The following is a 72089-nucleotide window of genomic DNA, read 5'->3' as shown; positions in this document are numbered from 1 at the left end:
TGGGATTAGTCATTTTAATTTCTTTTAGGATTTCCCAGTGTGATTGGCTGCATAGATGCACACACATCCCCATCACAGCTCCCTCACATCATGAACAGGAAGTCCATTCACAGCATAAATGTGCAGGTAGGCTGACTACTGTTTCTAAATGTTAAAGACTGCATCATAGTTCAACATCTGTCATTCTCTGCACTGCCCAGATCATATGTGATGCTGCATACATCATTTCTCATGTGGAGACCAAGTGGTCTGGGTCTGTTCATGACTCCAGGATTTATGGAGAGTCTAACCTGAGCAACAGACTGCAGCGTGGTCAGCAGACTAAAGATTTTCACAATAGAATTCTCTTGTCTCCCTCCTTTAATATACTCTGATGTATCCACTATACATTACAGGAGAGTTTGATGGCCTTCTGCTGGGTGACAGGGGTTACCATGCCAACCCAGGCTGATGACCTCATACCCTGACCCTGAACCAGGCCCCCAACAGAACTTCAACCGGACTCACTGCAGGACCAGGGCCCGGGTGGAGATGACCATAGGCCTGCTGAAAGCCCGTTTCCAGAGCCTACGTCTCCTCAGGGTGACCCCTGAGAGGGCCTATGATATTACTGTGGCATGTGTTGTTCTTCATAATATTACCACTATTAGAGGAGAGCAACACCCTGCCCTACAAACTGAAGACCCAGATGATGACCTCATCCACCTGCAGCTATCCAGGACAGCAGAGCAGTCAGAGACACCGTATGCAATAATCACTTTAGAGTTTAAGTCACCATCACCACCACAGCAAATAAAGACACGATACACATTTCATTTGCTCTTCTTTATTTCCTACAAATAAAAGAAATAGTTCAGTTCATGTTCCAGTAGTTATCATAATTCACCTGTGACCATCACCACCTCTAACTTGTGCTCCAGTCTTTCAATTTCCAGATCTGCCCTCCTAATCTGTTTTTTGGAGTTTTCTCAGCAAATGCAGTTTGTAAATCTGTTTTACTGATAACTGGGAATACATAGAGGACATTAAATTATACAGTTGCACATGAATTCCACAGAATGAACCTCCAAAAGCAGCAACAGAAGCCTCTGTGGTAAAATGTGGGCGGGATAAGAGAGTCTTCAGCTCTCAGTCTGGCCCGCCCATAGACTGGTCCTGCCCCTAGTTGCTCTCCAGTCCAGCCTGTTTGAACTTTAGAGTCAGATATAATGTGAGCAGTGAACTCTAGGATTTGGTGGAGTTTATGTGTGTTGACCAGAGAAGAGAGTTAGCATCCAGTGAATATTAGCTTTAATGTGAAATAGCAATGCTAACCGAGCTAGCTGACCGGACCTGATTAGCAGCTAAATGTAGCATCAAGCTAACGATGTTTGTGTTGTTTCCTGTCAGCAGCTGAAGTGTGTTGTGTTCCTGTAATCTGGTTCATTAAGTTCATAAAACTGTGGCTGGTTGACGTTAATGTAAGGTTCAGGACACTTAAATGTAATTAAAACAGTAACGTTAATGTTCTCGTTGTCAGTAATCAGCTTTTATTTGACGCTAAAACAGACTCTAATAGTTTTAAATGACATCAGTTTCATTAATTTGTTGAAAATTGTCTCATTTGTTGTTGTGATGTTGCTGCTGATTCATTAAAACCAGATGATCTGTGTTAAAGACACGTTTAGTTCTAGTATCAGAAGTACAAGAAGGAAAATGGAAGTTTAGTTTTGCTACGTCAAACATTTCAGGAACTAGACAAGCCCTCCGTAGATGGCAGAACCACGCCATCTACTGGCTGCCACTGTGCAGCCCCTACCGTCACACATGTAGCTTTCAATTTTGATCATCCTACGTATATCCCTTCCTACTTGATCTGCTGACCTCTAACTCCACAACTGAGCAGGGGACCTTAGACTGATCTTCAGTGCCAAGTTTGATTATCCTGACTTCAGCACTTGCAGAGATATCTGAGCGGACATACATACACACACACACACACACACACACACACACACACACACACACACACACACACACACACACACACAAACACATACATACCCACATACATGCTTACCCAGCCAGATACCGAAGCGAATGCAGTAACCCCGCTGACGTACGTCAGGCATGGTTAATAAAATAACTAAATGAGTCTTTATGCGTCCAACTTTATTTTACAATAATGAAATAATCACAGATAATAAAAATATAAATAGCAGAGAAAACCTGAGAGAATAATTTCCTGAAAAGTCTGTGAAGGAAAAGCAGCTTTTTATCCTGAAAGATCAGAATCAGCTCCAACATCTGCATCTGACAGCATCAAGTCAACCAGAAAGAAAAGAAAAAAGAAAATAACTTCTTTCTGATCACATCTGTTCTGCTTCTCACATTCTTCACCTTTATAGTCCACTTTTTAAAGTTCAGCAGACAGGTGCTCTGCTTTGGAGTGTGACGATGTTGTCGGTGATGTGGAGACTGAAGCTTCCGTTTCACCCACAGAGTGCTTTAGGACACCCGGGTCGGACTGATGTTTGAAATACTGACTGACAGCTCAGATTTAACTATCTGCAGTTCTGTTTTGATGGATGTTAAATTTTCACTCAAAGCCACCAGGAGCTGGGTCTTTAAAATAACCGTTGTCTCGTTACAGAGTGAAAGTAGGAGTTCCTCCTTAAGGTCAGGGATTGCAGCATCTGAGGGCCTCTTCAAAAGAAGACGTAGTTGATGAAGGTGTTCTCCAGCACGGCCAGAAAGACCACGACCAAGCAGCCTTGAGATCTTAGGCAGCGTCTCCCTCAGGTGGGTGTCAACGGTGTTCACGGTCAGGTCTGTGGTAATCCCATCAAAAAACAAAACAGAAAAAAAATCTAGATTATAAATCAACATGTAACCAAAGCACTCTGTGTATATCGCCATAGTATAGGATGTAGTTCAGAAAATGTCAAAGTATACTTTTCAAGAATAATATAGTATGACCTGTAGTTCATAGTATAGCATGTCGGCAAAAAAAACCCCACAGATTATTATGTGGTTCAAAAAGCACAAAATGATAGGATGTTGCCTAAAATTGTCATGTATGATATGTGGTTCAAAAAATGTCATAGTGCAGTATATTGTCAAAATAGTATGTTATTCAAGAAAACATCAGAGTATAATATGTGGTCTAAAAACTGCCATAGAATGATAGTTCATTGAACAAGTAAACGTAGAGTAATTTTTAAAACTGTTCAAATTCTTATATGTTGCCAAAAAAAAAAAACCCAAAAAACTAAAACAAAAAAAAACATCATAGTAATATGTCAATTAAAAAGTATAGCATAAATAATAATAGCAGGTCGTTCTAAAAAACGTCAGAGTTTAGCCTTTGGTCCACAAAACATTGTTTTGTCCCGGCTGTCAGAAGTAGGTGACAAGCAAGACAAAGACAGTCCAAACGCTGGTTTCCAGAGGGTTAGACGAGTGTTTATTTGAAAGAGTAAGTTTACAACAACACAACATGTGAGGGGGTTAAAAGCAAATGGATGTTAGTAAAATAAAAATAAATAAATAAACAGAACTAAAAGTGAACTTCACGTTGACATTGATGGACATTCCAACAAGGAACAAAGTAAAAGATCATCAACACAAAAGAAAACCTCTTCCTGTTCACCTCTTAAAACCCCAAAACACACCACAGTAGCACCCTAAACTAAAACTACCAATGGGTTCTCTGTTTTCCTTTCTGAACAATCCAAAGGTTCCTCTCTATCTCCCCACACATCCACCAATCACTGGAACACATCTCCAAAGTTCTGCTGAAGCTCAGCTTCCCCTCAGAAGAAGTGCTGTCAGATGAAGGAGCCTTTTGAGAGACAGCAGGCATTGTGATTGGACTGTACTTTGGTCTGATCCAATCCAGCTTCAGCTCCAGAGACGGCAGGCGGGACGAGTCAACGGAGGCCAGGTGGACGAAGGCATGCAGCTGAGTACAATCCAGAAAACAACAGAGGAGGAAACAAACATAGTAGTATAGTATAAAATATATATAGTATATTGTACAAATAACAAGTCAAAGGAAAGACACATACATTGTAGAATTGTAGTAATTGTGGGTTGACTGATTTACTGATTATCAATATTTTAGTTTTTACTGATTTATGGTAACAAATCAATTTATAAATGGCGCTACTTTGGCTCTGAACCTTTATCTAGCTGTGGTCGCTCTGTCTTCTGGAGTGATTTGATTGGTTATACATCACAAATAAAACTCCTTTAACTTAACATCTGTAAACAAAACAAAAACATATCAACAAAATTTTCTGTTAGAATTTGTGTTCTTCTAAGTTTAACTCCAAGATTTTAAATACTTTCAATTACTGTAAATGAATATCTACTCCAGATGTCTCATGAATCATTATCAGCCTTAAAATCCCACAAAACACCCCTCTATACTGGACCACACTTAGTACAGTCCGGTTCCCCCTTCTATAAATCTGCTTGGAATCTTCCACTTCCTGTTTGTCAAAGTGGCCTTCTACCTGGACAGGTTTTGTTGGAGCTCATGCAACAAACATTTTGGGTAACTGCACTTTAATATGGATGGATGACACTGAATGAGAGTCTGTTTTAATGAGATTGAGTTCAGGTGTGTAGCTCTGTCATTAAATAGGAAATTATTTCTCAGAATTCACAGAGAAAAGTCTGAAATGTTTGCTAGGTTAGCGTCCCACATGTTCTTTGGCTCAGCTAAAGCTAACGCCCTCCAACTTTTGGATCTCTTGAGTTGCTTGTTGTTAAAATATCTTGCTAGAGGTGCTGAAGCTCAGAAAGTCTGAGATGTTTGTTCAAAATAAGCTCATCCTCAAGTCTTATCTGAACTGTCCCCTTTTATTTGAACTTTCCCTAAACTTAGGAGTTAATGACAGAGCAGCACATCCAGACTCAGTCTCATTTATGTAGAGATTAAACTTCGGTGTCATTCATTGATGTTAAATTGCAGTTTTTTACATGTTTGTTGCACATGCTCCCGACCAAACCAGTCCAGGTGGAAGATGATGTGAAGAGAAAGCTGCAGAGGACGAACATCACACATTTATGTTGGAAATAAATGTCCTTTTATTGGACGTTGTCATGAAAAAATTGGATTTCCCTTTAATGATCATTAAATCTTTGAGTGTTTTGTTGATGTTGGTTTCTAAGTGTTTTTTGACACTCGGCCACAAAGATTAAAACCTTTCACGGATCACAAGCGGCAACAATTCACACATTATCAACTATCTCTCTGACTAAACTAAGATAAAAAGTGAAAAACTGCCTAATTCCTGCATCATGAATGTAAATCTTTTTGACTTTTATGACAGTAAACTGAATATATTTGGGTTTGACATTTTATAAACCAAAACAAGAAATGAATTACTGGAGAAAACAATCAACAGATTAATGGACAAAGAAAATGTGTTTTATAACATAGATATCTGAATTACTCCAACATTACAAGATGCATAAAATGTAAATTCAATTTTATTTATATAACGCCAGTTACAGGTCAAATTGTCTCAAGACGCTTTATTTTTATATTTTTTGTCATATTTAAAATATGACAAAGTAAGAAATTTAAACCTCTTGACTAATCCAATTTATTATTTGGTTTTTAAGAGACTAATTGACAATTAAAATAACTTTCTCCACTAAAACTAATAAACATGAGATAAAGTGTGATAGTAAAGGTTTGTGGTGCTAAAAATGTCAAAGTAAAGCTATCAAGTTGAACATCTGGATGGAGGTTGATAAAAGTTGACCTCCCTTCATTTCTCTGGAGCCGACTCCATGGATTTTATGGATGCTGGTTAAAGACCTGCTCTTCTCGTCGTCTTCCTTCTTGTCGCTGTAAAAAGTCACTCCATCCTCGCCAACTTGAACACCTCATGACAAGTTCTTCTCCAACTCCGTGGAGACTCGAGAAACTCGGGAAAACTCGTCGAGACTAGGATTTTCAAAAAACTTGTCGGGCGGGGGAAGGTGTGGTGGGCGGTGGGAGAGTAGAGGGGGGCAGTGGGGGGAGGTGGGGGGATAGAGGGGGAAGACCACCACCCACCTCCCCACCTACTCTCCGCCCTGACTCCACCCAAGCTCCTCCTTGGCTCCACCCATGTGGTCACTTGAAAACTACGATGTCAAAGGGACAACGAAATTAATTCTTTTTGTCTGCTCTGTAGCTCAGTGAGTTAAGGGTTTGCCTATGGAGCTGCAGGTTGCTGGTTCAAGAGCAGACCCTTGTTAAATTTTCTGAAAAGCTTAGACAGAGAAAGAAAAATACCAGTGGTAGGTCTTGAACCTGCTACCTTCCACTTAGCATTCTCTCTTCTTACCCCCTGAGCTACTCACTCAGTTACAAATTATTCTCTTTTTTTGTGCATTTATCATTTATTTTTTGTCGTTTTTCAAGGTTTTTTTTAACTTGTGTCTCATCTTGGCCATTTTTCTCAGGAGGTTGGACTCCAGCCCTTGTGCTGGAGGGTTGAACCCTCATTTCTAAGACTTTCCAAAGCCTCCAGACCTCCCGAGTCCTCAGGACCTGAGCTTTCACACAGTCTGAGGGCTAAAATTTTCTAAGTCCCACAGTAGATCTCTGTTAGATTTAACTTTCAGACAGTCCAAGGACTGAAATCTTCTAAGTTCCTGAGTAGTTCTGTGTTAGTTTGAACCTTTCGACAGTCTGAGGGCTGAAGTTTTAAAAGTTTCTCAGTACTCCTCTGTTAGTTTGAACTTTCTGGTTAACAGAAGCCTTAAAACTTGTGACCATTAGTCTTAATTTCACATTTAGACCATCGATCGGAGTTCTTCTCAGACCTTCACTTGTGGGTTCTTTAGAAATCCTGAACAAACTCTGATTCTCTTCACTGAACAGTAAAGTTTGTGGAGATCAGAAGGTAACGTTAGTTTGATCGATGCCTTCAACTACTAGTAGACTTTATCTGGAAAGCAGTTTTCTAAAATGAGTTCTTAGTAAATCTGTCCACAATCAAACCAAGAACACAGAAAGAGGAAATGTTTGAAGAAACAACTTGATGTTTTCATTTCAGACGAGAAAACACTTTAAGGCCTTTATCTGTTTTTGCTCTTTTTGATCGTTTTATTGTCTCTTCTGTTTAATTTGATCTTCTAAAGTCTGGTGTCTTTTTAAATGTTTTGTCTTCAGTTTGATTCTTCTTAAATGTTTAGTTTTGCTCTTTTCTCACTTTTTATTCTTTTCCAGTGTCTGATTTGATTTTGAAATGTTTTGTCTTTTTAATGTTTAATTGTTGTTTTTCAAATGTTTTATTGACTTGTTTGAAAAATTTCCTTTTCGGACAAGGTACGTTTTATCCGTTTGATTCCTGGCTATAAAAGACACAAGCAGAAACAAAAAATCAAGCTGTTTTTTCGTTTTGAGCAAAAAACAAAAAAAGCAGGAAACGGTTCGTTTTTTCGTTTTTTCGTTTTGAACAAAAAACAATAAAAGAGGAAACGGTTGGTTTTTTCGTTTTTTCGTTTTCACCCCCAAAATGAAAATACGACTCAATATTCCGTTTCATTGGTGGGCGGGGCTTCGGAGCCTGCCAGTGCACAATAAAGCTCCTGCCCATCACAATAAAGCTCTTGCGCTGGCATTCATAGACAGACTGACTTTCATTGTATTGCCTGCCCCCACTGCACTTCCCCTAACTCTAAATCAAAGCAAGTCGTGTACACAGTAATGACAGTCATAACCAGTGGTGTAGTCTAGTTTTTTCTACTGGGTATACTCCAACCTCATAAACCAAAGCCAGGTCAGGTTCTCATATATGTGCGCGTGCACTCACACGTCCACGCTCACACACACACACACACACACACACACACACACACACACACACACACACACACACACACACACACACACACACACACACACACACACACACACACACACACACACAGCAGCAGCTCCTTTATTTCAAACTACCAATTAGATACTTATAGACATTATAGCGTCAGCAGCTCCTCCTCCTGCCATCAGGTAGACCTGATGTTTCCTCTCCATCAGGTAGAGCTGATGTTTCCTCTTCATCAGGTAGAGATGATGTTTCCTCTTCATCAGGTAGAGCTGATGTTTCCTCTTCATCAGGCTCCCTTTCCTAAACGTTAACCTTAGCTCCAGCTGTAGTGTTCCCTAAAGCGGCAGTATTCACAGGACAAGCAACAGGCTTATTAAAAATAGTTTCATTTAGCTTTGCTTTCTTTTCTTATTTTTTCTCCATTGACTGATGTTGGGTCATTAGAAGTTCTAGACTCATGTCCCTCTTCTGCTAAGCCAGGGGTATTCAGCTAAAATTCAGAGGTCCAGTCAGCAAAGGTCCAGAACATCATAATGTCTAACTTGAGTTACTGTGATATATGCTGATGTAACCTGGTAGTTTTATTAGAGTCTGCCTGTAGTCAAAAACTGACCGTCAGATAAATTCAGTACGGTTCAAAAACATTTTGACATTTATTAATAAATAACTTATATGTAACTGTATATCTTAAAATAAACTGCAGAACTTAAAAAAGCATGACTGAACAACCTGAATCAACTTCTATACATCTTTAACAATAATTAAATCTCATAAATGTAAACATTTGAACACTTTTACATTTTTGTCTGTCTCATATCACTCCCCTAATATCTCTGCTGCTTAATGGGAGAACTGAGCTGCTGCTTGTTTGAGCCGTTCTCAAAACATATTTTGATTATGTTCATAGTTTAGAAAGCTGCCTTACAGCTGTTTGCTCTACAACTGTCTGGGCCCTCTCCTCATTCCCTCCCCACCTGGCATCCCAAACAAAACCCCCTCCCTTATCCTTTTCCTCCCTGTCTTGCCTCCTGTCTCCCATCCATCCCTTTTCCTCTGCTTTCCCTCACAGCACTGCACCTGAGTGGAGTTCGGCTTCACAGCCGTCTCCACTCAGGTAATCAACCTCCTCCACGAGTCCCGGGCAGCTGGAAGAAATCATCCTGATTACTCACCAAGCAATAAGTACCGGCTCAACACTCCACACCCTGCCAGATTGTTGAAATAGACTGCTGTCAGTTCACTCTCTAGCCTCCAGAAAGTTTGTTGAAAATTTGACGTTTTTCTAGCGTATCTCTCTCCTGCCTTCTTCCAGACCCAGCTGCCCGGGAACTTACCCACCCGAAACCCTCACCTGAACCCCCCAACCCATTCGGCACCGGTCTCCTCCCCACTCGGATCCCCCATTCCGCCCGGACTCCCTCCTGGAACCCCCGACGCATTTCCTTCCCGGCCACTGGAGCTGCAGCAGTCAACCGGCTGCTCCCTGCCTCCCGGAGCTCCTCCCGGAACATCACCTGCGAGACGCCGTCTCTGCCCGGCCAGTCCAACACCTCGGCCCCCCGGATCGTCAGAGTGCTACGTCTCGTTCCCTCCGAACCCCTCCTCCTCCATCGAACTCTGAGCCCTTTGACGTCTGGCCGCCAGGGATCCCCCACAGCCATCTGCGACGCTCCGGTCCCGCCCGGACCTTGGACAACCGCCGATCCCCGTCCCCAGACCCACCCGGCCACATCCTCCCTCCACCAGCATCCCTGTTCCTGCATCCCGGTCTCTGCACTCCAGCCATATCCACCCCTGTACAATAAAACCCTTTTTCAACTTCTCCGGTTCTGGTATAGTGGCTCTCGGCTCGGGTCTGCCTAGCTAACTCGTGACATCTTTTAATGACCCAACATCAGTCAGTGGAGAAAAAGAAAGCAAAGCTAAATGAAACTATTTCAGTGTTTTAATAAGCCTGTTGCTTGTCCTGTGAATACTGCCGCTTTAGGGAACACTACAGCTGGAGCTAAGGTTAACGTTCAGGAAAGGGAGCCTGATGAAGAGGAAACATCAGGTCTACCTGATGGCAGGAGGAGGAGCTGCTGACGCTATAATGTCTATAAGTATCTAATTGGTAGTTTGAAATAAAGGAGCTGCTGTGTGTGTGTGTACGCGTGGACGTGTGAGTGCACGCGCACATATATGAGAACCTGACCTGGCTTTGGTTTATGAGGTTGGAGTATACCCAGTAGAAAAAACTAGACTACACCACTGGTTATGACTGTCATTACTGTGTACACGACTTGCTTTGATTTAGAGTTAGGGGAAGTGCAGTGGGGGCAGGCAATACAATGAAAGTCAGTCTGTCTATGCCTGCCAGCGCAGGAGCTTTATTGTGATGGGCAGGAGCTTTATTGTGCACCGGTGGGCTCTGAAACCCCGCCCACCAATGAAACGGAATATGGAGTCGTATTTTCATTTTGGGGGTGAAAACGAAAAAACGAAAAAACCAACCGTTTCCTCTTTTATTGTTTTTTGTTAAAAACGAAAAAACGAACCGTTTTCTGTTTTTTTTTGTTTTTTGCTCAAAATGAAAAAACGAAAAAACGGCTTGATTTTTTGTTTCTGCTTGTGTCTTTTACAGCCAGGAATCAAACGGATAAAACGTACCTTGTCCCTTTTCTTTCCCAATGTTTAATTTTTAGATTAAATCTTTAAGGATTTTATTTTTAAATGTTTTAGCACCTTTTAATGTTTCATTTTATTTTTAAATGCTTCACTGTATTTTTTGTTGAACTCCTATTTTAAGTTTTGTCTTTAAGATTTAATTTTCTAATTACACATTTAATTTTTAATTGTTTTGTCTTTTTAAAGATTTAATAATCTAATGAAGTGTTTTGTATTTTTTAAAATTTTTAATATTCTTGTTTGTATTCTTTAAATATTTAATTATTGAAAACATTTCATCTTTAATGTTTAATATTTTTGTTTAAAAATGTTTAATTTCATAATTTCTTTTTTTATCTTCTGTTTAATTATCTAATTAAATATTTTGTCTGTTTAATATAATTTAATTGTGTTTAATGTTTGATTTTCTTTTTAAAAGTTTTATTGTATTAAATGTTTTTTCCTTTGATTTAATTGCTTTTTTAAATGTAATTTATTTAATCTTTTTTCTGTCAAGATTTTAACCCCAACCTTAAAAATGAAACAAACCCTTAAATCACAATGAAAATATTTCTGTTGTCACAATCATGAGTTAGTCAGTTATTCAGTTTATCAATTCAGCTTTATTTGTTTAGCACCTTTCACACAGATGATAAAACTAAACAAACAAAGAGAAAAAACTATGCCAAAACTATTATTAAAACTCAAAAACATTAAAAAAAAAAAAAAAAAAAAAAGATTTAACATGGTAATAAAATATGTTGAGTCCAGGGGATGGAGAGAGTTTATTGAAGTCTTCTTGGGCTCACACAGTTAATCATTTAAAATACAAACTTGATATTCAGTCTAAGGAAACTGCAGAGCGACAGAAGAACCAACAATATCTCCTGTTTTCTCCTTTAATGAGTCGACTCTTCTGGTGCTTTCAGAACAAAGAACTACAGACTCTTCACAACCTGTTCAAACTCTTGGTACAGGACCTCACCACACGGGTCAAGAAGGTTTCCTTCTCATTTCTACTCTGAAGCTCACCTTCTCCTACTCAAACTGCTGACAAATGTTTGTGCTGCTCTAAAGTCTGGTCTCCAGAACTTCCTAAAAACTCTCAAAGTCTCTTCTGCTGCAGGTTGCTTTGAAGAACTGTTACAGAAAACCTCACTAAACCACATGGAGGGGCCTCAAGATAGTCGTCCAATTGAAACAGTAGAAAAACCAAACTAGTACAACCCAAACACTAAAGTGTCCTGCAGCCTACCAGGGAACCTCTTTAAACAGAGAATCAGGACAGGAACTCTTACCTTCTGGACAACCAGCGATGGTTCGCAAACAAGAATACAGAATGTGTCTGACCAAAAACCTCTAAAGACTCACTACAGCCAAAATAAAGACAACTCAGCTGCACCAAATCCACTAATCACTGCATATGTTAGCACCATGTGCTAACTGTGGCTAAAGAACCACATTTACCAAGACAACTATCCAGTACAAAGAACTAAAACACACCAAGAAACACATTAAAGTCGATTTTACTGCTGAAAGCTGGAGGCTGCAAGCCAACGCCTAAAGAACAAACTAAAGCAACAAACCAAACAGAAACAGAGGAAATGTTTGACTGCAGACATAAAGCAGGAGGACACTGAGCTGCTCAGGTGTTCCTGATAACACCAAGCAGCCACCTGGACAGCCAATAGGAACACAGCTTACTGGAAGTCCAGAGGGCTGGCTTAGTGAAGGAAATTTAGTTTAAAGTTGAAGCAGAAAGTTAACAAAGAAAGTTGAAAACCACCTTCTGATTCCGAAAATCTCTGAGTTTTCACACAAAGAAGGTCTGAACATGTCAAACTGGTTCCACAGTAGAACCTTCACTGTAAAAACGTCATAGTATGGTGTGTTGCTCAAAAAACATTACAACCGGCTGTCTAGGGTCACAACACAAAAACAGGACAAACACTGGTTTCCAGGGGGTTAGAGGGCTATTTATTTGAAAGAGTAAGTTTACAACAACACAACATGTGAGCAGAAAAATCACAAAGTCTGTCTTTAGTTCAGCTGAAAATATTAGTTTTTGTCTTTTTTATTGACCTACTTTTCAGGAAGTAGATGAAGAATAATTAAAGCTTTCATGTAAAAGTCCAACTTATTTTGGATCCTTGTGGAGAGTTTAATCTTAGAGTTTGTAAAGTTGTTCAGTTTTTAGAGTCACATGGATCGTTTTGACATTTAATAACAGAGTGCTGAAAAAAAATTCCAGTTGTGGATTTCTGTCATTTAGTCTGGACTAAACAAATAACAGCAGCATACATTTCAAACGCCATTATGAGGAGTCTGGATTGAGGTTTATCACTTGATAATGATCAAAACATGAAATTTAGGCTAGTTTAAAGGAATATTCCACCTTAAATCTTTGAATGTTGACCTAAAAGGTTGGTTTCAGGAAGTATTCCACCAACAAGGTCCTCACGCATCCATCTTAAAGGAACATTCCACCAAAAATCCCTGGACATGCACCTAAAATGTTGGTTTAACCGAGTATTCCATACAAAATCCTCAGAGACCTAAGGGGCTGGTTAAAAGGAATATTCCACCTAAAACCTCAACTCGGGCAGTATGTGTAGCAGCGACAGCAGAAAGAGGTCCTCTCTGGGTGGAAGAACCGCGTCCGAGTGGCAGCTCTCTTTCTGCTCTTACCTTACTCACTGAACTCAAGTGTCCTGGAGGACTCCAGTAGTTGACGTTTCCTGCTGCAACCTTCTCTTTTACAGCTTTCTTCCACGTCTGGTTTTTGTTGACGTTTTTGACCCTTTTTCTGAGCTTTGACCAATCCGAAAACATGAAGTACATCATCAGCATCGGCGGCGTAACCAATGGAGGGAAAACCAGCCTCACCAACCGCCTGATCAAGAACCTGCCCAACTGCTGCGTGGTCCATCAGGATGACTTCTTCAAGCCCCAAGATCAGATTGAAGTTGGTGAAGCAGTATGATGTCATCACTGCTCTGGACATTGGACACCATGATGAGTACGATCTACGCATGGCTGGAGAACCCGGCGAAGTTTGAGAAGTCTCATGGCGTTAATAAAACCCTGGACCCAGAGACGGTCCCGAAGTCCAACCACAAGGAGGAGGAGGAGCCTCACATCTGCATTGTGGAAGGCTTCCTGCTTTACACCTACAGGCCTTTGATGGACGTGCTAAACCACTCTATCCCATATGAAGAATGCAAAAAGAGGAGGTGCTCTAGGAAGTACATGGTACCAGACCTCCCCGGCCTGTTCAATGGTCACGTCTGGACCATGGACCTGCAACACAAGAACATCTGCTCACTGTGAAAGATTACTGAGAGCAGCTTTTTGTGATTTCTATGCAGATCACTATGATGATTGCTGAGCTGTGCATTATTGAATGATTTAATAATATGGAGTATTGTTACTATTTATTGTTGTTCTCAGGTTTACTATTAAATGTACAGTGCTACTTACTGTATTTTAAAGTTTACATTACTGCACAGAACATTTCAGATTATTTTACCACAGATCAGAGGTACAGATTGTTGTTGTTCACTGTGTATTGGGTAGTGCTCATTTTGATTTTGACTGATTAGTATACAAAACCCTATGATGTTTCTGGTATACAGCTGAAAACTAGTTGCTAAAAGTACAGAATATTATTTATTTTAGGTCTGATAGTTGTCAGTAAACATTCTAAGAAGTGGAAATTGTATATAGTGTTGTTCTTGCACAATATTTGTCACTTAATTGCCCTCAGGATTCTGTCGTTGATCTTACCAGTTTTACATAACAGGCAGATGCTGATGTCTTAGGAATTTATTCCATCTTTTTTTATTTGCACTTTGTACACTCCATCACATTATACATCTATTGCACAGTAAATGTTGACTTAAAAAAAGGACCACAAGTCAAATTGAAACAATGGTCAGAGAAATCACAACTGCATATTCCTTCCTCTGATACTATCTCCAGGTTTCTCATTTTGAAATTATGAGGAAACGAGCCAACTATAATCTGGTTCCTGAAGTGCATGTCATTTGTAGAGTGAAAAATTCATTAGTCTCCCATCGTGTATATAAAATGCTTACCCACACAATACAAAAGTAACTGTAAACACCTCAACCACACCCACAGATCTATAGCTAATATCAAACAACAGATATATTAATCTGTAAACGTGTACACAAGACAGTGGTATAAATCCTATATTTATTTTACATGTGGTTACTTGTATAATCTCACTCTCACCACTAATTTGATTCTAAGATCCCAAAATGAGCAGTGGTATGAGTGATCAGTCGTGTAGTGGTTCTCGGTGGTTCAGATGGGGCACCCGGTGTCTCCCAGGGCCTCCTGAGCTCCCTTCAGGGTCTCTCGCTTCACACACTTCCAGTAGCCTGAGATGCCGTTCTGATGCTGCACCTGAGGACAGGAGAGAGGTCATCACGTCAGCAGGACAGGAAGTAAAGGTGAAATTCAAAATGCAATCTGAGAGCAAAAAGATCTAATGCTTTAAGAAGCACCAGGATTTTTATTTGTCATGATGAATCAGCCACATGAATGTTGACCACTGGTTTGGTGGGGGTTAAAGACGGATTGTGTAAGCACAGCAATACTAACGAAGACCTAACAATAATAGACTAACAATAAATAGGTACAAACACCACACAGAGTCTGTCTAAGCAGTGTTCTCACAGTTTGTCAACAATATTCCACTGATCTGGTAAGTTTATTGATTCAAAAGCGCTGTTAAAGAAATAGTTTGATGTCAGTGTAAATTAATTTTGCCTGTCTATAGGTTAAAACAACCACTGGTACCAGACCACACAGAGAATAAAAATGGTTCATGTCATATTTTATTTCTGGCGGAGTCTGCAGAGTGCTTAGAAAAATGACTTGATCGTCTTCCCGTCGCTTCCATCTGTGCTTGTTTTCCACACTTTATGTTAAATGAAGGCGCCATTCAAGGAATGTGATTTGTTCAAGATTTCTGTATTACAAGATAGTGGCACGGCATCACTGTAACTATGACAACCACGCACACATGCCTGTGCTCAGCACAAAGTAATTCTTTATTAAAGATTTCATCCTTCGGAAATGAAACGACGACTGAGCAGCCTTAGCAGAGTTCTGCACGACTGCTTTTCTTTTCACGTGCGCGATGATCTGTCCGTAGAAAACTGTCTTGATTGAATCCGGTCTTGGTGTAAACTGTAGACTGAATATGAAAATGAACGCAGCAGTCACCACTCCCACAGATTCTACAACACTAAAGCTACAATATTGTGATGATGGGGGACTTCATTTCTGGAGAGCTACCATGTTGCTCAGCTCTAAAGGCCCTGAATACAACAAAAAAGTAGACAAAAGTCGACAATGGCAAGTAAAATGTAGTAGCCATTTCATGACCAAGGAAAAACCGGCTGCAAAATCCTTCAGACTAGACTCTCAGAGTGTGACACTCCCATGTCTAACATCTGCACACCAGCCTATGAGAAGACAGTGTGAAACAAGAAAAGCAGTAGAGGCAGAAGGTTGCGCGGTCGTATCATTTCAGACGGATGAAATCTTGAAACATTCTGAATGGATACTGGATCACGTAACCTAAATATGTAGCGGGCAGCGGGAATTGATGGGACTCAGAAACACCCCCACAATTTAATCAACTGTTCCTTGTATCATTTCTGACGGATAAGTCCCGATAAGTCCGCAGCACTCGATCTGTAGATGGTCAGATGTCAAACTGTTCCTTTTTTTGCATACGTATTTGCAGTTAATCAATCTCTACATATAAGGTGAAGGTGAATGAGCTCACCTTCAGACCCCGCAGGACTCGGTCTTTCATCACGCCGATGAATTCCTTATGGCTCAGGCAGTTGTCTCCATCCATATCGAACAGTTTAAATACTGTGTCCAACACATTCTCAGACAGATCGTGGCCTGTAGCGATCCTCACTGCTCGCTTGAACTGGGCTGAAATTAGAAGAAGGAAAAACAGAGTCATCTACAGTCTGTATACAGAGTTATAAGAAAACTATTGGGCTTTAAGAAACTGAGAAGTTATACCCATTCCCACAGGACGGTTGGCTTCAGTGACCATTTTCATTGAAAAGGCAAAATCCTCCAGGTTGTTGGTGAAGAGGCAGAAGGCTTTGAACTCATCAAATGTGATGCTCTATAAAGAAAACAAGTCAGTTCACTCACAGGCAAATGAAGTCTAATTCCAACCCCAGCAGAGGGGAAGGACAGTCTGTGTACCTGGCCAGCAGGGATCTTCCTCCTCATGTTCTCCCAGTAGATTTCATTGTCTTCTTCGTTGGTGTAGTGAAGCAGCCACTCGGCAAAGTCTTCTCTTCGCATGGTGTCCATACCTCTGGAGAACTGCAGGAACTCCATCTCCTGCACTTCAGCCTGCAGGTCCTCCATGAACCTGAACAACAGACTGCTCATATAACTGATGCTTTGAGACCCAAAAGTTCTACTGAGGTTTGTGAGAAACCCGATGATGAAGTCCAAACAATGAAAACAAAGTCTCTGAGATAAACTCAAGTCAAAGTAACAAATATGAAATAACTTAGCAGTGGAGAAAAAAAATCATATGTATTCCACACGGTAAAGATGTGGCGTCTTCACCCTGAGTAGGGATGATGGGTCAATGTACAGTAAAAGTGGTGAAAACCTTACTTGACAGACATCAATGCATTTTATTATTTCTGACCATAACACGAGCTAAAATGTCTATTATGCTTCAGTAAATATTTAATCAGCAAAAATTGATGTCCCCCAAACGGAGACAAGTCCGTGTGATGCGACTGTATGGAAAGATTTCCACAACATGACAAGTTCACATGCACAGGTCTACACCTCTTTGCCACAATTTCTGTTCTTGTCTGATTTCACACTACAGGAAATTGAGCATCAAATCCTAGATTTTTTATCCACTTCATCTATGGACAAAAGAAGTTTGCATGTTCTTCTTGCGTGGGCTTTTCTCCAGGTTCTCCGGCTTCCTCCCACAGTCCAAAAACATGCTGAGCTTAATTGGTAAGGTGTGAATGTGAGTGTGACTGTTTGTCTCTCAGTGTAGCCCTGTGATAGACTGGTGACCTGTCCAGTCTGCTCTGCCTTCACCCTAAGTCACCTGGGATGGACTCCATTCCCCTGCAATCCTAATAAGGATTAAGCATTGCATAAATAAAGGAGGGATGGATCTACAGTAAAGTAGATGGAGTGCTATTTGATGCTTAGTGAATATCACTGAACCATCAGACTCTCATTACGCTGCAAAATTTAACCACTGGGGTAACACAAGAAGAAATACATGCAGTGGTCCAGTGACTGTACAGTATTGTCACAGCAAACTGATAGGATGTGTCTGTATAGTTATGAGCATGTGATTGAAACTTTGGAACAGTAGTGTAACTGCATGTTGCAAGGTAAGAATTTACCTTTTGGTGAAGGGTATTTAATTACAGAACAACATCCGACATGTCTGTTTATTTTGTTTAAAAAAAAGCAGACAATGGACGTTTATTTGTAATAGAGGTTTGCCCACGAGATTTTGAATGTTTGCCTCACTATGTGGTTCCAGATACTGTTCTTTCAGTGTGCAGCTAACTGAATGGTCACAATGTAGACGGACACTGATCCCATGTGATCACTGTAATGTAATAGCAGCAGCACAAAGACATTTCCTCACCTGCGGAATTCCTGATACTGCAACTTCTTTTCTCCTTTCTTCCCAAAAAAGTAGGCCTGCAGCGTGGTGTTGGCGGCTTCCCCGTCCTCTGCTGGTTTCTGTATAACATCCAGGGAACGTAAAAGAACATAACGTACTGCTAACATTCAAACTGAAGGGCAGACGCTACATGTAATAAAAGTGACAAAACAACGCTAATCCTTTGAAGAGAATGTGAAGGCTCACCTCTGCACTGTCCTTTGGTAATCTCATTTTACTTTTCCCAATGATTTTCTTGAGCTTCATCAGCGACAAAGAAAATATCACATTATTAGCATTTTAGCAGTAGAGCTGAACATCTGTTTTTGTTGAATTCGTTAAACAACCCATGCTGCAATTTTATAATGCTACTGCACTGTTTATGAACTTAAAAAAAGCAAAGAAAGGTAGTTTCCTTTACTTGAAAAATCAACAAAAGATCAACACTGTATAGATGTGAGTACAGATCTGTGCAATATCCCTTAACTATCAAATGATCTGAAATTTGTATTCTCAATGAATGCAGTACTTCTAAGTTGAACAGTAGAGTATTTTCTTTTAGGAAAATTAAAAACTAACAGTTTCTCCTTAACATGGTGGATGCCAAATTTGTGGAGATGTTCTGCTATTCTTTACAGACTATTGTTTTCAGTTGGTCTTTGCTGGAGTGCTTGTGTTGCGCTACCTTTCTCTTTAAAATAGCACGATGTTTAATTGGATTCAAGTCAGGCTACTGTGGACTTATCGGACTTATCCATCAATTCATTCAATTGTGGGGGTGTTTCTGAGTCCCACCAATTTCTACATATTTAGGTCATGTGATTCTGTATCCGCACAAACTCTGTAAGCATGCATAACACACACCTGTGCTCAGCACAAGGACATTTTGTTTGCGGGTACATCGATATTAAATGGCCACATTCTATAGTGTTGCGATTTCGGCCACGAATTTTTTTCAAGATTTCATCGGTCGGAAATGATACAACTGAGCAGCCGTGGCGGAGTACTGTGCTCTCTTAGTGCTTTTCTTGTTATGTCTAAACTTAGTACATTTACAAGGCAGGGGCATAGCTTAATCTTCTTTCTTTATAGTTTCCATTTTAGTCTGTTTGATGTGGTGGAAGGATTACTACACAGATGTGTAAATGAATGTCAATTTTAAATAATTCTAGATATTCACAAGTTGTTTTGATCATAAAGTAAAAATATTCGATTATTCAGCTTCAGATACCTGTGACCGAATGTTTTGTACCTTTTGTAGATAAACTGTGATCTGTAATTTTTAAGGTCTAAATGATAAACTGTGGCACAATATTGTTGAAACCGCACATATTTTTCTTAAGAAACTTCAAGTTGTTCATAATGTTTTGCAAAAAGACAGTTCATTAAGTGTGAACATTTTCAGAACATACTTTTTTGGCACTAAAACAAAGGGGAACATCTGGAGTCGTGGTTATGTATCAGTTATTATGCTCTGATTTTACTGGTCTGGTAGCCTAGCCGCGCTAGACAACCCACGGCAACGAATTTAATTCTCTGCCAGGGTTGGTCTAGTTACCCTCCATAAGGCTCGAGGCTGGATTCTCCTAAAACTGGCCGGACCAATCACCATGAAGTGTAGAGTCAGAAGGCGGGCGTAACTAAGTGATGACAGAGGCACGACGAATATGACAGAAACAACCGGCGCACAATAAACAGTTATCTTTCGACTCGGCTTTGGCCACAGCCCTTAAAGATTTGAAGCTAAAATTCAACTTGAAAGATAAACAAAGGACGGCACTGAAGTGTTTCATTGAGAAGAAAGACGTATTTGGACTTATGCCGACGGGATATGGCAAATCCTTAATACACCAGTTGGTTCCGCTGGTTGGGAAGCTAACGGGACTTAGCCACAATCCGCCGGTGCTCTAGGAACTCTGCCAGCCTATTTGTTGCGCTGATTGGTTGTATACCTACCCAACTGCTGCAGAGTGATTTGATAGACAACCTTTTAGCCCGCCTCCCTCCCTGTCGAGCGGCCCTAGACCCTTGTGCCTTCAGAACATGGGTCTAGCGCGGCTAGGCTACAGGTCTGGCCCACTTGAGATCAAATTGCGCTGTAAGGGGCCCCTGAACTAAAATGAGTTGGACACCTCTGAATTAAACAATAATGCATTTATTGAGAGGTGACACAATTTTGAAACATTTGACCTTTAAGTTGTACAGGGCTGTACTCACTTCTGTGGTATACTTTGTTGTATAATTGCATACAACTGTCTCCCTCTTCTCTGAACTAACAAGAAAAGTCAAAGCAAAAAGAAAGATAAAGTTTAACCAGTTCAAACAAATGATGTGTCTTTCATCTAATATTCACACAACAGAATCCATGCACTTCCGCTTTCCACTGAAGGCTTTAGGCTTGTGCACGCAGTCACAACATGAAAATATGACACAAGGATCAGAACGGCCAACATGCAGTCTACTGGAAAGAACACTAGTCTAGGTCTGAGCTTGACTGAGCACACAGAAGTCTTCTCTTGTCATCGCAGAGGACAAGTCTGGTTGGAACGGACACAAAAATGTCACGCGACTTTAAACAAACCGTCTAAACTGAGGGGTGACTCAGGCAAACGCATAACAGATGAAAAACAGACTCGGGCAGCTACTGTGCAGCTCTCCCTCACCTCCACATGGTGCCTTGGTTCATACTTACAGCTGTGGCGTCAGTGCGCGAGGCAGCATTAAAGGTGGTAACATTTTGACATTTGAGTTCACACAGAATTTTTTCTACCACAGTTTTAGTGCTCACATATCAAACATTTTGCGTAATGGATCTTCTATTGTTTCTGTTAATCTTGATAGATCTCAGGTCTTACCTTGAGAAACTCCTTTTTGTCGACATGCTCATTCCCATCAACATCAAGCATTTTGAAAGCTATATGAAATCCTGTGCGTGGCTCTGCAACAGCAATGCATTGTCAGTTATGTGGACTCAGAGTCAACAAACCGGGTTAGTGCTTAGAAAACAAATCAAACAAATCACGTCTTGATGAAACGTCTAGCTCCAGTAAAAGTCACAAGATCACAGGCGAATCAGCCTCAGCACGACATCACTAAGAAGGAGAAGACTGACAGGAAGCTCATGCGAGTGTCTGTAAACTTGGAGCAACTTACTGGTCATGATGGTCAGCAGGAACAGATACTCTGTGTATGACAGCAAACCTGGAGAACACAAACAAATACACTGACTTTGATTTTAGAAATAAAATATCCAACAAATACACTGACTGACAATGAAACAACCTGCTGGCAGATGAAGCACTTACCATTGTCTCCTAAGGTCCTGAACAGATCATTACCAGCACGAGCTTTGGAGGCAGCCGTCAGCATGTTGTTCACTTCCTGCAAACACACCATCATTAAACAGGTAGCAGCTCTATTAGCCTAAACTGTTGACTCTACAGGATAAGTGCTGCTACAGTCTGTGAACCATACCTCAGTTGTTAAGACTCTCTTCTGCAGTTTACCTACATAAGAGGAAACAGAGAGGGCATGTGAATAGCAACAATAAAAATGCAGCAACATCAAAAAATAAAATAAGTGAAAACATGTGCTGCACAGTGGCTTGATGGTTATTACTTTCACCTTGCAGCTAAAAGATTCCCAGTTCATCATTAGATTAAGCAATAAATACCATTAGAAAAATAGACACCTGCACATTGCAAAAATATTGGCTGCATGTTGCATAAGTTTACCAGTCTAAATGTTGCATTCACTAGTACGAAGAAAATTGGTCAACTTATGAACTTGACTAATTGTCGGGAATGACTGGCCTAATTACAGATGTGCCTCTATAGGTGTCAGTTATTTGTCTGGTTTATCGAACTGGTCGAAAATAAATATGTTTGCAAATTTTGCATTATTGTATTTTGTATTCTGCAGAAATTAATCCTCTGACTTTGGTTCACATTGTTGTTTTGATTGAAATGTTTTAATAGGCTGTACAGCCAGAAGATCCCCTGTTTGCGTCCCATCTTTCCCGGAATCTTTCTGCATGGAGTTTGCGTGTTCTCGCTGTGCATGCGTGGGTTTTCTCCAGGTAATCTGGCTCCACAGTCCAAAAACATGCCGAGGTGTTTAGGTAACTCTAAACTGTCCGTAGGTGTGAATGCGAGTGTGATTGTTTGTCTTTAAATGTAACAATGTGATAGACTGGTGACCTGTCCCGAGTCAATTGAGCCCCCTGTGATGCTAAATGAGGATTAAGCGACGTATAGATGATGAATGGATGGAAGTAAAAACACAAGACCAGCAGTGCATGTGAGGTAACTACATCTGAATGTTTGCAGGGTTTTAGAAATACTCACTTAAATGTCCTACACAGAAAGTCATATTTTAATAAAGAGCTGCAGTATTTGCTGCTTTATGTACTAAAGTATTGAAATGTAAAACTATTCAACATGGAAAATGGTCCAATTCAGAATGAATGACACTATATTACTGGGTTCTATTTACTGACCGTACTTCATATACTGCTGGGTAGCTTGTAAAGTCTAGAACAGATTTGTAAAAAGAGAAAGTAAGCAGAACTTTAAAGGAACAGCGATCTTCATAAAACCAAGATTTATGACTAAATTAATGGAACGTTACATTTCTATGAAAGAGGTGAATTTATGGCACAATTTAGACAAAGAATCAAAAGAATTTCCATTAAAAAATGGACTACAAGCCTCTAAAAAAAGGATTGTTAGACATGGATGGTAAAAGTGTTTGGAAATATGCAGGAGATATAAAAAAAACAGAGTTCATCAAAAAATCTAAATCTCCATGAGATATTTAGTTTGGCTGACTTCTGCTGACTATTTCAGGTTTTGGCTATTGAGACAGCTAAAATGTAGGATTAACATCATTTTCACCAAAGAACCAAGTAAAGCTTCGATGATCTGTTTGAAGGCATCTGCAGAACCACTTGGGAAGCTCCATTTAGCTTGTACACAGTGATCACATGGAGACTATAAGCTCTCAGTGTACAGTATGTTTGAGTGGCTTACGGTCAACGTTCTCCAGCATCACAGAGAACAGAAAGTCTCTCGGGGTCATGTAGGGCTCTTGTTCATAGACCACGGAGGCGAACTGGATGAAACGGATCTTTCTGGCAGACAGCTGGGGAGCTGGAGCTTCCTGTAACAGCACAAGAGACATCAACACCACTCTAAACTACAGAACCATGTGAGCTGTCACTGCTGGCCTGAGAGAAAACAGACTGTATTTCCATCCCTACGCTGTGTTGCAGGATTAGGTGATTTCTGGATAACTTTTAGACTACGGTATGTTCTGTTCAATAGATAAATAGATAATCATTGAAAAGTTTGGGGTCAACGAGACAATTTCATCTTTTCCATAAAAACTCAGCACTATATTCATGTGCTAACAGAATTGCACAAGAGTTTTCTAATCATCAATTAGCCTTTCAACACAATTAGCTAACACAATTAGCTAACACAATGTAGCGTTAGAACACAGGAGTGATGGTTGCTGGAAATGTTCCTCTGTACCCCTATGTAGATATTCCATTAAAAATCAGCCGTTTCCAGCTAGAATAGTCATTTACCACATTAACAATATCTAGACTTTTATGCTTTTCTTTCAAAAATAAGGACATTTCTAAGTGACATAGATAGATAGATAGATAGATAGATAGTCAATCAGTCTGACATGAACAGAATCCGTAAACGCAATAAATACAAAGTATTCATTGGTGCTGACTTTTTGTCCTGTCTTAGGCCACTCTACTTCTCCACTGTTTTCACTGAGAAAGCAGGCTGACCGTAGTCTGTCTTTCTGAATCATAGTCACCTCTAGTCCATTATTCAGCTCCTCTATATACAGTCTGTCTACATTTGTATATAAAGAGCTGGACAGCTGTTTGTTGAGGCAGTCAGTGACCGCTAGAGGGCGTTACTTGACACAAACACAATACTACTTTGCATGTACGCCCTTTTTGGAATTATTAACTACTGTTACTACGATTGAGAGAAACATGATATTAAATGTGATAATGAAAAAGTCACGAGAGGCACAGTGGTCACGTCCGTGTTCGGTGAATTTCTACGACATAAACTTTCTGTACTTACTTTTTGTTCCGCAGCGTGAACGGCGAAGGGCAGAGTCCTGCTGTTTGCATGATACTGGTAATAACAGATCAAACCAGTGCCGATAACAGAGCCCAGGACACCAGGACCGACAGCACGGCGCAGTGCTAAACTTTTCAGAGACCGAGGGCTCTTTAAAACGTTCCTCAGGACGGCGGCGAATCTTCCCCAACCAGCCATTTTCAGGGAGCTAGCTCGTTAGCTGTGTACGCTCTGCAGCTTCCGTAGCTGCGCAGCAGAGCCACGCCTCCAGGAAGCAGCTAGAATGTAGATCACGTGACCACACCAGCTCCACAGACAGCACATATAAACATCAGATGAAGGACTGAGGTCAGGTTTGGAAAATGAGCCTCAAAGATACAGAAATATCGAAAAATATACGAGAATGAATACCGAGTGGGAAAGTTGTTCAAACAGACCCTCAGTAAATAAAATTTCTAAATGAAAATACTAAATACAGCAGAGTAAAATTTATTATCAAATTAATAAATTTATAGACTAAATAAAGCTGCTGGACTGAATCAGCAGAAAAAGACAAAAAAAAGCGAAGTGCAAGATACTTGTACTAAAAAAATACAAAATAATGGATACAATGAAACAACAACAAGGAATTAACAATAATCAGAGCAAATCTGCTGCCAGTTTCTGGCAAAAAAACAACAACAAAAACACAGAAATTTCTCTCCACAGCCAAAAGATAGCTTATCTAAATATAGCAGCCTACATTTGTTGTAACATGGCTTGCTTTAGCTATATGTTAATCGTAAGAGACGTCACAGTATCGTTACTGGGGAACCATCCATACACAGTCAGTGCAACTGCTGCAGATTTAATATTTTGACTTCAGTAAATAAAACAGTATCACAACATTTTTGATCAACTTTAACCCATGGTTGGAATGACACAAATGGATTCAGAACTATTTTTTTTTAAGATTATGCTATTCAGATTTTTTTTTAAAAACTACATTTGGGCTGCTTATAACAATGTTCAGGGCTGCAGCCTCACACACTCAGTCCTCTGTATGCCACTGGTGATGTAGAATTCAATATTCCTGACAGACGTGTTTTTGGACACAAAAACATGCTTTAAATTTTTTTTTACGTGATGTAAATTCCAAATTATTTCTTTTCAAAACTTTATCCTCTGGACACAAGATGCCGCCAACTTCACTGAAAAGTGCACTTTCAGTGACTGTGGACTAGAGGTTTCAGGTTTCCACATTTCATACGCGTTAGCTCATAATGGACCAAGACTGTCCTTCAGAATGATGGTGATGGATAAATTCCACTGGTATGTCTGTGAGTTACAGTGAGAGTTAAGGGAAATGTTCCTCTTTCAACAGATGAATGTTAAAACAGACCCAACACACATCATTTTGCACAGAGAAAGGGAATTAGTAAAACACATTTTTGACAGTTTCATCCTCTCAGTGCAATTAGTGCCACAAACAAAGGGTCTCGTGAAGCCATAGCACACTGGAACAGTGCAACAACCATCTTTCCGAGGTGAGCAGCAGCATATAGAAAACAGGAGGGAAGATGTTCAGTGCAGAGAAATGAATCATCACTTGTACTGTTCTGAGTTTGTTCACAAATACAGACATTAAGAGGTAAAATGAAAAAGCTCAGGCAGGCAGCTCCTCAAAATTACAACACACATCAAGCTAACTGTTATTCCTCGGGCAGCATCCACCATAATATTTTTTCTGTGTCATCCCACTGTCTCATATATCACAGCAACTTCTCCTTCAGTACACAGTGTCCAAGGACTGAGGGCTGCCAGTTGCAGGCTGATCTCTGTGAACTCGGCTCCTCCTGCAACAGACCGAATGTCATCCAGGACCTGCAGGCTCAGCTGCAGTCCGGCTGTAAAGGGACGGGAGGAGAGCAGCAAAGGTCAAGATCCACATTCATTCAGTCAGTCATTCTCAGCAAGAATGTCATTTACACTTAAGACCAGAGCAGAGGGGATGTTCTCCATTCAAAGTAGCTACAGCTACACTAACATTGGGTGACTTTTTTTCATACCACGGGTTAAACTCTGAGTGTGGTTTTGTTCTGACCTCGTATGCTTTTGCCGTATCTGGTGGACGGGAAAGTGAAAAGACTTTATTCCATTTACAGAATACAGTGTTTCAGTGTGTTTTGCCTGGTCTGTCTTAGAACAATCGAACCCTTAAAACGTGTTGCTCTTAATTTGTACTCTCCTAAAGTTGAAAAGAGTTAGTAGAGCATAACTGAAAATAGCAAAATGCAGTGATGATACACTACAGTTCAAGAGTTTGGGGTCACTTAGAAATGTCCTTATTTTTGAAAGAAAAGCTTTTTTTTTCAATGAAGATGACATCAATCAGAAGTACAGTCTAGACATTGTTAATGTGATAAATGACTATTGTAGCTGGAAACAGATGATTTTTAATGGAATATCTCCATAGGGGTACAGAGGAACATTTCCAGCAACCATCACTCCTGTGTTCTAATGCTACATTGTGTTAGCTAATGGTGTTGAAAGGCGGATTGATATTTAGAAAACTCTTGTGCAATTATGTTAGAACATGAATAAAAGTGTGAGTTTTCATGGAAAACCCCAAACTTATGAACGTTAGTGTAGATCATTAACTAGTCAAAAGTCATACTCTACAATACTAGTGGTGATCACTCCATCCAAAGCATCTTGAACCTCCTCTCAAGATACTTTACTCAGAATAAGTAACATTATTAAGTGTCTGTCACCGGTTACAAACCTACAGAAGGGAAAAAAGACAATGGCAAAATTAAGGGCTGAACTGATTTTATGAGACAATACCATATTTCATATTTCCACAGACAGATATTGGCAGATGTTATTCAATTCAAAAACAAATCATAATTCAAATGTACATTCTGAAAACATACATCAAGTTGTGCGGAATTTGTGCAATACTGTTTACATGTATGTTTTTGTTGAATAGAACAGACCCTGCATCACCACCGTTTCACACTGTGCGTGGGGCTGTACTTCAGTGCAGAACAAAAGTCGCATCAGCTTTTATTTTTACTCACATAAATTATTCACATGTCCATTCACATTTTATTTAAAACTGCACCATACGTAGCCTGGATGAGAGGGTTTTCATTGGTTGCTATAAGAAAAGCCATATATACAGCATAAAAATGTGTGTCACACTGGTTACTGTATGTACAGAAGGACACCGGACAGATCTGAAGCATTTGGATAAACCCTTGACGTGGACACAGTTTGGAGGATACCAGCCCTTCGGTTGAGTTCCAGCAATGATTCAGTCCTGCAGCAAGGTATCAGTATGAAGGCTACTTCAGCTCTTTCTCCAGGGGGCATTCAATACGCACACAGACTGTGATGGGTCTAAAAAAAAGATGTTTTCAGCATTTTAATTAGTGTTTCAGCTGAGTGTGTTAACATAGCGATGCCATACCTACTTACTACACTGTTTGTTACCCTTGAATCTAATGTACAATCCCCAAAATTTGTTCCATGAGGTTCATCGTGAACCGGAGGTGTTTATCAGTGCAGCTGCTTCGTCGTGATGACAGTGTTGTATCCTTTACGGTGAAGTCTGACTGCTAGTTTCAAGGCTGTGAAGAGAAGCGCTTATTGTGTCGTTGGAATTCACGTTAGAAACAGTTCCCATTAGGTGTGTGTCTGTGTGTGACCAGCATGTGCGTCCACATCAATTCCACGTCAGGTTTGCGTCAGCAAGTTTGGAGGTTTATTTAATGTCATAGCAGCAAGTTGTAATGTAAAGTAACAAAGACATACACACTTGTAAGACCATCAATGAAGGAAACAAAGTTTGCACAATATTTTTGTCTTCAGTCACGGTTTATGCTGCCTATTTAATTTCGACTGCTATAACATAGTGGAAAATATCCCCTGTGTGTTTCATAAAAGTGATGGGAAGCAAACACTTAAAATGCACATGGTGATGCGGGCTAAATATCTGCCATGAATCAGAACAATTACAGCCACATGAAAATACTATAGCTCCTATTTCAATGATAAAAATATGTATTGCAATGACAGGCTCACTGTCAGACTAGTGTCAAGTCAAATGAAACGTCATTCGTGTTTAAACAACTCATTGTTTTCTCTTCTCAACCGCTGTTCCAGCAAACTTGCATGACATGGCACTTATGTAAAAACAAACAGTGAGTGAACATAAAAAGAACATTCACATTGTAACACAGCTCATCTGCTCTCATTCAACCAGTCTGAAGGCTGCAGCAGCGCACACAGACCCAGCACACTGTCACTACAATCCCCAAGTCAGTGGATTTCAATAGTGCTGAATCTGAGATATACTTTTGGTGTTTTTAGAAAGGAAGACTGTTAAGAAGTCATTTTTATACATATCAGGTGCAGTTTGACTGGATGGAAAACGAACAAATAAAATCCACTCTAACAGCCAAATTTGAAGAAAGTCTTGGTTGCTGCCTGTGACTCACTGCACACTGGATGTGTATTTCCTCCTTTTTTGTTATTTATATTGTCAAAATGGCCACATTTTATTGACGTTATGGAAAGTTTTTTTGTACTTACACATGTAAAAAAAAAAAAGGATAGACGTACATGATAAACAATAGGTTAACCAATGTCTGTTCAACTCTGTGATCACACACATTGTACTTCAGTTTAGTCACCAATAATTTGATTATCCAGAGCAGCATGTACTGAACTGCCCAAGCTGGTAGATTTAGTCATGTCTGTAATACATAAATTTAGCACACCTCTCACAGACACACGGACTACTCAATCAGCTATCGTTACAGGTTGTTATTTGGGCCGCGGGACAACTCCTGAATTAGATATGAATAAATATAGGCATATAAAAATACAACAAGCATACCTACAGTATGTCCTGCTGCTCTTCCCTGGTAAAAGGTGTTTAATACAACTATGATACTGGTGTACTTATATATACACTATGATAATTGATCGTGACTCCTAATTTGCATATTTTTCATTTAAATGTAATAAACATTAATATATCTGCGTGATGACTGTTTTTATTGGTGGATTAATACAAATGTTTTGTTTTTACCCATTTTAGTTCAGAGTATTGTTTTATTAGAGCACAGGATTTATTGGTATACATACAAAGATAGGTATATACAATTCATGACTCGAATCATGACAGTTTTACATTTGACTTGCCTTTGATGGAGAGATTCCAATCGGTTTGAACTTCAAATAAAAAGACAAAGGGTACAGAGAGGTTTAGCTCTCAGAGAACTGCTTCAGGGTCTTACAATTTAGGGCACCACAAACCTGGTGGTGATTGAACATTTCACAGCCAAAATCCGCACATTCGGTGAAAAATAAAATGCAGTAATACAGTACAAACAGCAGAGGGGCCATTTGACTTCTTCTTAATTCATGTTACAGATGAAGGAGTAGTCATTTCTCTGATATAAACGTCCCCTTCTTCTCATGCTGACTGTGGACAGAAGACAATCCTGCACTGTCAAACTTGCCTCTGGATTTTCAGAACCTGGACCATGATAGCAAAATACACTTTCCCCCCCCCACTCACATTAAATTATTGCATTTCCAATACTGCCCAACGTATGTCGAGAACATAAAAATAAAGGCAAGTTTAACAGGTGCACTAATAGACTATTTCATGCAATGTTCTGATTTTTGCCATGTATACAAAGGCGCTGTGTCACATAGGCTTAGTGTTACTTTGCGCATTGCCACTTTGAACACACCTTGGATTGATGGATTAGAATTTGATGGAAAGCTCTTTTTTGAGATGGATCATTGTGGACAAATCATAGTAATAATATTCAGAATAATAACAACCGAAATGAAACTGTAGCAATGTGTATTCGTCGACACCAATGAAGTCAGGTGGTAACACCAGCATTCCATTATATTAACATGATTGAAAGCTTGCCACGTGATGGGATTAAATGCCATTATGATTAGTATACAGATGTGTCAAGTGTCTAAGGTGCACGACTGCCTGGAGTAAGCTTACACGGATGTGACAAATCATAGAGTTTACATTTGCTTCTTATAGTACTTCTTGTTTCCTTTCCCCCCCTTTCTGTCGCTAACAAACAGAAAAAATAAAAAAGTATATTGCTTCAAAAAACTTTTTTCTTTTTTTTTTAATATTGTGAAACATTTCATTCACCACTTCTCAGGTTTGTCTAGGTAGACAGAGCATTACATGATCAGTCAAAGATACATACAGAAAGATGCTGTGAATCCAAGAGATTAAACGATCAACGATGGGACGTGACAGTGACTTTTTCCTGGGACCATTAGTTGGAGTCTGTCTGTCCGTCTGTCTGTCTGTCTGTCTGTCAGTCTGTCGGTCTGTCTGTCTGGGCCAACCTCCTACCAGCAGGTGGCACAATGCAAGCACTGATGTATTGCCTGGGTGAAGGGGAGGGGCTGAGAGATTAGTCTGTCACAGTTACAATAGTCAGTCCAAGGACCGCGGCCTCAGTTTGTTCCAGCTCTGTGACTGAGGATCTGCAAACCTAACTGCACATGCTCTCCATCCATCCCTCCCACCCACTGCCTCTAATGCCTTTTGTCAGTGAGTAACTTAAAACATAAAGGGGGCTCCTCATTTGCTCTTTCCAGACGTGCTGGAGCCCCCCGCCCCACCCTCCAGCTTGTCAGCAATTTCAGATGTGTCTAACTTCTCAGAGCCGTCGCCTTTCTCTGACCGCTCCTTCTCAGACCTCTCCTCTCCCTCTGCGAGCTCGGACCTCTCTGACCTGGCATCTGCGTCCCCCTCCGACTTCTCCTTCCTCTCTGAACGGTCGGGGTCCATGGAGGAGGTGCCTGGCTTGTCCCACGTGGCCATGGCCTCATGTTCAGATATACAAGTGGTGATATTTGAAGTCCAAGCCTTCAGGTCCTCCTGTAGAGACCAGCATGATACAGACAGCTTATATAAGGAGTGTGCTTATCATGTAATATTCTTCTCTTTTGCATGTCTTTCGTATTGTGATTTGGGATTTAAACATCTCATCGCTGCAGATCAAATACTGAGCCTGCAACACATAGGCAGCGTATCTGGCTAAATCTGGACAAATGTTTCTCATTTGGACAAACTGATTTCAGGTGTCGGTGTAAAGTGGTAGGTGGATGATGGTGGGAAATGTTTGAGTTTCACTGAATTTGCACCTGACAGGATGCTGTACCTCTAATTTATAATATCAACCATTTGTGGTAGATGGCTGCACCTCTCCTCCTCGTCCTTGTCAAACAAACCAATCAGCTACTAAGTTTGGGTATTTCAAACTTTACTGACCTCACCAGTATTGAAAGAAGTATTCATGACAAGTAAATAGATTCTTTTTACTCCATTTCCATCTTACCCACACAAAATACCTAAGTATCAATGACGCCTATCACTGATTGATTATTATATAGCAAATTCAATTGTTCAATTGTTATTATTGATTGTATATGTATGTAGGGGTTGGGATTAAATATATCTTTCCCTTAGAGACGCATATAATGGACAATCTTAACCCTCGTGTCGTCCTGCGGGTCAAAATTGTTTTAAAGTTTGAAAATGTGGAGGAAAGAAAAGATTTTCACAGTGAAACGTCTGATGTCCACATTTCCAACATTTTTGGGGAATTTTTGAACATTTTTTGGTGGGAAAAAAGAAATGTTTCTTAAGAATATTCACAAAAAAAATCAACTAAAATCCAGCAGATTTCATTGGATTTTGGTTGATTTTTTGTGAATGTTCTTAAAGAAAATATTAGAAGTTTTACTGATACATAATGTAATCTCATTAGATATTTTTAGGATTTTTTTGGATAATTTTTACTAATTTAAAAAAATATTAACAAGAATTTTCTTGCCAAATCTGCCGGATTTTTAAAAAATAAACTTTAAGGGGAAACTTTTAAGGAATTATTGGAATTTTCTTCCTAAAAGTTTTGCAAATTTTCAGAAAATTGGTGGTTTTTTGCAGAATTTTTGGATTTTTGTCAAACAAGGAACAATATTTTTTAGTGCCCGTAAATGAGGACAACGTGAGGGCTAAATAAAGTACAGTTACCTCACTTAAGTATAGTTCTTTAGTACAACTGCTTTGTTTTTACCTTCCAGCAGGTTACACCACTTGCCAGTTTGGTCAAATGTTTGTAACATTTTAAAACCCTATGAGTTAGTGTATCTTCCACTGCCACATGGGGCCACCAATATGTGAAGAGCTTGATGCAGTTTTTAAAAAAAAAACAAACTTGGGACAGTCTCTTCAACACCTAACACAGTCCACCCATGTACTGGCTGAACTGACAAATGTCCCTGAAGGTTGAAATAAATTTTCCTTCTGCAGGTATCCTGATATCTGAACATACAATATTCTAATAACCTAATTGGGAAGTATAGACATAAGAGAAATTAAAAATAGACAAAGAGGCATTTATTTGCATTAGAATATAATCTAAATGTTTTCATTTTTGTATTAGATGCAAGATAAAGAACTGCTGATGAAACCGACATGCTTCGTATTCAAGATTTACATATTTTAAGTGTTTTGTTCACAAATCATTTTAAAAGCAAAACCAGCAATGTTTTTTTTGTCACTATTTTCTGACTTCTCTACCATGCCCACTCAAGACAAAAATCTTTTAAAACATCTCACAAATATATAATTTAATTTGCTACAAATAGGTTCAGTAATTTCCTAAAAGGGGACAGACGTTGTAGCTTTTCACATTTGTTAGGGACAACCAATTAACATGCATTCATTGAATTAGTAAGTATTTATGCTAACAGAATGATACATGCAGAATTGAGTCAAAATAAACTACAGTGGCTATGTTCAAGCTAATGAGGGGCTAATGAGGGGACATGTTGCTCAGTCCAACAGTGTGGCAGTTTTGAACATAGTTGAGCTCACATGGTACATTATGTATCAGCAGTTGTTAGTAGAAAACATTTATTGATAGTTTTGGTCCTCTCATGGATCTCTGATATGGAGTATATATGTTATAATATGTGAAAAGGTAATTATGTCCCACTTTCTGCTTCTCTTAAACATGATTTAAGTACATAGCATACATGCATTAAATGCACTTACCTCATCTTTTGCATGGAATACAAAGTTGTTGCCATCGTTTATTCTGTTGCAGAGAAAATCAGCAGGGATTAGGTTATTTTGGCTAAAGTAAAAATACCTTAAAAATATTTTTTTTCACAAATTTTCTTAATTCAGAACAAAGCTGTCTAAAGGCGTTAACTTCCTAGGACACATGCTCAATAAAATAAAAAATACTTTCAGTAAACTTTCCAATAAAGAAATAGTGCTTACTTAAGAATGAAGACATTTTTCTTCTTCTTGTACCCCATTGAAGGATCAAATGAGCAGTTACTAAGGTCAACGGGAGGCTCTCCATTGTACGTTGCGGTGTGGTTCCTTCCATCCTTATAGAAGGTCAGAGTTCCCTCTTTCAGCACGCAGTATACATTCACCCAAGACTTGCTGTAAAGTCAAAAGGACAAATTTCATCAATTTTAACTGCTAAATATTTAAAACATTTCTGGTGGTAACTTGGGCCAGTCACATTTGACTTTTTCTTTAATTCAGTTCCCTTGCTTCTAACAATACGTACACAAAACTCACAAATACACGACACAATCATTATAAAGCCACTACAAAAAAACCAAAGCTGTAGAAATGTATATAATTTGGCTAAACTGGCTGCAAACCCGCAGACCCCTTGCTTATGTCACATTTCCAGTTTACAACGGTAGATTTTTTTTAGAAACTGGGACGCTGACCTTTTACACAGAGGTAGGCAAAATCAGGCTTCTCAGTTGAGAACTATCAATTTTGGTGGCTGAAATGATGACTGGGGCTGACAGATAAGCATCGGCTAACAGTAGTTTCATAAGTTGGCGGTCTCTGTCTGATTTTTTTATATTTCCATCTGTATTGTTTAAAACAATAATTCTTTCTGAAAATGTGTTAAATGAAACAATCAGCCACATCAATATAACCCCCTGTCTAATAATTCCTAGGTTCCCTTGTGCTGCCAAAACAGCTCTGACCCATTAGGGCATAGACACAGGACCTCTGTGGATGTCCTGTAGAGTCTGGCACCGAGATGTTGGCAATGAATCGTTTGGATCTGTGGTTGGAGTGTGAGGGGTTCTCCGTGGATTGGGCTAGTTACAGCGCATTCTGTAGATGTAGGACCGAATTGTGATCTGGGGAGTTTGGAGGCCAGGGGAACACCTTTGTCTCTTTGTTGCTTACCTTCAGCCATTCCAGAGAAGTTGTTTGAAAAGTGGCAGGAACATTGACGTCTTGGGGAAGGCTGTGAATGTGCTAATTCTGACTGTGGCTGATTTTGTAACTTATTGTGAGCCCCAAAATCACCAGTATGCTCCTTGGCTTTGGCTGTAAGTTAGTTAGCAAGATATACTAACATTTACATCTTGCATTAGAGCACACAAATCTTCTTTATTCTTGTTGTTTTATTTTTGAGTATATAAAGGTTTAACAAGACCCCCACGCTCTCACTCCTTAAATGATAAATATAGCTGTTGTTAGAGGCCCATGTACCCCTCTTTAACGTGGAGAAATGCAAAGCTTCACAGGCCTGCTGTGTCTACTTATGGTTGCTAAGCTACGACTGGACAATTGTTGTTTTGCGGAGGGGTTTAGCAAATGGTCTGCCTTTTGAATGATTAGTCAGTGATGACTGTACCTGTTCGGGCTCCTCTGCTGAGCTTCAAGGTCAGAGCTGGTGGCCTTTTTGCGGTAGAGGAAGCCTTCGTTTTGGGCAGTGTGAGAAGGCGGCTGGGGTGTTGTTGGGGCACCAGTAGCTGGGGCTGAGCGAGAACGTCTAGTCTCCTCTGGCTCTTTTGGACGGGGCCTCCTCCGCGGTTTGGGCCGGTCTCGGGCGCGTGGACGTCCATCAAAACGTGTCACAGGTGCTGAGAGGCTGCTAGGAGGTCGATAGGGCTCTCCTCGTGCCTGAAAAAATTCAGTTGAGAGAATATACTAAGACATAATCAAAGATGAAATGACACACCATCACCCTCATATGCTGCACGGAAGCTAACTCACATGTGCTGCCTCTCTCTCCTGGACCTGTTCTACAATCTCTGCCATGGTAGATCTCTTCTCTCTGCAGGGATGACAGACATGAGTCACCCAAACAGCAAACACATCCATTATGCAACCTTAAAAGTCATTAGGATCATGCTGGACATTGTTGACTAGGCAAACTGTAAAGCAGAGTTTTGTAAAGATCATTTGGATTTCACTGTCACGAACCCCACTCATTCACATACCCTGAGCGTTTGTCAGAGCCCTCCTTAACGGAGCCCTCCAGGTCACTCGAGTCCTGTCTCTGCAGCCTCTGCTTTCCACTCCCCTCCTGTTCACTAGATGACTGCCTCTCCAGGCGCCTCCGGTAGCGTTCCTGCCGCACAATTAACGGCAGCTCGTTCAGTCTGGCCTGGATTTCCTGTTCGCTGGAGGTCTGTCTACCCAGCTTGTACTCCCTCTCTCGCCTCAGATGGTCCATCTGAGGGTCAGATCTGCTGCCGCGGGGATCCCTCTGGAGACGACCGTGGAGGAGCTCCAGCCCTGACTCAGGCCCCATCATGTCTGCCATTGGGATGTCCCCAAACTGTTCTCGCTGCACTCTGCTGGCTTCAAGGAGAGGATTTACAGCCTTGTGAATGTGGTTGATCCTGGGCTGCATGAAGTCAGCTTTCAGGTGTTGCCATGCATATGCCATTTTAGGGTCCATGATGCCACCACTCTGAGCCAAGAAACCAGAACTGCCCAGACTTCCACTGCTGTAATGATTTTGTGCCAGGTAGCCTGAGCTGCCCATTCCTCCGGGGCTCTGATAATTCTGCGCCAGGTATCCAGAACTCCCCATATTAGGCTGTTGGGCCAAATATCCAGAACTCCCCATATTGGGCTGTTGGGCCAAATATCCAGAACTCCCCATATTGGGCTGTTGGGCCAAATATCCAGAACTCCCCATATTGGGCTGTTGTGCCAAATACCCAGAACTCCCCATATTAGGTGGTTGTGCCAAATATCCTGAACTCCCTAAATTAGGCTGCTGTCCCAAATATCCAGAACTTCCCAGGTTTTGTGGTTGTGCCAAATATCCAGAACTGCCCATATTCTGTTGAGGGAGAAAGCCAGGGCTTCCTATACCTCCACTGCTTGGCTGTTGAGCTAGGTTACCTGAACTTCCTAACCTGCCACTGGCTAGATGGTTTTGCATACCACCCACACACCCAGAAGTCAGTCCAAAGTACCCAGAGCTCTCTGCGCTACCAGCTGTTTGATGGTTTATCCCAAGGTAAGTAGAGGTGTCTGCTCCACCACTCTGGGAGGTCAGTGCTGAGAAACCAGAGTCACTACCACCTCCAGCTGCCTGGTGGTTCATCCCAAGGTATGAGGTGCCAGCCAATTTCCCACTGCACTGCTGTTCCAGTCCGTGGTAGCCTGATCCATTTAGAACTGGGTTATAGCTGGCTAGCGTTGAAGACAATCTCTGGGCTGCAGGCGTGGCACCCAGATCCAAACTGGTCTGTAAAGATTTAGGTTCTATATGCGCCTGTACCGTCTGCCTCAAGAAAGAAGAGGTAGCACTGGTTGAGGGAACACTGGGAGTCAGACAAGATAATGGGAACATCCTTCGACTGGAGAGCGGAGTTGTCTTTTTCTCCTCTTCCTTTTTCTTCTCAGCCTGTAGAGAGAGTTAGTTAAATAACTAATTGCTCATCAATTAAAATTGGATATCAAACAGTAGTCCAGTTAAATGTTCAATGCAAATGAAATGTTCAGTGGAACTGTATGCTTTACTAACTACTACTACTTTATACAATGTAGTGTAGAAGGCAGATGAAGTGCAGTGAGTGAGGGTAAACAACATGCAGTAAATGTCATGAGACATATGTAAGCCCATAATGATGGGAAATCATGGCATGTGCCATTGCCTTCTAAGCAAACACACAACCCAAAGCTCACATTTTTTTCCTGTAGCAGCAGTAAATTGTGACTCCACCAAACTGATTAAACATTTATCTACAGTCAAGCTTACTGCGGAAAGCTGGCGGAGGGAGCTGAACCGTTCTTTCCAGGTTACAGCAGCCTTGCGGAAGGCCTCATGGCGAAGGATGAGCTGCTCAACCTCGTCGGTTTGGGCTTGGGCCTCTCCTCCCTCTTGCTGCTTGGAGGTGATCAGTGGCTCCTTGGCCTTCAGCCAGGCTTCCGCCTTTACTGTCTCCTGGGCAAACTGGAAATTTTCCTGCCCTGGAGATGTCAGCACACCAACAGCAATTACCATCTCACCACATTTTATGCTTTATGTATGCTCCAGTAGAAGCCTGTTATTGACATAACTGTGTGTGCATTATGTGTGATGTTTTATTTGTTAGATCATAGCTTGGATGTTAGTCTTACTGTTTAAGTCATGTCCACAGTGAATGTGTAACATCTGTATGAACCAGAACAGTAAGATTCATGCATGATTCATGATGCATTAACTGCGCATAACAGGATGAAGTGGAGAAAGCATTCATAGCTTGACATTTAACAGAGTGTTGTGTTAAGAGCTGCTTCTGCTCTGGAGTCATCTAGCATGTAGTAACTCTAGTCACTCACTGCGCTGTAACTTTTCCTGGTGTTTGTCCCATTTTTCAACCAGATCCTTCTGTTTAGTAAGAAGACAGTCCAGCTTCTCTTTTATCTGTGGTGACAGATACAGAGACAGACAGATTGCAGTTATGACCTCAACAACGTACTGCTTTTCATGAAGTAAATGTATAAGTTTTATGTATTCTCTCATAGCAGGTGTGGTAGTAATAGTGTGCAGTTTGCCAGCTGGACCTCCTCTGATGCAGGGTTTCCCGCAGCTATCAGGATCTTGCCGAGATCTGCACACTGCTGTAGTGTCTTGCTGCGGCCATCTATTTTAGCTTTCAGCTCCTGGTGTTGTTTCATCATCACCTCCAGAGCTGTCAAATCCCTGAGGAGCAATAAAACAGATTTTCCAGATTAGATTAAGCAGTAAAATACCATTAGAAAAACAGACACCGGCACATTGCAAAATATTGGCTGCATGTTGCATAAGTTTACCAGTTTACATGCTGCATTCACTAGATCTAAGAAAATTGGTCAAGTTAAGAACTTGACTAATCGGGAATGTCTGGCCTAATTACTGATGTGCTTCTACAGGTGTCAGTTATTTGTCTGGTTTATCGAACTGGTCAAAAATAAATATGTTTGTAAATTTTGCATTATTGTATTTTGTATTCTGCAAAAATTAATCCTCTGGCTTTGGCTCACGTTGTTGTTTTGACTGAAATATTTTAATAGGCTGCACAGTGGAAAAGTGGTTGGCACTGTCGCCTTGCAGCTAGAAGATCCTTGGTTCCAGGGATCTTTCTGCATGGAGTTTGCATGTTCTCTCTGTGCATGTGTGGGCTTTCTTCAGGAACTCCAGCTTCCTCCCACAGTCCAAAAATATGCAAAGGTTAACTGGTCATTCTAAACTGTCCATAGTGTGAATGTGAGAGTGATTGTTTGTCTCTGTATGTAGCCCTGTGACAGACTGGTGACCTGTAGAGGGTGTTCCCTGCCTTTGCCCTATGTCAGCTGTGATAGACTCCAACCTCCCTGCGACCCTAATGACGATTAAGTGGTGTATGGATCATGGAGAGATGGATGGATTTTAATAGCTAATAGCTAGACCCCTTGATGTTTATCCAGCCACACCTCCAGAATCAATTCAGCCTTTGAACCGGGGCTGTTATGGTCACACATTTTACATCTTATACTCAGTGCGATCTGACTTCGGTGACTATGATTTCCAACTTTTACAAAATAGTTGATATACACTTAATCATGAAATCAAGTAATTCATGAAGTAAAAATGTAAAACAGCCTCAAGTGTGTGAACATTTGCCAAGACAGTTTTATTTCAACAGCTCAAAATCACAAATTTGGAAAGGGTTTTACGACCTAAATAGCATATGACACTCTCTATTCTTCGAGACATCAGTGTTGTTCTGAAAGTGAACAATATATTAGCCGATCATTGGCTAATAAATCAATGAAGCAACCCTACTTGAAGAAGAAAAAGAAATATGTGCAGCCCTATAAACTACGCGTATATATGTTTTGCCATCTTTACCAGTCACATAGCGCTTTATACACATGCATATGTCGTTATACGACATCTGCTAAAAGACTTCAAGCCAAATGCGGCATTTTTTCAAGCTGCAAGCTAAACAGTGGAGCTGACAAAGAAATATGGCAAAAAATGACAGTTATTATTATTAGAGTGGAAAATTTATAGCCTTTTTATTACATCATATGAAAAATTGAATAACAGATGTCATATGAAATTAGGTCAAGGTGACACAGCAACCTAATTCTACACAACACAGTAATGACATTCTGTCTACAGAGACCACTCAAGACCACAGAGATTTTCTGTTTAACTGAACACTGACACACAAAATGCATTTTTGAAAGCTGTGCCTCATACTAAGCACAATAAGGTCTTTGTGTATCTCAACACAGAAGAATAAAGAAGGTGCATAGCTTAACAAGGACAGAGTGTCTTACCTTGGCTCATCCCATCTTATCTGGCCCATGATGCCTTCCATCCACATAAGGTTTTCACGCACCACTGAGAAGAACTGCACTTTGTCGGTTACTGAAGTCACTTGGACGCGACTGGCCTCACAAGAGCTCAGCAGCTCCTTCCAAGCCTCCATCACTTCCTGTTCTTTGACCATGATTGCCTCAGCCTTCTCGCCAGCATAGATGGTCCTCAGCTGGGCAGCATTCTCTTGTAGCTGCCTCACCTAAACCAAAACAAAAAGGGTTAGTGGCTGCAACACACCAATATGACTATCAGTATAATCACTGTGTGAGAAGACTGAACTTAATCGATTTATTTTGGGATTCTGACCGTTGGTCGAACAAACAAGTCCAAATTTAAATATTCATCTTTAGGTCTATGAATTGGGCCATTAATGCATCATATTGTCTAAAATAGGTTTCATTAAATCTATTTCCACTCATCCTGTTTCTGAAGTACAGCAAGTACAGCATGTAACTGATTCACAGACAGAAGTTGTATCACTTGCCTGTGCAACTAGCAGTTGAAGGGCATGCTCAAAGGAGTGCATGAGTCTCTGCAGGGTGGCTGGATTGGTGATGTTGGCTTGGCACGCCCTCACCTCTGGCAGCTGCTTCATCTTCCCTGCGATCTGAGCCAAGACCTACAACGCAGGAAAGCGTTGTCATCACGAGTGCTTTATAAATAGAAGCCGCATATCACGGCCAGACTGTCTACCTAAAATGGTGATGAAGAACACGGTACACCTGAGTCACAGACTGATGTCTGTTTTGACTGTACCTCTTTGCAGTCAGTAAAGAACTTGTGCAGCTGGTGCGATGCTGCCAGCATCTGTCTGCGGGTCTCCATCAGCTCCAGGAGGTCGGCCCATGACTCGTTCAGTCCGTCTTTCCACTCGGCGATGGTGGCTGCGTCCGAGTGGCCGCAGTCAATCATCTCGTTCACCATTTTGTTCACCTGCTCCATCCGCTGCTGGCCAATGCTGTTGGTTTCTGAGACAAACTTGGTGAACCTCTCCTGAAGAACCTGAAACACATAAACCATACAGTCCTACATGACTGTACACACGAACATGAGCTTATTCTTTTTTTTTTAACAGTACTTCCTTATAAGGTTCATAATATTAAACCTTTCCATTGTGTACTTTTAATTCCCCTAAATGGGGCAGTGGTGGCTCAGTAGTTAAGGCTTTGTGTTACTTATCAGAAGATTGGGAGTTCAAGTTCACTGTTGGTTGCTTTTGCAAGGCCTTTAACCCAATATTCCCCGGGGATTCTGTAACGTGGCAGAACCTGGACCCCAGCTTCCTCATATACAAAAAGAGACTTGTGAGATCAATTAAGTATAGAATATTAAATACGTATACAGCGGTGGTTAAGTTCCAGAGCCCCCCGCGACAGACAAATATCCGTGAAGTAGCAACCATATTTATTTTACTATTAATATATATATATTTTAAAGCTTTATAAACCCTCCCTACACACCGTACAACACTCCAGAGCAGCACTATGTGCAGCGATCAGACATCTATGTGAAATAGACAAAGCAGATGCTGAATGCTGCTACACATGGGAGATCGAGGAGACTGATGCTACGGTCACTGAGCCAATCAGTGCCCAGTGCTATATGCTACGCATTTTATTTCAATTAAATTTTCTTTATATATGTTCTAAATATTACTTTTACTTATAATTATTACTTTTATTATTACTTATTACAATTTTTATATTGTTTTCAAATTTTTTAGGTTAGAAAATACTTATTTTACTGCAAAAATAATTAAAATAATGTAGCTATCACAGAGTCAGTCTATGACTGAACTGTTGTGATGCAATGCACCATTGGAGCCTGGGGTGTTGGGGGTTTAAATGTTAATAATAAACATACAAAAATGCCGATATACTGTAAAATCCTATGATACAGCAAAAAATCCACAATACCAAATAAAATTCAAAAATCCATGATACAGTGAGCCCACAAAAAGTGAACCGCGATATGGGGAGGGACCACTGTATAGAAATAGTATCTGCATTTCCACCATGACATTCAACGTTAATTTCATCGTGCCTCTGTGGACGTCTGCATGCAACTCAAAATTTGTGACCACATGGACTGTACGTACTGCAGGTGTAGTGATTGCACATAAGCAAGGGGAAAAAAAAGCTTATTCTGAGGAGAGACAGTGCAGGGAAATTCTCAGCTGTCCATGCCTTTTTAAATCATCACTGAAAGTGATTGAACCAAGTCTGAAATTCTCCAGAAATCCTGTACTATGTCACAAGAATGGTCATTAACACAGTACAGAGCAATCTGTAGCCCAGTGATATGTATTACAAAAAGTGCAAAGTCACAGCCAGCCCTTAAGAAACATTTATGGAAACATTGTTTTTCTGTGTTCAAAGAGGGGCAATTCAACCGTCTGCATACCCTATATTATAGTGCGAATGGAACAGCAGGTGCATCTGCCGTCCTTTTTCACTAAATGTACCGGGATACAGAAACTATGAATTGGCTTTATTTAGCTGTTCAGTGATTGGTCAGCTGGCCAGACAGCAGTGGCACCTGTGAGATTCATGTTTCTGTATATCTTTCATTGGGTAGATTTGGCAAAATACCTGTAGAAACAGAAAGAACCACCTGCAACAATATTCATGTATAGAGCTGAACTGCATCTACATTTGATTATACATACACAAAAGGAAATATTTATACTGCATAAATGGTTAACTGATTAATGAAAATAAAAGTTGTCTAATCAATAATGAAAATAAAAATTATTTTCAGGACAAAATAAAAACGTTTGAATGTGTATGACACACAAATTATGAATGAAACAGAAAAACGCTAATGGCTATTTGGAGGGGGAGGAGGGAGCTAAGAGGCGAGGAGGACACACAAGTGAAGCAAGGAGTCACACTGGCTGAACAGAAAACATCTACTGTCAGAGATGCGTTTATTAACCTCTTTTTTGTGGCTGAAGTTTAAGTGTATTGTTGAAGTTGCAGTCGGAAACCTTTATAGACTATCCATAGGCTGGATTATGTATTTTTTTTTTTTAGATCTATTAGGTTTCCAAAATGAATAACCTCTGCAATCTCATATTAAAAGAAAACAGAGCTGAATGATTATTTTCAACCATCAAATTAAAAACTGTATTTGTGATTCCTGATGATAATAATGTCCTTCAGTTACAGGACAATGGTTCATGGTGTTACTGAGGCTTGAAAACTTCCTATGGCTAATGTAGAACGGATGCTCAAATCGTGCTGATGTACTGACCGTAACGTCTTCAAGGTCCTGGCCAAGCTCTGTGGAGCTGGCCACCGACTCGCGCTCAGTGATCCACTTCTCTAACTCCTCAACCTCCTTGTTGAGCTGATAGAGCCAGTACTGCTGCTCCAGCTTGGTCTTTCTGTGCTCAACCATGTCCTTCAGAGACACATACAGTCGGTCTATGTGGGACTGCTGCTTGGTGATCTGCTCACTGTTGAAATATGAGAGAAAGTCAATGATAAAGCTATAGAAAAAACATTTATCTGTATTATTCTATACAGTAGTTACAATGTGGGAAAATAAAAATTCGTTTCCAGGAGGATGTCACACCTGTCTGGGTGTCCTAGTTCCAGTAGACGCTGGCATTGCTGGGATAGCATGCCCACTGTCTCCGCATATGTTTCCACGGTTTGCTCCAGAGCTAGGTGGGTCTTCAGCAGCTGCAAGGTGCTCGACTCATCCTGAAAAATTCCAGGATGATGTTAAGATTTCACATGTTCACTTTGATGACAGTTTATACCAATACATATCTGTATGAGTGTGAGACCTGTACATACCGTGCCTTTTTCTTCATTGACCAGATGAAGCTTTTGTCCCGACAGCCAGGACTCCACTTTGGCTGCCTCAGTGTAGTACTGCTGAGACTGCAGGGCAGCATCCAGCATCACAGATCTCCTCTCCGTCTCCAGCTGCAAAACCTCCCAAAGCTGGCGTACATGCCCCGCCCCCTCACGCACAAACTCCACTTCAGGAGTTCTCAGCGAAGCGATGATTCCAGCTCGGTCTAGAACCTCCTCAACGCGTGCTCGCCGGCCTGTCAGCTCCCTCTGAAGTGTCTGTAGGAACAATCAGATCTAAGTTCCCACACTTATCAGGGATAGATTGCATCAGCTGGCCAAACTATAGCCTTGACACATACCTGGTTCTTTTTTACATGCTGCTGTACACTCTGGAGGTTATTCCCATAATCCTTACAGGAAGCAAACGGAAGCCTCTCCTGAATCCACAACTATTAAAGCAACCACAGTTAGGTCATTACATTGTTCAAAGTACATAGAATATATGATCTATGAGCAGGATCAAACATGAGAGCTACGGCAAAGATAACGTGTTGCGTTGATTAATCCAATTTCTGAGTTCCTAAAATATACCCTGTTTCATTATATCAAAATACTTGTGCTAACTCTGATCAATGCAGAGAAGGCAATTTAAAACCTGAGTATATTTAAGATGAATATATGAAATAAATGGATGCTGAACTGATAGGGACTAGAAATGTGATACTCACTATCTCATCCTCCAGGTCCTGGGCCACTTGGTGCATCTCTTTGGATGCCAGCAGGATGCGGCGTCTCTCCTTCAGGGGCTCAATGAGGCGGACGATGCGGGTCTCCACTACGCCTGATTGCTCGCCGCCTTCCTTGTCACCTGCCATCAGCCCTCGCTGGGGTAGGCAGAGGCCCTGCAAGCTTCCCAGCTCTCCCACATCCTTGTAGAAGTCCCCAATCTGGGATTCCATAGCCTGCCCCAGAGGCAAGAGGAAGGTCATGTTACAGCCATATGAAGGATAGACAAACACAGTACATCAGCTGTTTTTCTATCACAGCATTTCAGGGTTATGTAATGGGCTGCCTCACTTAAGGAAAAAAAGCATATGGTGCATTTTTTAATGCCACTAAACCTCGTGTATGAGACCATGGCAGTACAGAGGCCACCGTGGACGCACGTCAGAGCTAGGGAGAATTACATAAACTACAATGAGCTGAACTATACAGTCTGTCAAAAGCATTAGCCATATCAAGGCAGATTAGAGTGTTTTAGTTATACAAACATTTCTCATGTGCAAAGGTGCTGTGGTTGGAGAAATAATCCTTTTGGCTGAGGTAAATGTCAAAGTGTGGAATCAAAACAGCAGGAGTTATATTTTTCCACTGCAAAAACTGAAGATGTAACTAAGATTAAATCAGAAAATGTGTTTACTTTTGAGGTACACTTAAAATTTCCATTTACTGGTACTGTATACAGTGCTGTCAAAAAGTACATGATATCTTCTATTTCTGCATATTTCCCACACTTAAAAGTTCCAGATCCTTAAACTGGTAATCATATGTATTTCATATTAGACAGAGAGAGACCATGAAACAAAATGTAGTTTTTAAATGATGATTTTTTTTACGATTTATTGAAAACCTTTATCACCCCTGTGACAAAGTAATTGCCCCCTGGTTGGTCTCTTGGCAGCAACAACTGCAGTTAAATGTTTGCGATAGCTTGTGATCAGTCTTTACACCAATATGAAGGAATGTTGGCCCACTTTTCTCTGAAGAATAGTTTTAATTCAGCCACATTAGATGGTTTACGAGCATGAACTGCCCTTTCAAAGTTTTTAAACAGCATCTGGATTAGATTCAAATCCAGACTTTGACTCGGTGACTCCAAAACCTTAATTTGTTCTTTTTGAGCCACTCAGAGGTGGACTTGCTTGTGTGCTTTGGGTCACTGTCGTGCTACATAACTGATTTGTGTTGAACTTAAAGGCATTATGGAGGATGTTTTTTTTGTTTAATCTGTCTGATTCACATAAAATGAATATACTGACCTTTAGTGAACTTGTATGTATGGTTTCTAAAAGAATACAAAATATAAAAAAATAACTGTGGACATGGCAGGACCTGAAAAACATCAGCCAATCAACGCGCTCGGACCGAGGCGTTTGGTTTGCTCCCTTTCCTGTCAATCAAAAATCTTCCGGCTCAGGCCTAGTTACGTAGATTACGTACGCCTTGGACTTACGTGTTTTGTGTATGTGTTGCTTTGGTATAGCTTCATAGTTAGCTGGCGACTTGTTTTGCTCATCTTTTTTTACATAATGGCAGATAAAGATCCAGGGGGACCCAGCCGTAAAAGACAACTTCACGAGTCCTACGCAAGTTTCTGGAGGGGGGCGTTTCTTCGTAAATGTTAACAGGGGGGAGGTTAGAGGGGGGTGAGGGAGAGGCTGTATGCGCATGCTACGTTCAAAGTCGTAGGAAATTAAATCTCCTCTAATGCCTTTAAGGTCATGAACTGATGGTGGAGAATTTTCTGATTTAGAGCAGAATTCATGGCTCCATCAATTCTAACAAGTCGTCCAGGTCCTGTGTAAGCAAAGCAGCTGCAAACCGTCACACTACCACCACCATGTTTCACTGTTGGTTCTTCTTGTGGAATGCAGTACTGCCTTTATGCCGGATGTAAGATTTTTTTTGTTTTTTTTGCAAATGTCACTCAAGCCTTTATGTTGTTTTTGGTCAGGAGTGGTTTGTGCCTTGTAACTGTTCCACAGAAGCCATTTTTGCCCAGTGTCTTTCTTGTTGTGGAATTATGTAGACGAACCTTAACTGAGGCCAGTGAGGCCTGCAGTTCTTTAGATGTTTGTCTGGGTCATTTTGTGACCTCCTGGATGAGATGTCGACGTGCTCTTGGAGACATTTTGGTCAGTCAGTCACCCCTGGGAAGGTTCACCCTTGTTGCACGTTTCTCCATTTGTGGATAATGGCTCTCGTTGTGGTTTTCTGGAATCCCAGAGTCTTAGCAATGGCTTTGTAACTCTTTTCAGACTGACATATGTCAATGACTTTGTAAAGCATCTCTTCTTGAATCTCTGTAGACCACGGCATCATGCGTTACTTTTTGAGACCCTTTAGCTACTTCACCATGCAAGACAGATGATGCTCAGATCCAACAAGGATGGTAGTAATCACATGTGGGTGTGGGTGGTGAAAATGACCAACTTCCAAATGAATTTGGTCATTTGATTCAGTAGATTGGTAGATAAGGGGTAAATTACTCATTCATTCAGGGCAAATAGGGTCTGGACAGCATTTTTCTTCAATCAATAAAAGTCTCATTTAAAAACTGCATTTTGTGTTTTCTTGGTTTATTTTTATCTTAAATTAAAACTAATTTGATGATCTGAAACATTTACATGTAACAAATAAGCAAAAATAAAATATATCCGTGGTGGGGCAAATACATTTTCACAGCACTGTAATTTCATGATGGCTTTAACTTAAACTCATTCTATTTAAGCTCTTTGACCTTTATTTAAAAACCCCTGTCTAATGTGATTTAAAGTTCAAGTTTCAAAGATGCTATAGTGGGTATCACACGTCCATACAACATGTGCAGTAAAGACTGACAAACAGAATTGGAGTAATAATAAGAACTGGAAAAAGAAATGAAGTAAGTGCAGTTTAAAAGACAGACATTTCTACATAGATGTAGTAACAGTATTGCAAGAGTTTATATGGCTGATATGCTGGTAGGCTTTGAAATATTTCCAGTGTTGTAAAAATATGTCACAGCTGAAGTCAAACTACAATTAAAATTTTGTGCACACTTGGTTGCAAGTATGTAACTATACAAGACAGTATGCTAGAAAAGGTGGAGAATATAGGAAGGTAAGTCCACAAACAATGGTTGGTGGTAATTTAATCAGTTTCTGTTGGAGAGCAGTCATCTTTCACATGTGAAAGAATCACCTGGGTTTATAAAGCACTGGTTCAGTACAAGTGATGGTGAAACAGCTTCTCAGAGTGACCTGGGAGAGCACTGAGACTTGCCTGGAATTTCTGGAGCTGCTCATTGAAGGTGGGCAGATGGTGAGCCTGTTCCAGCTGGGGAGGCTGCTGCTCCAGGTGGGAGAGCTGGTTGTCGAGGTCTGAGTAACTCTTCACTGCTGGCTCGGGCTTGTTGTTTTCGAAGAGCTGGCGGGCCTTGGCCTTAGTCGTGGTCTCCAGGTCAGACCAGCACTCCCTGATCTCCTCCAGCTTCTGCTGCACGACTGAACGCAGCTCGGGCTTCTCCTGGATCAGCTCCTGACCCTCCTGGAGAGAGAAGGCGGACGTGTTAAAGACCACTTCATAAAATGCTGCATGAAACAGTTCAGGCTGAGCAAAACCAGGACATCAATTTACTATTTATGATATATATTTTTCTACAAGTGTTAAACTTATCTCATTTTAAAATTACACCGTGTGTGGGACTGTCATTTCTTGGCTGAGTGCTTTTTTTTTGCTTCTCACTCGTTCACTCCTTTAATGTCAGGTTGTGCTTCAAGGGACAGTTCTTATTGCATGAAATGATTGTTGGCTCACTTGGTACCAGAAATCTGTGATATACACAAGTACTGCACAGAACTGTCCACCATTTTAGATTTTCAAGCACAAACAAATCTATTTCTAAATCAACATTAACTCTAAATCAATTTACTTTTCCAAAACAATAATTTTTACATAACTTCTAACCTTTTATTCATTGCCGTTACCAAAGGTAGTTGGTAAATACACATCTCTACACATGTACCTGATGTAAACACATATAATACTGAACCACAACCCTGTGGACCTACAAGTACCATATGTATTTCAATATTTTAAGAAGGAACAGGGAGAATAACAGATAGTGCTAGAAAGTGACTGGCTAAAGTCAGGTTTGTCCCCAAAATAGATTGGCACAACAGAGCTCTATGCCAAGGCTGAAGCCCCCTGCTTGCAGAGAAGCAGGTGTATGGAGCAAAATTTGGCCTCGGGCTGACCTAAAAATCATGCATGGTAAGTCTAATAAACCCCCGTTCTGTCCTTCGCCCATGCTCCTCTGCTCCTCTTCCCTCCAATAAATCTTGGGCTTTGTTAATGATGTGATCTGGAAGAGGAGATGCGGTGTGATCAAAGCTTGTGGCATTCCCTTTTGTGTCAATGTAGCTCTTCACTGGAACAGATTATTACCACCCATACCTAGACTTGGGGGAGTAGGAGGTGTTTTCCATCTACCACAAGATTCTGCACATTTCTGCATCTGCCGTAGCGTAGACATTTTACAAAAAACATCTCTGCTCTGTGATATGTGATGGAGGCTGACGGATTCAACGTTTACTTGGCTCCGTATTGCAATAACAACTGTACATATGACGGGTTTTATCTTCTAAATCCTGCTTCTCTGCTTTATCTTTCACAGAGAGTTGGACCTATATCCTATGGCTTTCATAATGCAGTGCTGCATTCCTTCTCTTGGCACAGGCTCTCTGCTTAACTGCTGCTAGCGCTCACTCTCTCACATCCCTCTCTCTCACTCCTATCTTTCCTTAGCCTTGCTCTGCCTCTCATAATGCAGAGCCAGCAGAAAGCAGGTCTCTCTCTCTCTCTCCCTCCTCTCTCTTGGCTTTACTGACACACAGAGTGAGGTACAGGGAGAAGAAATCAGAGAGGGGGTGGAGAGAGGAGAGGAGAAAGGCAGACTAAAGGAAGAGGGGAAGCGAAAAGAGAAAGAATCAAAGGTTTATGGAACAGGAATGAGGCTGCGGGTGTGCTGGGCTCTGCTACAGCCTGGGCACAGTTGGATCCAAAGGGCATCAACGAAGTGAATTTTTGAGGCAGTGACGGCTGGCATTGTGCAATATTTTAATGGCTACCACAAATAAATCACGCTATTATGGCAGCATTGTGTTGCCAAATTCTGCAGGTTTTCTTGTAATGCTGATGCAGCATAGTGAAATAGTGGGTGGGATTAGAGAGCTCTCCTTATACTACTTGCACAAACAACACTGTATTCACACCTACTCCACAGATTATTTTTTTTAAAGTAACACTGTGCAACTTACACTATTATCTGCATAACACTTACACCAATGATGAATTTGGCAAAAAAAGAAAAAAAAAAAACAACAACAGTACCTGCTGTACAATGGTACAAACAAGTTGTCGCTGTGACATACACTCTTATCCTAGCATAAAATGGTGAGCTTGGATTACTTAGGTGTACTTTTAGCACACTGTAAATATGAATATGACTAAAAAGATGCAGTGTAATACTCGTAAGATGCTTTCACAGTAATGCATCAGTATTGTGTATGGATAGCATTTGTTTCAACACTGTAACATGTTTTACGCTACTCATGTTCTAATGCATATTTGATGACCCAAACTCATGCTCCTAAAGAGGCCGAGAGGTTATGTAAGTTTTCTACATTATGGTAGAATATTTATCTGAAAACAGTTAATCTAAAGTATAATTACATTTTTCAGTAAAAAAAAAAATATAAATGTGTTTGGCCACAAAACAAGGATAACAAGCAATAACATTTGCAAATATTACTAAAACAAGGTGCTTTTTGCTGGAATACCTAGGATGATGTATGTGGAAGTGTTTTGAAGTGAAACACACAAAAATGTAATTCCTATGCAATTAACCTGCATTTTCATTTTCATTAAAAAAAAAAAGCATTTTCTACATGAAAGGTAAGAATATGACATCATAGGAAACATGTCCAGATTTAAAGACCCACAAAGGCCATGTTAGAAGGATGCAAACAGTTTCAGCTGCTGTTTGGTTGGGTTTAGACAACAAAACTAGTGTGCCCGGTTGGGAAAATATCACAGATTGAGTTAAAATACCCTGTCACAACATGTTTGAAGCTTCTCCACCATTTTCTGGGTTACTCGGCTAATCAATCTCATCCCATTACAATATAATTGGTTGACTTAAAAGAAGCAGTAAAGCAACAAAATAAATGGCAAAGCTGTGTTGGTTAGAAATGTATTACAAACAGCTTAGTGGAACAGGAAGATCGTTTTAAGAGACGGGGTTAATGCAAAAGTGAATCGAATATGGTACACTTGTCCTGCTTCTACTTTTTTTTTTTTAAGTTCAAAACCAGTGAGAGTCAATTTGGGGTGGTAAAATACACCCCCTGTCACACGTTTTAGGACACTGTCTCATTCAAATAAAGTAGAACCTGTCCTACAACTTTTGACAGGGGGTGTATTTCATCATATGGATGTGATCAGGGCAGGACTCTGATCATACATGTAAAGTTTCAGGCAGATTGGAGCATGTTCAGGGCATTTACACAGCATTTGAAATTTCATGGCGAAGGATCAAAATTCCAGAGGCCGCCACGGACACGCCCTTTGACTTTGGAAAAAGATTTTAATAACTTTGGATCATTAAGGCCTCCTGTATGTACTGGCCGAATTTGAGATGAATTGGAGTTTCCCCCTAGGAGGAGTTCGCTCTAGAAAAAAATGAAAAATGGGCATTCAACGCAAAAAAGCTCACTTCCTGTTGAGTTTGGAATGTGGCTGTCAGTGACTTTTTTGTTCAGCCTGATGTGCTGCATATGTGTACCAAATTTGGTAGATACACCCCCTGGCAAAAGTTGTAGGACAGGGTCTACTTTATTTGAATGAGAAAGTGCCCTAAAACTTTTGACAGGGGGTGTATATAGTGAAACCAACCAGTCGAACTTAAACCTCAGATGGATTTGTGGGACTACGAGACTTTTCAAGACAGCGATCACTAAAATAATGCACACCAATGCATTAATGTAATTTATAAAATCCCAGTGTATCGCTAGAGAATTTTTAGAGTCACCAAGTCAGTAAAAGCCTTGAGAAGTCAACTCGAGTTGCACATGTCCTCTAGTGCAGTGGTTCTCAACCCTGTTCCTCAGGACCCCATGTCCTGCATGTTTTAGATGCTTCCCTGCTCCAACACACCTGATTCAAATGATCAGCTCGTCAGCAAGCCTCTGCAGAAGCCTGATGACGAGCTGATCATTTGAATCAGGTGTGTTGGAGCAGGGAAGCATCTAAAACATGCAGGACAGTGGGTCCTGAGGAACAGGGTTGAGAACCACTGCTCTAGTGTATAGCAAATACACCCCAAGCTCGGTTTATATGTGTAATAGCAAGGCAAAATGAAAAGCATTTACGTGCAATACATGTACCTGAAATGTCTTCACTAAGCCTAGCCAACAAGTCACTGGACTGACACCTTACGCCAGTATTTTAGACCATAACATCAAAGCAAAACTTTCTGTTACAGCTGATGTGAAGTAAAATGGACTGGACTAAATGTCTTTTTCCATGAGACAGCTGGCCAAGAGGACATCATTGTTACAATAATTAATAGACACAAACAATCAACTGTCACACTCCACCTGAAGTGATAAAAGTATTCAAATATGTAGCTAACATGAGATAAGAGGAAATCCAATTAAGATACAGAAACAATGACATTACTCCACCAAACAATCCAATCTCACACACAACAGCCACATGGACCCAAAAGAGCTGCTTGAAAGGTTAAGATATATTAGTTAGGGATGCATGACAATATTGCCATTGGCCCCAAGTGAACATTGACAGGCAGAAAATGCCTGTTAGGCCTGTTATGTTTACAGTTTGTTTGAAATGTTATCTAAAAATAAATATGGCATTATTTACATGTAAGTTAAAGTAAGTGATTTGTTTAGCGTAGTGAATATGTACGTTTCATAAGCATAGTACTATATAGCAGCACATGCCAGTGGGTCATCACTATAAGAACAGGCATAATAACAGTAAATGCACAAAAGGAGAGACCCGATGTTTCAAGGCAATAGGTAGAAAAAATATGTGCACATATCAGCTTTGGCAGTTGTACGAAGTGATTCGGAAAATATCAGCACATCAGATATCAGCAAAAATCCAATATCATGCCTTCCTAATATTAATACTTCATAATGTCGACACACTAGTTGGTCAACAACATAACAAAATTCTAATAAATAAATATTCTGATGTCAGTGGTGGCGAGTGAACACTACAGAGTTCTGGTAAGCGCAAAAACATGAGCACAGTGTACTCCATGAGTAAAACATGACTACCCAGATGTCTAAATATGAGGCAATACGCTAGACATTAAGGTATTAGCTCCCTGCTGAGCAACATGTACAGTTCTCACACCAACATATACACTATCAGTCAAAAGTTTGGACATACCTTCTCATTCAATGCTTTTTATTTATTTGTATTGTTTTCTACATTGTAGATTAATGCTGAAGATTAACACATTTTGGTTACAACATAATTCCAAATGTATTCTTTTCATAGTTTGATGTCTTCAGTATTAATCTACAATGTAGAAAATAATTCAATAAAAACCACTGAATGAGAAAGTGCGTCCAAGCTTTTGACTGGTGGTGTACATAACAAGTAACTGTGTTGTATTCTACCTGTGTTACTCTAACTGAGCAAGAGATGCTGTTATATTCTTGATCTTGAATGAAATGTTCACATAGCAACATGAGTCTTAAGCATTTACGTATCGTCACTGTTGTTTCATGTGCTTCAGATCATGTGCTGGTCAAACCCAACTGTCCTGAAATCATACTATTATTCTTAGTAAGTTTGCATACCCTCAGAACACCCTGATGTTGCAAATAAGATGCTACAAAAATATTTTCAAAGTGAAAAACTGAAAACATGAAGATGTTTCACAATAAACCATGGGAATTACGACTTGCAGAGAATATACAGTGTGAGAAAACCATTTCGGTCATTTGGAGTTATAGTTTCAGTTTTTCATTTTGAAAAACAATTTTAATGTTTTAATTTTGTACTGTCTAATTTCAAGTTGTAAACTGTGAAATGGATTCCAAACTAAGACAATATCAAGTAATGTCTCTACCTGATGTGCTACAATAAGAAGTCTGGTGATATTATACGGTGTTTTTTTTTTTTTTAATCAAAGAACAAACACACAACGAGATCAAACTAGCGTTTACTTGGTCCTAAATATTATTCATTGATGCCAGTTAGGTACTTTGATTTTACTGTGGGAAATTGTCTTTCACTTCACCACACATCATTAAAGAAAACACAGGACACTGATACTGAGACACAGTATCAACAAACATGATCTTTGAAAAAAAAGAATCAAATACAGGGGCTAGATGTAAGATTTAATGTACTTTGAATGCAATATTTACTTCGAGCTCCATTTTTGTCCAAAATGAATGTGTTAACAGCACATTAATGAGCCACTCCTGCACCCCGGGTGCCATTTTTCTTCATTAACTTTAACACAGCAATAGCATATACACTGTCTTGTTAAATACACACAAGAGAACTACATGTTACCTGAAAATAGTCCACAATAAATGCACAATAGCAAATTTCACTTGTTTAGGTAAAAACATTGGGTTTTGGAAAATGACTTTGTAAGTGTGTTTGCAACCCTTATTAAGGCGGCGCTTTTAGCTGCGTCCTACAGACAAGATGTAGAAAGTTTAAACAATTTTTTACCACAGACATTTTGATATTTCACACTACGAAAAACACAGGCGTTACTAACGTTAACAATAGCTTCTAGGATGATGAGAGGGAGCAGTTAAATATTTTGATGCCAGAATATTTTCAATATTGTGAATATGAACATAAAGCATAAACTAACAAAAAACCCATTCTTGTTGAACTCCAGTCACTAAATATGTATTGGGTACCAGCCCCTACTAACACACAGATGAGCCGTTGATAAAGAGTCCATTTTTATTTATATAAGTGGTCCATATTCATTAGTCTATCACTGATTTATGTGCTTAAGCTAGACAGCCCCATGGTTTTGTATGTGTGTTTACAAACCACTGACCCCTGAGCCCATGGTAAAGCTTGGCACAAGGTCAGCTGTGAGTCCTCTCACTGTAACAGAGAAGCACCCACAGATCCTCCACATACACGACCCGGTCTCGAGCTGTGTGGCTGGCTTCATGTGCTGAGTAAGTACTGTGAGAGAACAGAGGTAAGGGGCCGAGGCGGGAACCCTTCCAAAAGGACGCAGAGTTCTCCGATCACGGCAGGACGCAGCGTCATCTTTTCTCTCTGTCTCTCCGGTAACGATAGAGACAGTGGTGGGGTAGATTAAGTGATGTTAGCAAGGCTATGATGGTCATTTTAACTGTCTATATGCGGCTACATGTGCAGGAACCCATAGGAGGCCATGCCAGCCAGCGCAGGAGACACAGTCTTTATGGAGCAGCCATCTTCTGCACTCAGTGTCAATCCTTTCAGCTTATTTTTCTGCTATTTGGCATGAAAGGTTATACAAATTACACTGATGATTCACAAGTAAAGCAGTATCCTGTTCCATTCCGTTTTCACTTTAAGCTGAGATGTCATTCTAGGTTCAGGCTTCTCCATGACTCTCTAAACAGTCACATGACAGACAGAACATTAACAATATTGTTTAAATTGAGGAAATTTAAAACACTGAAGTTTACTGTTTCCCCTGCTCACTGGGCTAGTGGTGGAAGGAGCTATTGGTTTATCTGTGTGGTTTAACTGTGGTCCAGAGCCTTTGTTGCATGTTGCACTCGTTTCATGCCTCCTGTCTGTGCCCACTGTAAACTAGCTCATGAAAGCATAATAACAAGAAAAAAAGAAGTGTGACACTGCACTTCCAGGTCCCAGGACATGTTAGGACAGATTTTTGTCACTAAGTCACTACTGAACATTCTGGGCATAAATATCATTATTTTTCTTTTTTTTCATAAATCGAATCACTGGTTGTCGGAACACCTATTGTGTAGCTGTCAAATGAAAAAAAATGTATGAATGATTTAAATTTTTAATTAAGTTCATAAAGAAATGTCAGTAAAAAGATTTTAGTTACAATGTAACACATTGTTCAATAAAACACACACTTTATAGTACATGTACTATACAGTGTGTATTTTAATGAACTACAGCTATAAAACAGACACTTAATCACTCAAACACCAAAAGGGATCATTATTTATCAAAGCAATTTTATTCTATTTCACCAGCATTGGAGACACTAAAATAGGTAATTAGATGTTAACAACAGCCCTTAAAAAAGTTTGCTCTCAATATATTAATAATACAATTTTTCCGCTACAGTCATTCCTCTTTCATTTATAATTTCTCAAATGTTTTTTTAACCTCTCAAAATCAAATAAAACAAACAAATATCATTAACAAGTCTTTGCATTTCAAAAGCCAGAACCACATAATGTGTGAAAGAAAAATCAACTATCAGTGTGGTTGCAGATACCTTTTCTGTCAATGTACTAATTTATTAACTGACAATATTTCAGCACTATATTATACAAACCAAAATGGAATGTCAAAATAGATGTGACAGAACTTAGAGGTGCAGGCAATAAGTCAAATGCTGGATTTTTGGAAGATATTGGTTCAGCTAACCTGTCATCCACTGTCTTGTAATTCAAATTAATCCATAAAATCTTACATCAATGTCTTAATGAGTGGAATGCATGAGGAACTACAAACCTCTTTCTCTTTGACAACAATAAGTATTTTTCAGTGCTGTTTGAGTAATGCTGCAACTTTTGATTATTAACTGCATCTGCACTCCTGACATAGTGGAAACAGGATCTTTGGTGTTCACGTGAATTAAGAAGTATTACTACACTGTAGTGTACTGCTTAGCTGCCAAATAAGACACATCCTGCACTTCTTCTTCCTGCACGGAATGTAACACAGTTGAAAACACAAGCAAATACGGCTGCAAGAATTTTCTAACTAATTTTGGAAGCTAAAATAATATCTACACCAAAGTGTCATCATAAAGCACCAACATTTTTGCCCACAGATTGCCCACAACATAGTCCTATAAAGAGTAATCTTTCAGCTCTTCAGCATCGTGGCTGACTACGTCAAGGTGTCTGGCTCAGTGGGAGGGTCTAGACTATAGCATGATAAACCTTAAAATACATTTCACACATGGACAACCAAGATGCTTAATGAGGATTTCCTGATTAGGTAATATGCTGTTGTAGGGCTTGTCTTCAAGGGCTGTGGTTGTAATTAGTTACACTGCTATCTTATGAATATTTAATAATACAGTATATGCTACAAAAAATAGCGTGTAAAAATCTATAGTCTAATGAATTTCTTAATGTATTCAATAAAAATTAATGATTCAAAACATAAGGAAATGTAAACAAATCCTCTCAGGATGTATTCTGAGATGTAAACACATTTAAGCAAGGCCAAAGTCTGATAAACTTCTGCAACTCCTTTTTAAAAAAATGTTTGTCAAGGAGAACAATGAGTAGCGTCACACTTAAACACTGGTATAAATTAATGACTTCTCTGCTTACATTTTAAGCTTTAATATAAAAACTGACTATCAAATAATCAAAACCACTACTGACAGAGTAAACATCACACAATAAATGATAATGCACTGATAGATTTTTCCACGGTGCAGCTTTAGGCCACTGAATCGCCTTAAAGAAAATGAGTAAGCTGCTCATCAGCCTGACTTAATTTCCTACTGAGAAAATAATGATTAAAATATTTATTTAAAAATTGCAGCTACAAAAATGTTTTTTATCTGACATTTTGCTAATGTTCATACACTGCTTGGGGGCTGAAAGCAAAAGAGCACTTCCTGTTTTAACCAGATCACAGTTTTTTTTAAAGATCTCATCAATCTGAATCCACTACAATGTGTCATTACATATTTACAGTGTATACCTAGAGTCAGCAATTTAAATAGTTGAAAAGCTCAAACATCAAATGATGTTCCAATGTGCCCAACAAAACAGATAAATGTACAGCTCTATGACATGAGTAAAAACTATAGTTCAGGTTCTATCTGTGCTCTATTTTTGTCATCATCTCTCCTGAATATCATCAACAATACATTTGTGACTTAAACTGGGCAAATGCAAATTGCCATCAGCAAAAATGGGGCCTTACTGACTGATCTACATGCCAAGAGCCCACCTGAGCTTTACTGAGGCAGAGGGCATGGAGAACATTCGGTGTGGATAGGATGTTGCGCTGTCAGGGTAGCAAAGCATGGTGTGAGTGTATGGCAGAATAGCAAACCAGAAAATGTTCTCATGATGTAAACTAATCTTAAATTAGCTGTATCAGACACAATCTGTAAATACAAGGAAATAAAAGAGTGTGCACTCGCTGTATGTCTGGCCTTCACTGCTGCAAAGGTTTACATGTCCTTTACATGATTCACTGTAGCCTCCAAAACCAAGCAATGAAATTCAGACTGGTCAAACCAAAAAGAATCACAGGGATCACACCACCTGTGAACCTGAAAACAACACCGCCAGTATAACAATATAACCTTGAAAATGTAATTCAGGATGTCCCCAAGCCAAGTGATGAAATGGAAGCTGAGTGATGACATCTCACCCACTTTCACCTATTCGATTTTACTGCCACCACACCCACCATCAACACCATTTCTTAGTCAATTGCTTCCTTTGCCATGGTGCCCTCCCTCCTCCTCACCTGCTATGCCTGTCTGACCTCTCCATCCATCCCCCCCAACCCATCCCCTCATCTCAATGAACATTCCCTGGTCACCTCTACTCACCTGTTCTATCTTGGCCAGCCATTCTTTATTGCGGGCCAGTTCTGCCATAAAGGCCTGGTGCTTCAGCCACTTCCTGTGTAGCTTTTGAGCCTCGTCCCGCGCCGTGTCTCGGGCCATAAGCATCTTCTCTTCCACCCGCTGTCCCAATCACTCAGCTAGGGGAGACAAAAATAGCCACCATCAGGAGCCCAACGCTCGAGCCAACCCTTCTTCCCCCCTTTCCCACAGGACGTCCTGCCTGCCTCCTCTACGCAAGAGCCACCCGCTCTGCTCTGCAGGGGCCTAGGTACCTGTGCTGTCACCACCCACCCCAACCCCCACCAGACACCCTTTTCTGGGGAAAAAAAATCAAGATAAGCACCTCAGCAGCAGTGGTAGCAATAGAAGCACTCAAGCCCTTCCTTTGGGTCGCCCCTGGGTCCTCATGCCCTACCGCTTCATGGGTCTTGCGGTCCTGATGCTGCAGTGCCTGCTAGCCAGTCTCAGAGAAGGCAAAAACAACCAGCGAAAAAGAGGAAATGCGCCAATGACAACACTGGTAAAGAATGACACACACATCCAAGACTCCTTGCTGGTTACGGGTTTTCTTCTAGCCGCCGATGTCAGTTACAATCCAGCCATCAGTGCAGGTTTAGATGTAGCATAGCCACAGAGGAATCCTTCAGCCGGGGCAAAACCTGACCATCCACCACTCGTCAGTCCCGGTCAATCTGTAGTCCTGTCTAATGATGCTGTAGACAGGAGGAGGAGGAAGCGTTGGAGTGGGAGGAGCAGGGTGAATGGGATGCAGAGGCAGTGCAGAGGAGGCCGGATAACATAAGCTATCCGCTCTTGAAATGCATCGTTCCCACCGCTGCAAAGATGCACACGCAGGCTTGTGTGAGATAGTACACTATTTGCTCTCCTCAGTTCCCCTTCCTCGAGTCCCTGAACAGCTCAGCCGCGGTTGGTGCATGCTGCTGCAGTCCTTGCCTCTCAGCTACGCTCCTGTGTGTGCTTGTGTGTGCTTGTGTGAGTGAGTGTGTGTGTGTGTGAGTGTGTGTGCAATCACAATCAGCACTGCAGTGCCGGAGCAGAGAGAGAGAGTGAGAGAGAGTGAGAAGGAGGGGAGAGAGGGGGGAGGCAGTAAGAGGAGAGATGGAGAGGAAGACAGAGAGAGGAAATGGAGAAAGGGGGAGCGCCAGAGCAAAAAAAGAAGAGGAGAGCAAGTCAAAAGAGGGAAAAGATGGTGTTAGTGCAGGGAGGGGGGTTAGTGAAACAGAGAAAGGAAGAGAGCCTGCGTCATCCCTCAGTGTCACCAGGGACATTTCTCTGCACTAGAAATGACTGCACTCGGAGCGGGAGCAGGATTTGGGAAGGAGGGGGGAGGTGTCGTTTTAAAACAGCTGAATGAGAGGGAAGGAGGACACATGCACACATGGTCCACGGTGCAGCTGACTGATTCGAATCACTGTTCACAGACCCCCTTTAAAGGAGCCTGCATGTGATTCTTCTGCTGCAATTCAGGTACAGACGGTGCACACGTCTCACTCAGGCTAATGCCGCTCCCTCAGATCTGAAATATAACTAATGCAATTACATGTTATCACAAAACTGGTTCTGACTCAGTTCTAATGTTAAAGGCTGTTTTCGTGGTGCAGCATCGAAAACATTTTTTATTTATATACTGCTCTTTAAAAATACCAATTTTATCAAACTGAATCACCAAAGCATCCAGTGGCGATTAAAGTTTCATGAGTAGAGGCTGAAGTGGAGCACTACCCTAAACCACCAAGTTTTGTTTTTTTGACCGTTTGTGTACTTCTTTTTTTTATTTTGTCTGAGTGTGCATTTAGTTTATAATTTAATAGATTGTCCACATCTTCAAGAACCAATAAATCCCAGTAGTAGTATTACTACTACTATTTTGTTGTTAATATCTTCAACATTATAGTACTCAGTGGTGTACAGGATTACACAAAACACCACAACTGTATTGTAACTGTCATCCTCATACCACATCAAATCTGACAAATATTTTCACAAAATATAATTAAGGAATTTAGCTTGTACTGTAGACGTAAATTTTTTGATTTGTTGTCTCATCCAATTATGAATCAAACAAGCAATACTGATGTTAACATACACAATATTATGAAACATCAATAATTTAGACTAGCTGTGATTTTGAAAGTGGTGCAGTGACTGCAAGGTTTTAAAACTTTTTATGTTAGGCTGCACCATTCATTGCACAAATAATATTAAACACCAATTCAAAATCAGGTACTAAAGAGTCTAGGCTCATATTACGAACCTTAAGTAGTGCCGATGCAATTCAAGCACAGCATACATGTGTTTTCAAACTTGACGTGAATATAACTTTCTCTCCAAATAATGCTTGAATGCGAAGTGGTACCACAGTCTACAATAAACAAAAATAACAAGCAGAAAATGTGGCCAAGCAGACCTAAATGAAGAATTACTAAAAGCATTACATTATCAAATCTGAGACCAAGGTTTGTTTAAAGTCTAGTCCATTTACCCCCTACACACACAATAGACTCACTATATGGAATAAAGAACTAAACACTGCACTGAACTGCACTCTACACTCATCCTGCTGCTCATGTGCACTAACTCTGTTTACATATTTATATCTTTTTAGGATTTTTAAAAATTGTATCTGTATATAGTGTGCCTTTTTCTACTTTTTTACCTATGGCTGGGAGTCACCAATCATAATTTTGCTGTGTGGAAACACAATGAGAATAAAGATTCTTGATTCTTCATTATATTTACAGGCATACACATAACCCAATCAAACACATCTGACAGCAAATGATATTAGAAGGGTCATATAGGCCCTGCAGGGCTGTGTGTTAGTCTGTGTTTTACTACCGTACTGTGGTGCTTTGAGCAAAAGCTAATGTCAGCATGCTAATATGCTCACAATGACAACGAGGATATTTAATGCTGTATTTGGGCATAAACAAAAGGATTAGGCAATTTACAAATAATTTACAATTTGAAATTTTTCACAAAATTTATCACTAAATACTTAGTGTCTCTTAAAAATTTGAAAATTCATCTGAAAAAGTAGGTTGAGCTTGAAGACCTGTTCCTTTTTTTCCACCATGCATCATGTTACCTCATAAGAGTGTTGTCTCTGCCTCAGTGCACTGTACAGTAGAAGGTGGCAGTGAGTCTGGTTGGCTGTGATTGAGAAAGTTTGTCTTTTTTTGTAAATTGTGTTTTCATCATGATGAAATATGGCAGTTGTGCAGCATGCACAAACTTCAGTCTGTTGGGACATCAAACCCACCCTTTTCCTAACAATGGAGCTGCTTAGGCATCAGCAGCAGCTTTGTGTCCAGCACCGGCAGGAACAATGGTCACAGACCCGTCAGATACTTAGCTCAACCACTAGGGAAACTGTGCATTATATGTCATCTTTTATGTTTAGAAACTTAGAAATCACTCAGGTCTTTCTCACCCTTCTGTCACATGACTCCATAAAACGCAGTGTTGATTTATGTTCGACAAGCGAGGTACAACTGTTACCATCTGATGTTGGGGAAATAGTCTACTACTACTTCGGCACTAAATGACCAATGCTAGTTATAATATCACCGATACAGTCAGGGGCTATAAATATGTGGACATCAACATAATTTTCTGCATTTTTGCTCTGTACAGCACCACAACGGATTTGAAATGAAACAATGAATATTTGCAGACTGTAAGTGCAGACTTTCAGCTTCAATTTGAGGGTAATTACATCCAAATCAGGTGAATAGTGTAGGAATTACAACACATTTTATATGTAATCTCCACCTTTAAAAGAAACCAAAAGTAGTATCCAATTGTTATTGGCTGTTCAGCCATTCCATGGCGAGGTGTGTTATTCCCATGTTATTTCATTTACAAGGAGCAGATAAAAGGTCAAGAGTTCATTTCAAGTGTGGTATTTGCGTTTGGAGTCCAGTGAGGTCAACTCTCAAAATGTAGTCAACAGAGCTGTCACTATCAGTGAAGCAAGCCATCATTAGGCTGAAAAATCAAAACAAACCCATCAGAGTGAAAGCAAAAACATTAGGCCAAATCAAATGTTTGAAACATTCTTAAAAAGAAAGAACACACTGGTGAGTTCAGCAATGCCAAAAAATCCGCAAGACCACAGAACACAAGTGTGGTGGATGACAGAAGAATCCTTTCCCTGGTCAAGAAAAACTCCTTCACAACAACTGGCCAGACCAGAGCACTCTCCAGAAGGTAAGCATATCTGTGTCAAAGTCAACAATTCAGAAAAGACTTCACGAGAGAGAATACAAAGGGTTCACCACAAAATGCCGTGGTAGATCGCTTTGAGCTACGCTCAAACGCTCAGGTTGCTTAAGCATAGAGCACACTTGCAATTATCTTGACGACTTGAACCTGTATTGAATTAGCCTGATTGTGTGAACTTGAACTGACCTTTTTGAAACCACTTTAGCCTTGACTGATTGGTTCATTCAATTCCTGTGCTGGACCCCTGATCCTCTTCCTACTCTTCCTAGAGTGCTTGCGTGCTTTATGGAACAAGCCCCACGTGTGTTTTATCTCCATGAACGTAATTACCCACAGCAACGCAAAGGAGACATTCACGTGGTAAACAATCACAACTAAGATGAGCAGAGATATGCAACATTAACAAATGGCTACTACACACACACACACACACACACACACACGAAGAGTTCATTTGCAAAAACAGATAACTCTGTTTTGATAAATTTTCAGAAAACTTTTTTTGTTGTTTACTTGAGATATCAATCAAGTTCAAGTTGAGTGGATTTGACTCAGTAGAAAAATACATGACAAAATAGAGAAAAATAAATTATTAGTGTTATTATTATCTCAAGTAAACAATAAAAAAAATTTGTTTTCTGAAAACGGAGTGAAAATGAACTCTTCACGTATATATATATATATATATATATATATATATATATATCTTCTTCATTCTTTTCCTTTTGGCTTTTCCCACACTTCAGCCCAGTAGACAGTAATGCGCAAATGAGCTGGTTTAACCAACATGAACTCCAAAAGAAGAAGAAAGGAGATGAACGCCAAAGAAAAAGATGGCGGCCCAATGTGTGTGAGAGTGGGGGGCGAATGGCGGCGAAGCTCCTGATGTTTAACAAAGCCTTTCTTTACGTTCAGCCTTATTTTGAACACAAATTCACCTTCCTGTCCTTCACTCCTTTCTTGTCCTCATTCCAGCTGCTTATAAGTTTAGACACATCCTTTGCTAGACAGCCACAGCGTGGAATCGTTTTCTTTCATCTTTACGTGAATTTTCGGACTTTTCAGCAGCGTCTTCGTCATGTCAAGAAACCTCTTCTTAGAGAAACATTTCCTGTGCCGCTGAATTGGTCACAAAATAAAAGCCCATAGCATTACAAATACGTCTTCAAAATAAAAGCCTGAAGGGAATGGTTATTTTAACACTACACTAGCAAAACAAAGGCTTGCCAAACTTGATGAACTGATCAACAGACCTTTATAAGAGTAATTTACACGTGATTCAGAATAAATACATAACGTGCACATGTATAACACATGCCTGTGCTTAGCACAAGCTCTTTTTTATTACAGATTACATCCGTTGGAAATGATACATCAACTGAGCAGCCTTGGTGGAGTACTGCGCTCTCTAAGTGCTTTTCTTGTTATGTTGTGTCAAGTGCTGCACAGTAAAATGTGAATTGAAAACATAGTTTCTGCATTTATTGCGCAAGTCTTTATTAGTAATACAGTGAAAATGAGAGGAACTGTGAATATTTACGTAGCAAGTCGATTTTGGTGTGCACCCCTAAATTTCCTGCTTGTGCTTCTAAAATTTTAAGTTACGGGCCACTGTGCTCCCACGAAAAAAAGTTAGTTTGGAGCCCTGTATAAATATATATATATATATATATATATATATATATATATATATATATATATATATATATATATATATACGGGTGAAGGGAAAAACATCGATCATCTTGTTATAGTGCAAGTTTCTGCTCAGAAATCTTGAGTCCTGACAATCAGTTGGATATTTGACATTTACCACCCACCTAATCACTAGCGTCAAGCAACCCTCTTTCTCCCCATAATTTTATGCCAGATTGGTGTACACTATATTGCCAAATGTATTGGGATGTTTGCTTTTACATAAACTTAAAAGACATCCTAATCTTAATTTTTAGGGTTTAATGTGGAGTTTTCCCACCCTTTGCAGCTAGAACAGCCTCAACCCTGCTAGGAAGGCTTTTCACAAGGTTTAGGAGTGTGTTTATGGGAATTTTTGACCATTCTTCCAGAAGCTTTTTTGTGAGATCAGCCACAGACGTTGGACATGAAGGCCTGGCTCTCAGTCTTCGCTCTAATTCATTCCACAGGTGTTCTATGAGGTTGAGGTCAGGACTCTGTGCAGGCCAGTCATGTTCCTCCACACCAAACTCACTCATCCATGTCTTTATGGACCTTGCTTTGTGCACTGGTGCACAGTCATGTTGGAAGAGGAAGGGGCCAACCCCAAACTGTTTCCTCAAAGTTGGGTGCATGAAATTGTCCAAAATGTCTTTGCATGCTAAAGCATTAATGGTTCCTTTCATTGGAATTAAGCGCGTAACCCCACACCACAACCCCTCTCCACCAAACTTTACACTTGGCACAGTGCAATCAGGCAAGTTACGTTCTCCTGGCAACTACCAAACCAAGACTCCTCCATTAGTTTGCCCGACAGAGACTTTAACTTTTGACCACTGCATACGACACACTGCATTGCACTTGGTGATGTATGGCTTGGATGCAGCTGCTTGACAATGGAAACTCAATCCACGAAGCTCTGCGCACTGTTCTTGAGCTAATCTGAAGGCCACACAAAATCTGGAGGTCTGTAGCTATTGACTCTGCAGAAAATTGATGATTTCTATGCAAGGTGCACCTCAGCATTCGCTGACCCGCTTTGTGATATTACGTGGCCTACCACTTTGTGGCTGAGTTGCTGTAGTTCCCAATTGCTTCCACTTTGCTATAATACTACGAACAGTTGGCTGTGGACTATTTAGTATTGAGGAAATTTCATGAATGGACTTATAGCATCAGTAGGCAACCTATCATTGTATTCACTGAGCTCCTGAGAGCAACCCATTTTTTTCACATTTGTAGAAGTAGTCTGCATGCCTAGGTGCTTGATTTTAAACACCTGTGGACATGGAAGTGATTCGAACACCTGAACTCAATTATTTGGGGGAGTGTCCCACTACTTTTGTCAATATAGTGTATTTTTAAAGTAACTGCTCACTTAATTAGGTACACTTGTTCAATTGCTTGTTAACACAAACAGCTAATCAACCAATCACATGGCTGCAACTCAAAGCAATTAGACAAGTAGACGTGGTCAAGTCAACTTGTTTAAGTTCAAACCGAACATCAAAATAGGGAAGACAGGGGATTTAAGTGACTTTGAACTTGGCATGGTTGTTGGTGCCAGACGGGCTGGTCTGAGTATTTCAGAATCTGCTGATCTACTGGGATTTTAAAAACACAACCATCTCGAGGGCTTACAGAGAATGGTCTGAAAAAGAGAAAACATCCAGTGAGCGGCAGTTGTGTGGACGAATATGCCTTGTTGATGTTAGTGGTCAGAGGAGAATGGGCAGACTGGTTCAAGATAACAGAAAGGTGACAGTTAACTCAAGTAACCACATGGTTGGTGCGTGTGTGTGTGTGTGTGTGTGTGTGTGTGTGTGTGTGTGTGTGTGTGTGTGTGTGTGTGTGTGTATATATATATATATATATATATATATATATGTATATAATGATTATTCCATATAAACATCACTAAATGGAACCTGTCTGGCATGATGAAGGGGTCTCAAAAAATAACATATGATGCCATGTTCTGCAGAGATTCAAGAATTAATGCAAAACAAAGTCACTGAAATTCATCAATTTGGAGGGTTGCAATGCCATTGCCAAGACTATGGGACTCCAGAGAACCACAGTGAAAGCCATTATCCATAAATGGAGAAACAGGGAACAGTGGTGAGCCTTCTCAGGAGTGGTCTTCCTATCAAAATTAACCCAAGAGCACATCATTTTTTTCCACTCCTCTTCAATGGCTGTGCGAAGTTGCTGGATATTGGCGGGAACTAGTACACGCTGTCGTATACGCCGATCCAGTGAATCCCAAACATGCTCAATGGGTGACATGTCTGGTGAGTATGCTGGCCATGCAAGAACTGGGACGTTTTCAGTGTCCAAGAATTGTGTACAGATCCTCGCAACATGGGGCCGTGCATTATCCTGCTGCAACACGAGGTGATGTTCTTGGATGTATGGCACAACAATGGGCCTCAGGATCTCGTCACGGTATCTCTGTGCATTCAAAATGCCATCAATAAAATGCACCTGTGTTCTTTGTCCATAACAGACGCCTGCCCATACCATAACCCCACCGCCACCATGGGCCACTGCATCCACAACATTGACATCAGAACAGTGTAAACCGGGATTCATCCGTGAAGAGAACACCTCTCCAACGTGCCAGACGCCATCGAATGTGAGCATTTGCCCACTCAAGTCGGTTACGACGACGAACTGGAGTCAGGTCGAGACCCCGATGAGGACGACCAGCATGCAGATGAGCTTCCCTGAGACGGTTTCTGACAGTTTGTGCAGAAATTCTTTGCTTATGCAAACCAATTGTTTCAGCAGCTGTCCGAGTGGCTGGTCTCAGACAATCTTGGAGGTGAACATGCTGGATGTGGAGGTCCTGGGCTGGTGTGGTTACACGTGGTCTGTGGTTGTGAGGCTGGTTGGATGTACTGCCAAACTCTCTGAAACACCTTTGGAGACGGCTTATGGTAGAGAAATGAACATTCAATACACGAGCAACAGCTCTGGTTGACATTCCTGCTGTCAGCATGCCAATTGCACGCTCCCTCAAATCTTGCCACATCTGTGGCATTGTGCTGTGTGATGAAACTGCACATTTCAGAGTGGCCTTTTATTGTGGGCAGTCTAAGGCACACCTGTGCACTAATCATGGTGTCTAATCAGCATCTTGATATGGCACACCTGTGAGGTGGGATAGATTATCTCAGCAAAAGAGAAGTGCTCACTATCACAGATTTAGACAGATTTGTGAACAATATTTGAGCGAAATAGTGATATTGTGTATGTGGAAAAAGTTTTAGATCTTTGAGTTCATCTCATAAAAAAATGGGAGCAAAAACAAAAGTGTTGCGTTTATATTTTTGAGTGTGTATATATATATATATATATATATATATATAGTGCAGTTGCAAAAACCATCAAAAAACCATCAAACGTTATGATGAAACTGGCTTTCATGAGGACCACCCAGGAAAGGAAGACCACAAGTCACCTCTGCTGCATAGGATAAGATAACTAGAGCTACCTGCCTCAGAAACCGTAAATGAAAAGCACCTCAGATTAGAGCCCACATTAATTCTTCAGAGTTCAAGTAGCAGACAAATCTCAACATCAGCTGTTCAGAAGAGACTGCGTGAACCAGGCTGTCACTACTGAGGATCAAGAAGAAGGTAACTGTTTGGGCCAAGAAACATAAGGAATGGACATTAGACTGGTGAAAATCTGTACTTTGGTCTGAGGAGTCCAAATTTGAGATTTATTAATTTGAATGTGTATGTAAGTGTTCTGTCATCCCTGGACCACTGCATGCGGGTAGCATGTCTAACAAAAATTACAACTACCACTTATCTCACATCTAAATGGGTGTAAAACTATGAGGAAAAATTCCACTAGTTTTGTTGCTGTTTTATGTGTCTGTGTTGTCATCTCTTTTCTTTTGAGCAATATCTTAGAATCAGCAATTTTACTCCTACTGTCTTTGTAAATCAACCAGTGATTTTTGAAACAAATCAACATGTATGTTTGTATCTAGCAGCCTCTAGTGGCTGCATTGTCCATGACACTCTGCAATCAGAAAAGACTCAGATAAAACAATGTAAGGTATGGTGATCCTGATGCATTACATTAATAGTTATGCAAGCAAAATGAAAATACAATGCAGTAAATGCACAAGTGGTAATGCTGTACATGAAGAAAGATGATGTGTGTTTGATACACATGGAAATTCATCCTAAGAGATGCATGAATATCCACGGCAACTTACTGTATAGGTTTATTTGTTTTACACAGTTGTCAAAGACAACACAAAGTGGTCATTTGCTGTGTAATACAGTCATGAACAAACATTTTCAAATACTTGAAAATTTTCACTTTGATTGCATGCTTTTGATAGCAATCCACAAGCTTCTGATTGTATCTTTGACTACGCCTCGTGATAGAATTAGTGCAGTTCAACTACATTTGTTGACTTTCTGACATAGACATGTTTCTTAATAACAGTCCACAGGTTCTTGATGGGGTTTAAGTCGGGACTTTATAAAGTTCACTTTAGAACCATAATTTTACCCTGATTTAACCACTTCTTTCACATTCTTGGTGTGTGTTTGGGGTCATGGTATACATGGTCTTTACAAGTGTATGTAAACTTTGATCAGACATGTAATAGAACATTACTACATGTGATACCATCAAAACCTTGGCTGTTGCACACAGAGGCATGAATGTGTAATGCTACTGACACAATAGTTTAAAACCTGGGTCAGGCATACTGAATATTCTATTTTTAACACTGCAGCTGTTACATTTAGGTAATTTCAACATTTCAAATTACACTTCCTATCATTTGAATCCTTTGAAACCATCACCTCCAGAGCTTGAACATCCATTGGTAATGTAATGGTTTTCTGGTTTGCAGTTGCTGAACATCAGATTCTGTCCAAACTGATAAAACAGCTGGACTGACAGCTTAACTTTTCATACAAAAGAATTTGAACATACATACATACAAGGAATCCGAGCTTCATTAACACAAATAACCTAAAATAATCTATTGTGTCAATTTATCAGAAAGTAAATGCAGCCTATTGAAACCAATGTCACACATTCTTGCCTATCCATGTCCTTACTTTTTCGAAAAGAAATTCAGCACCAGTGCTCACAACCACCACCAACTATGGGAAAGAAATCTAGATTTTAAGGACACGAAACTCATAAAATATTTTACAACAAATGCCACCCTAAACCTGTAACACAACTGTTGCACTACAAAGCTCAACAAATGTTTCTATAACAGATCCAAAGTAAATATGTGGTATTTTTTCTATTTTTTTACTAATTTCTGGATAAATCTCAAAGGAACAGTAGCATCTTACTGCTGGGCAGAAACATGGGTAGCATAAATGAATACAACAGGAAGAAAAGGGCCAAATTAATACAGTAGTAATGGTAGTTGTAATAATCTTGACGATATTTAATTAAATATTCCAGTCAGTGAAAAGCTGCCTCACACTACAGAACAGAGCTGTTGATTATGCTGCACCTCTCTGATCACTTACATAAATACATATTTCCTTTCAGTGCCTCTACTGTCATGATCAGAAAAGTTGAAACATAAGTCTTTACACTTACACACTATACTTTACACATAACACAGATATTTATCATATCTCACAAATACACACACACACACACACACACACACACACACACACACACACACAGAGAGAGAGAGAGAGAGAGAGAGAGAGAGAGAGAGAGAGAGATACAGATATGTATATGTATTTAGATGTTCTTACAATAGCACAGGTTCCTACATTTATGAAACTAGATTGAGTAGAATAGCTCCTAATCGTCTGAGTGCTTTTCATGTTGTGAGCATCCACAAGGATGATTTAAAAGAAGACTGTTATTTCTTTGTCCGCTGGTCATTTGTGCGAAGAACAAATTCTCTGTAAGACCTTAGGCTCAGTAGCTATGCATACCATCTGTTTGCCACTAGAGGGCAATCTTTACACAAATGTTATTTTCCTCCTGCCTTCTCAGTAGCATGTCAAATATAAACAAGTCACAGTTCTCAGCTCATTGCGAGTAGACATTTCAGATAGTCTTTCAGATATAAAAATAAAATTCCCTTACATATTTTATTGGATGCTCTTGTCTTTCCTCTGTTCCATCTCATGGTTCTATTTGTTGGGATTATTACTTATGAGGAAATTTCAATCTGTCTTCAAACCTTTTGATCTAGTTACTAAGTGCAGCGATATATTAAAAAGAACTAGTGTGTGTTCTCAGGTGGAAGGAGAGTTCTCCGGTAGCAGATTTACAGTGAAATTCTGGAACAAGACAAATAGAGTCGCCGTCTTGTTTGAAGTAGAATGTGCTTTCCACATTTCCTATACACATGTGCAGTACTCAGTGGTCTGTCATTTCCATTTTGTCAACTGACACAACAGAATTTTATTTTGCTTTTATGTTTTAATAAAATACACAGGTAACTCCAGTGTGTATGTAACTTCTTGTGTAATACAGCAGGTAATCCTCAATTATCTGTTACTCTAAAAGTTCATCAAGGGTCAGTTTATTTTTCATGTCTGTTTTTTAAAAACGTCAGGTGTTGCTATGTAGACTCAAACAAGTTTATCTTGTAGTCAGCACTTCTGCTCACTGCCCATTAATCAATCCCCTCTTAATGTTAAATGTCTGAATACATTTTTTCACAACACAATCACTAGTGGTTGTAGTGAAACTTTTGAATTTAAGGCACATTGAGAAGGAATTTGTAATGGCCGGTCAGAAGAGGAAGAACAATTACATGTAGCAAATCCTGTTTCATTCATAGGGGGCATCTGACTAGTCTGAACACGACTTAAGATTTTGTGAACCTTTCCCTTAATCAGAAACAACACCAACTGTTGTCAAGCACTGGTAGTGGAATTGTTCTATAGGATAAAAGAAAAATATTTAAGATGTGTTCCTCTGGCCTTAATTTGATGGAATGAGGTCAAAATCAAATTTGTGTTTTTTGAAAAAGAGCACAGTTATTGTCATTACATCTACAGACTTGTAGTTGCATACTATCTTTCTATTGAGAGGTTCATGGCCAGAAGAAAGCCGAGGTTACAATCTCTAGGACTGACCTGAAGAACAAAGCTACAATTATCAGACTAGTTAATGACAAAACTCCTACATATAATTGTAACTTTCCTTTGTTCTGAAACAAATGCACTCACTGTCAACCAGCCTGATATTGTATATGTTTAAATTTGTACATTATCTATTCTATCACTCACCTATTTGATCAAATACATCACTAATTTCTAATAAATGCCAATCCAGTCCCTGTCCCGGGAGCAGACATTTACACAATCATTAAAGAGAGGGTCGTACACTTAGACTTATTTAACCACAGTATTCCTGCGATGCTTTGTTACCACGACTGTGGTCAGAAGGCATCACTTTAACTGCTGTGGGTTGTGTGGGAACTAGTCTACAGACAGTTAACCTTGACCACATGTTCCAACACCCCAAAAGGACCCTGTAATGATAACCCAGTGTAATGACTGTCTTCTCTTTGGAAGGAATGCTCTATGAACATACACCGCTGCCTTTTTAAAAAAAATAGTTTTACTTTTTTTACTCTGTGCATTTTTTAGTCAAGTGTAGAAAGCTGCAGAAAACCACTCAAATTGATTTCAGCATGTGTATTACCCAAAATGACATAAACTTTAAGTGAATAGTTTAATGTCTGCCCTCTGAA

At 40.2% G+C, this 72089-nt stretch overlaps 2 protein-coding genes across 3 annotated transcripts; both read right to left on the bottom strand.

The window, feature by feature from the left end:
• Positions 1-14273: 14273 nt before the first annotated feature.
• Positions 14274-24568, bottom strand: micu2 (mitochondrial calcium uptake 2). Its single transcript, XM_022222707.2, has 12 exons — positions 24303-24568; positions 23220-23349; positions 21664-21695; positions 21495-21570; positions 21343-21390; positions 21045-21127; positions 18397-18450; positions 18172-18269; positions 16731-16902; positions 16539-16647; positions 16288-16445; positions 14274-14894 (listed from the first exon to the last, which is right to left on the bottom strand). The coding sequence occupies exons 1-12, from the start codon at positions 24498-24500 to the stop codon at positions 14793-14795; spliced, it is 1260 nt and encodes a 419-aa protein (XP_022078399.1). The 5' UTR covers positions 24501-24568; the 3' UTR covers positions 14274-14792.
• Positions 24569-27096: 2528 nt separating this feature from the next.
• sptbn4a (spectrin, beta, non-erythrocytic 4a) lies at positions 27097-59647 on the bottom strand. Of its 2 annotated transcripts, XM_022220758.2 has the most exons (20): positions 58782-59647; positions 58421-58575; positions 47836-48099; positions 44520-44753; positions 44151-44240; positions 43789-44067; positions 43562-43692; positions 43238-43442; positions 40739-40984; positions 40467-40601; positions 39940-40181; positions 38197-38335; positions 37972-38056; positions 37409-37620; positions 35631-37054; positions 35404-35464; positions 35042-35310; positions 33640-33810; positions 33409-33451; positions 27097-31224 (listed from the first exon to the last, which is right to left on the bottom strand). In XM_022220758.2, exons 2-20 carry the CDS (start codon positions 58541-58543, stop codon positions 30925-30927), a joined length of 4653 nt encoding a protein of 1550 aa, XP_022076450.2. In that variant the 5' UTR covers positions 58544-58575; positions 58782-59647; the 3' UTR covers positions 27097-30924. The 2 variants fall into 2 exon arrangements, with proteins under 2 accessions (XP_022076450.2, XP_022076449.2); XM_022220757.2 differs by having other exon boundaries at positions 58421-59647.
• Positions 59648-72089: the final 12442 nt, after the last annotated feature.

The sequence above is a fragment of the Acanthochromis polyacanthus genome, chromosome 17 (genome assembly GCF_021347895.1).
Source record: "Acanthochromis polyacanthus isolate Apoly-LR-REF ecotype Palm Island chromosome 17, KAUST_Apoly_ChrSc, whole genome shotgun sequence".
In the NCBI taxonomy this organism is placed as follows: domain Eukaryota; kingdom Metazoa; phylum Chordata; class Actinopteri; family Pomacentridae; genus Acanthochromis; species Acanthochromis polyacanthus.
The sequence above is the reverse complement of the archived record's forward strand: the minus strand, read 5'-3'. Positions and strand labels throughout refer to the sequence as shown.

Excerpts from the sequence above, each read along its gene's own strand:
- micu2 (XM_022222707.2), bottom strand. The coding sequence starts at position 24,500 with ATGGCTGGTTGGGGAAGATTCGCCGCCGTCCTGAGGAACGTTTTAAAG. Across the intron at positions 21,391-21,494 it reads CAGGACCTTAGGAGACAATG|GTTTGCTGTCATACACAGAG; the intron begins GTAAGTGCTTCA and ends TGTGTTCTCCAG. Across the intron at positions 18,270-18,396 it reads TACCAAAGGACAGTGCAGAG|AAACCAGCAGAGGACGGGGA; the intron begins GTGAGCCTTCAC and ends GATGTTATACAG.
- sptbn4a (XM_022220757.2), bottom strand. The coding sequence starts at position 58,543 with ATGCTTATGGCCCGAGACACGGCGCGGGACGAGGCTCAAAAGCTACAC. Across the intron at positions 40,602-40,738 it reads TCTTTACTGACTGCAAAGAG|GTCTTGGCTCAGATCGCAGG; the intron begins GTACAGTCAAAA and ends CCTGCGTTGTAG. Across the intron at positions 38,336-39,939 it reads ATAAGATGGGATGAGCCAAG|GGATTTGACAGCTCTGGAGG; the intron begins GTAAGACACTCT and ends ATTGCTCCTCAG.